The 68,186-nt window shown below is 28.9% G+C and overlaps 5 protein-coding genes across 9 annotated transcripts; 4 read left to right on the top strand and 1 right to left on the bottom strand.

The window, feature by feature from the left end:
* The first annotated feature begins 9,236 nt into the window (after positions 1 to 9,236).
* LOC122849353 (serine protease filzig) lies at positions 9,237 to 19,426 on the top strand. Of its 2 annotated transcripts, XM_044148056.1 has the most exons (7): positions 9,237 to 9,285; positions 14,387 to 14,481; positions 14,556 to 17,078; positions 17,273 to 17,459; positions 17,599 to 17,864; positions 18,102 to 18,256; positions 18,333 to 19,426. In XM_044148056.1, exons 2-7 carry the CDS (start codon positions 14,394 to 14,396, stop codon positions 18,492 to 18,494), a joined length of 3,381 nt encoding a protein of 1,126 aa, XP_044003991.1. In that variant the 5' UTR covers positions 9,237 to 9,285; positions 14,387 to 14,393; the 3' UTR covers positions 18,495 to 19,426. The 2 variants fall into 2 exon arrangements, with proteins under 2 accessions (XP_044003991.1, XP_044003983.1); XM_044148048.1 differs by lacking the exon at positions 9,237 to 9,285 and having other exon boundaries at positions 14,322 to 14,481.
* Positions 19,427 to 19,500: 74 nt separating this feature from the next.
* Positions 19,501 to 38,611, top strand: LOC122849847 (ITG-like peptide). Its single transcript, XM_044148691.1, has 5 exons — positions 19,501 to 19,960; positions 20,183 to 20,420; positions 20,616 to 20,754; positions 20,862 to 21,014; positions 36,525 to 38,611. Exons 2-5 carry the CDS (start codon positions 20,238 to 20,240, stop codon positions 36,761 to 36,763), a joined length of 714 nt encoding a protein of 237 aa, XP_044004626.1. The 5' UTR covers positions 19,501 to 19,960; positions 20,183 to 20,237; the 3' UTR covers positions 36,764 to 38,611.
* LOC122849914 lies at positions 24,612 to 25,744 on the bottom strand. Of its 4 annotated transcripts, XR_006373608.1 has the most exons (4): positions 25,540 to 25,744; positions 25,309 to 25,458; positions 25,169 to 25,228; positions 24,612 to 25,056 (listed from the first exon to the last, which is right to left on the bottom strand). XR_006373608.1 is itself a non-coding variant. In XM_044148833.1 (3 exons), the coding sequence occupies exons 1-3, from the start codon at positions 25,435 to 25,437 to the stop codon at positions 24,828 to 24,830; spliced, it is 462 nt and encodes a 153-aa protein (XP_044004768.1). In that variant the 5' UTR covers positions 25,438 to 25,527; the 3' UTR covers positions 24,612 to 24,827. The 4 variants fall into 4 exon arrangements, 1 of the variants encoding a protein (XP_044004768.1); XR_006373607.1 differs by having other exon boundaries at positions 24,612 to 25,228; positions 25,545 to 25,740; XR_006373606.1 differs by having other exon boundaries at positions 24,612 to 25,228; positions 25,540 to 25,738.
* Positions 38,612 to 47,521: 8,910 nt separating the features above from the next.
* On the top strand, positions 47,522 to 48,466 carry LOC122858271 (DNA polymerase III PolC-type-like). Its single transcript, XM_044161094.1, has one exon. The coding sequence runs from the start codon at positions 47,522 to 47,524 to the stop codon at positions 48,464 to 48,466; it is 945 nt and encodes a 314-aa protein (XP_044017029.1).
* An 8,931-nt stretch (positions 48,467 to 57,397) lies between these two features.
* Positions 57,398 to 68,175, top strand: LOC122849671 (T-complex protein 1 subunit epsilon). Its single transcript, XM_044148443.1, has 6 exons — positions 57,398 to 57,420; positions 65,344 to 65,688; positions 65,957 to 66,381; positions 66,482 to 66,674; positions 67,003 to 67,272; positions 67,428 to 68,175. The coding sequence occupies exons 2-6, from the start codon at positions 65,581 to 65,583 to the stop codon at positions 68,058 to 68,060; spliced, it is 1,629 nt and encodes a 542-aa protein (XP_044004378.1). The 5' UTR covers positions 57,398 to 57,420; positions 65,344 to 65,580; the 3' UTR covers positions 68,061 to 68,175.
* The last annotated feature ends 11 nt before the right edge of the window (positions 68,176 to 68,186 follow it).

Genomic DNA, 68,186 nt, shown 5'->3' with positions numbered 1-68,186 from the left:
ATAGCAGTATAAATAAGTTTTATACATGTACAGTTTTATATAATTATATTTAACCTTTATAGAACATAATATTTATAAATTAGTAGACAAAGTTACAAATAATAATATAGAGCGAGTTCATATATTCGCTGGCTTCTTTAATTGGAATAATGTGTTCTATTCGGATTCCAACAGCATCATGAACGAAAATGATATATAGGTTACTATCGAAATAAGGTCAATAAGTATAATAAGTATGTAAGCAAAGAAGGTATAATAAGGTAAATAGGTTTACACGGAAAAAAAATTTCATCAAATTTTACTATGCTTACCAAGAACTATCTTTTGACTATTAGAGAATTTACTATCATTTTAACGAAAAAAAGAAACAATTGTAGTCTTGAAAAATTAAAATGTACCATAGCAATTTTTTCTTACGTTTTTTTACTATTTCCCGATGAAAAATTACAACGCATAAAGAAATTTTACAGAAACCAAATTTAAAAATAATCCAGCCTAAAAATTACATTGCAGCATAGCAAAAATATTTTTTTTTTTTGCTTTTGTATATTTATAAAATTTACTCTGCTGTTGTGGACAAATTAAAATGATCCTCTGAAAATTTACAATGTCGCATAGTAATTTAATAACTTAATAACATATTTAAAACAATGGGGCATAGCAAATTGATGACGGACTCAAGAAATGTCAACTGAAGTCGACTGCGCAGGCGTGACTTTTGCTTGTTGATGTAAAGCAAATAAATTTTTGTATTCACATGCGTTATCGTGGCGCATTGGGTACTGCGTCGGGTTGGTAACCGAGGGTGCGTTCCGTAGAGGACCGCGGTCTACCAAAAATAGGCGTGGTTTATCATGGTGAATTTAATTTCGTTGTAGTGTCAGCACTGCTATGTATTGAAAACGTAAACAAACATAAGCAAACGTAAACACCGAAAATATGATTAACGTATTATAAAGAAAAAATAATTTGGCATCAAAAATTGTCAAATTAAAATAGTAGGTGTATATATTGTTGTTATCTCAATTATTTAGCCTGTAATTGTATTTCTTTTCAAAGTTAATGCTTCAAAACCTATCATAACTCAAATGTAAGGTTAAGGACAGCACTTATATTTTTGTTATCTTTCAAGATCTTAAACATGGCTGATGTTGCTGTTCATTTTCAACAAAAACAACAATTACTACCTACATCAGTCAATAGATAATTTGTTTGAAGTGGAATTTTTCTTTTCATTTGTTAACTTTATATTAACAAATTTATTGTTTTAATAATTTTATTCAGTACAAAATTCAGTAAGCACCACATCCAACGTAACAATACATACATAGAAAGATTAATAAAAAAGTATACATGAGACTGAAAATTATTTTAGATTCCTAGGGAGATTTTTAATTTTTATGGATTCACTCTGATTATGGCCAAAAAGGACCGCGGTCCCCCTACGGAACGCACCCCAAAAGGTATGGGGTTCAAGTCCTGAGCGTGGACAGTTTTTTATGTCTAAATTTTGCGTTTGACCATTTTAAAATACAGTTACATATACATTTATACAATTTTATATACCTTTATACACTTGTATAAAATTTTATAAAAGTAATAGTTATTGATCTTTATATAAAACTTTATACAATTGTATGAAGTTTTATATAGTTATATAAAGTTTTATACAACCTGTTATATATAGCTTTATAAATAAAGTGGCAATATAAAACCATATATAACTTTATACAACTTTATAAAATTTTATATAATTATATAAAGTTATATATAAATTTCGTTCCTCGGGATACGTATGTTAACAGTTAAGATATCTATGTTTATTGTTAATATATATATCTTAACATTAAACTTTTGTATGTTTAATGTAAACATATTGGTATGTTAACTGTTAACTTATCCTTCTCTGAGTGTACTAAAGAACTTGGTTTTTTCATCAGTATAGCGCCACAAAAATTTCAGGACACGGGAATCAAAAATAGCGTTATTAATATACGGGCCCTTCGTGGCATAAATATTGGTGCGGTGATGCGACTGGGAAGCAACCTTAAGTTACTCTCATTTTCACTTGATATTTAAGATTTTTATACTTCGACCAAGTATGTATATAAAAAAAAAGCAGAATTGGGGATACGTTCACTGAGAAAATTTTTGGTTAAAAATAATAAACAATATTCTTGTAGTTAGAAGAAAACTTCTTGGCAATATTCTGTTTGAAAAAAGAAAAAAATAGTTTATTATAAACAATAATTGGTTTGTAATAAGAAAAGTAAAAGTCTTGTTATAAACAACATTCTGTTTATTTCATGAAGATGGTGTCTTGTTTAAAACCATAGATGGTTTGCTTCAAGAAGAATACTTCTAAACTTAAACCATATTTCTTCTTGACACAAACCAAATTCTGTTTTTCTTATGCAGATGGCGTCTTGTTTCAAACCATAGAATGGTTTTCTTCCAGAAGAATACTTCTAAAAATATGCCACTAGCTTCTTGTTAGGAATCGAACTAGGGCCTAACCGGATGGGAATCTAACGCGTTACGGAACCGAACGTGATTCAAGAAGTTTATTTGTTATACATCAAGAACGTTTAGATACAATCAATAAATTACATACAAAACAAATTCATGTATTTGAATACCCAGGGAAGAATAGGCAGATCAAATCAGATCTAATTTGATCTGATCAGATCTGGGCACAGATCAAACTTGATCTGGACTCAGATCAAATTTTATCTGACTAAATCAAACTTGATCTGGACCCAGATCAAACTTGATCTGCGCCCAGATCAAATCTTATCTAACCAGATCAAATCTTATCCGATGAGATCTGACTAGATCAAATTTGATCTGCGCCCAGATCAAATCTTATCTGACCAGATCAAACTTAATCTGTTTAGATCTGATTAGATCTAATTTGATAAAACTTCATCTGCACACTGAAAAAAAAACTTCTGTAAAATAGAAGTTTTCTTCTTGCAAATAATTTTCTTGAATCATGAACAAAACGTTCTTGATTTGTGAATAATATTTTTTATTTTGAGAAAAAAAAATTTCTTGAAACAAGACGTCTATGTCATAATCCATGACATGCACGTCTTGTTCCATGAAACATTTGTCTGAATTTTAGAAGTATCAATCTTGGATTATGACAAAAAGTTTCTTGGATCAAGGCAATATTGTCATAATCCAAGACTCATTTGTTATAATTATAGAAGTATTCTTCTTGGATTGTGACAAAAATTTCCCTGCTTCATGGCGATATTGTCATAATCCAAGAATATTTATGTTATGATTTTAGAAGTATCCTTCTTGGATTGTGATAAAAATATTCTTGCTTCATGGCAATATTTTCACAATCCAAGAACATTTATGTTATAATGTTAGAAGTATCCTTCTTGGATCATGACGGACCAAGAAGAATACTTCTATAATTATAACAAATGAGTCTTGGATTATGACAATATTGCCTTGATCCAAGAAACTTTTTGTCATAATCCAAGATTGATACTTCTAAAATTCAGACAAATGGATGGACGCATGCGTCATGCATGAATATTTCTTGTTTCAGAAATTTTTCTCAAAATAAAAATATTATTCACAAATCAAAACGTTTTGTTCATGATTCAAGAATTATTTAAGTTTATTTTGGTTTTAGAATTTTTTTGCGTTACCCATTGAAATTGAACATTTTTGATACTCTGGCTGGGGCCGTGTTGAATTTTATCTGTTGAATGTTTTTTGATAGTTCATTAACGATAAAATCATTTAAAAATTCAGATTTCAACGAAATACATTTGTCGACAAATCGTTTTTTTTTTTATTTGTCAATTAGTTTTCAAGTTTTGAGCGTGTTAACAGAAAAAAAAAATTGACCGGGAATTGATTGCTTTTTTCTATGAATCTAACACGAACTGCCGAATTTAGCACTAAAAAATGTCAAACTTCTAAATAAAATTTACAATAAAATACAGTAAATTTTAGTACCGTAAATTTATGTGCTAATTATGTGTGTAAAGTAAAAAATTCATTTATAATAAATTTTTTTTTTATCAATAACTATGCTAGCTTTTAACGAAAGCTAGCACAACTTTGTTATTTATTATTCGACACAAACCAAGTAAGGCCCTAAATTATGAGCTATTTACGAGCTACTTATAGTGTAAAAAAAAATTTAATTATAATAATTTTTTTTTTTTTATTAACAATTATTCTAGCTTTTATCGTAAGCTAGCATAACTTTTTTATTAGTCATGTAATTCTGATCAAATAAGGCTTAAAATTTAAAAGAAAAAAAAAAAATTATAAATAAATTTTTTTTTTTACACGCATAATGAGCTCGTAAATAGCTCATAATTTAGGGCCTCACTTGATTTGTATCGAATGATAAATAAAAAAGTTATGATAGCTTACGTTAAAAGCTAGCATAATTGCTAATAAAAAAAAAATTATGATATATAAATTTTTTTCATGTTACAAGAACAGTGGGAATAATGTGTGAATTTTCAAAGCGTAAGAGGGGTAGTGCGTTTTTTGGGAATTCACACATTATTACCACTGTCCCTAGTAACATAAAATATAGTTCGTTACATGTGCCCAATCAGAGAGCCCGCTCACAACTCATTTGGAGGGGAAACACTCGCCAAGGCTCGTGCTTGCCCCTCCAAATTCGTTGAGAGCACACTCTTTGCCTGGGCACTTGTAACGAAATATACTATTTTTACACACAAAAATAGCACATAAATAGCTTTTAATTTTAAGCCTTACTTGACCAAAGTTACATGATTAATAAAAAAGTTGTGCTAGCTTACGTTAAAAGCTAGCATAATTATTGATGAAAAAAAAAAAATAATCATAAATGAATTTTTTTTTTACTCGTAAATAACTCATAATTTAAGGCCTTATTTGGTTTGTGTCGAATAATAAATAACAAAGTTGTGCTAGCTTTCGTTAAAAGCTAGCATAATTATTGATAAAAAAAAAATTTATTATAAATGAATTTTTTTCTTTACACACATAATTAGCACATAAATAGCTCGTAACTTCAGGCCTCACTTGATCAGGATTACATAATAAATGAAAAAGTTATGCCAGCTTATCAATTTTTTTTTTTAATTTTCAGTAAGTAAAAAATTTTGTATTGATCTACTTACGGTTTATTTATAATTAAATATTAATCTGACAAAAAAAGTAATAAGATGTAATATGTTCCTCCTTTAAAGACCTTGAAAATTCAATTTTATTTTAAACATTATCGTTATAAATAAAATACTTATATACAATGTAATTACCAATTAATTCAAAAAGTAGCATTTGGTTACGACAATTGTCTGTTTTTCTAATGAAACGGAAATAGTAGCATAAAAAATCATTAGAAATAAGTTGTAGAGTTTTTAATAACCTTTAAAACAAGCACAATATAACGTCTATATCTTTAAATTTGGCCAAGTTGTGACTGTTTCCAGTTGACACCGCGCTTTGATCATGATTTATTCCAATAAAAATCAATTATACCGTTGTGACGTTTCAATAAAAATCGGAAAAAAAAAATTTTTCATCTATTTTGTCATTTTCATTGAGAACAAAAATTTTCATGCACTGGAGGCCAAAAAAAAAAATATTTTTTTTATTTGAATAGGTCTACTATACATTCAAAACATGATAAGACTTAGAAAATTCTGAATAAGATTTAACCCGGTCGACTAATTCAGGATGTTGTGATACTTGATATTGTCCTAAACAGAAAAAATTATATATTGTAGAAATTATGGAGATTTCAACCATTTTTTTCGGATAGAAAAAATGATGAAAAAGTCTTGAAAAAAATCACACATATACTAGAAACCGAGTTTTATTCATTGCGCGAACAATTTTCATATGTTGATCGGTCAATTAATGAGTAATTAATTATAAACTTTGCAAAAATTAGATGTGGCAACGTATGGCATGTTCAAACGCACACACACAACCCACAATCCCATATATTGTATACGGGGCGCAGGCGCTTTCCTCTTTATTTTTTTACAGTGTAGCCAGATTTCAGTTTTGTCTGTGACGTCAGAAGCGCCCCGCAACACTCGCAATGAATTTGTGCATAACCTCCTTAATAAATATATGAGGTACGGCCTATACTTGGCGTGTTAAAGTTGTCAACTTTGACAGTAAATATCTTAAAAAAACCACACAAAAAAAAAAGTGAAAAAAATTGACAATGTAGATAATTATTTCATTTAAACATAAGATAAAAAAAAAAAAATCTGTTGCGATTTCAGATTTCCAGAATCAACCTTAATAGAAGAAATATTTTATATTCTTTTTCTCGCGGGCTAAATTCTCGTTACTACAATTAAAATTCTTTTTTTATATGTGTATGTTTATGGCTAAAAATTATTTCTTCGAGAGACCTTGGAGAAAAGCAGAATGAATCGCAGATCATTAAAGAAAATTTAAGGAAAGTTCTTGAAGTATAGCGGAGTATATATCTCAGAGAAAAAGGTCTTCATACCGAGGTATTTCAAAATTAAACATGTCATGTAAAAGTAATTACATTATGTTGAACGTAACCTAATGCTGTGTTGTCTTTCTTTTATTTCCAGATAATAATCATTAATATATTGTTTATTATTATTTTTTATACTGACGATTGATTTAAACAAGATATTTTGCTTTTGACTCATCGCGTTCCAATTAACGCCACAAGCCAAAAGATCCACTTATAGCGGCAAAATGTACCGTAAGAAAAAAAAAAAAAATTCTTGTCATCGTTCTACGGTACATTTTGACTGTTGCCTCATGCTTCAAACATGAGACACTCAGATATTTTACTATGCTCCATCAAATAAATTTACTATTATTTGATAAATTAATTTATTTAGTGTAAATAAATAAAAAGAAACAAATAAATATTTATTTTTAATGAAGGAACATTTTATCAAAAATAAGGGAAATTGAGAAAAAAAAATTGTTAATTATAAAATATTGATCAAATACAAATAAGTTAATGGGTTTATTGATGATATAGTACATAAAACTATTATATTTACCATAAAAAATCATAATTTATGTTGTGGTTTCATCGAAAAAACTATTTAATTAAGCTTGTTCGACTTATTCAATTGGGAAAAAAAAACTGCACGACAAAGTGTAAATTATCACCGGAAAATTAAATAAAGCCATTGGTATATTTATTTCACTACTTTTTGTCATGCTTCATTATTACTTTTAAAGCATTGTTTTATACAATTTCGTTAATTTATCAGTTTAGTCATACGTATATACAATAATGTTTCAATGTTTGATAAATCTGACTTTCCCACCTGGATCTACTGAGAATGCTCGTTCATGAAACCGTTATCGATTACGCATTCTTGACCACCTGTGCCGACAGGAACAGCAGCAGCCACTACATATCATTTATGAATACTTCAATCAGTTTTATTTATCTACATTGTTATTATTTATGATACCTTATTTAACTAATAATTATTCTGTCATTTAATGTTTATTCGTAAAATGCTTGTACATATATATATATATATATTTAATTATTGTGCATTGTAAATTCTGCTATTATATACATGCTCATTTTGCCTTTTCTCGTTAAAATTGAAGCCATTTATTTAACGCTATGAGTTCTAATTGCGATCCCGGTCACCTGTTTTGTTAAAAAAAATGCTTAGTTTTTGAAAAAATATTTTTATATAAATATATAAAGAATATAATTATATATATTTGAATAAATTTCAGAATAATAATAATAATAATAAATGATATTTTTTAACAAAAAAAGTGAAATTAAATTTTAAATACAAAAAATGTTTCATTTTTGTATTCGAGTTGAATTTTTTTGATTTGATTTTAAGTTTTGTACTACTAAAGTCCTATTCAAATTTCAAAATATATTTGACTTGGCAATAGTCAATGATAAATTATTATATACGGTAGTGACAATATCGTACATACAATTAGTGAAGATATTGTTGAGAGTTATTGTTATTGTAAATATAACGATGGAAAAAAAAAACTTTGTTAATTGTCAGTCATTTAATTTTATATGATTAAAATCGAGATTTTAAAAAGAAAAAAAAATAAAACAATGAAATTTAATCAAAATCATTCTCTATAATTTTTATCTTACAAATGAAATCATTAAAAAAAAAAAAAAAAATGATTGTGAAAAACAACCAAGTTCAACATTGTATATAAGCATATTTATTGTGCGATATCATTAAACTATGCAGAAACATAAAAAGCAAAAAAAAAAAAAAAATGAAATGCACACGCGCGAGTCGAATAGGAAACGGTTTTTCTCAATGGACATATAACGATTCAGGTTTTGTGTTGTGAGGGGGGCCAAGTGAGGTTGGTTCCCATGAGTAGGACAGTGTGTCGCAGTCGTGCACGTTTACTAGTTCCCCTTCTCCTCTCTTGGGCATGACCTGGCCACTGGCCCACTTAATCTTCAAGTCCCTCTTTTTTTCTTCCCTTTCTTTGGCTGAATAATATTTGAAGACGAAGAAGAAAAATTAGAAAAAATCGTAAAACAAAAAAATCCGAAGCCTATACAAATTAAGTAACTACTGTTGGTCTCTTTCATATATATCATTTTCATTTCCTTTCTCAATAGTTTTTTGCCTTCCGGGTTGCATGTAGTCTCTTCCACCACTATCATATACCTATCACCACCACTTCTAATTTATTGCCATTACCGTCAACAAGAAATTGTCTATTAACCGAGCATGGTGTATGTTTGTTAAAATCATCACTAAGGGTAGGGGAAGTTAAGAATATCAACGAAGACGATGGTTACAACGAAGATGACGACTTTTCTACCAGCTCAACGGTGAACAACTTCGATACTTTGAACATTACGATACACATCCCGGCACTGTGCCATGTCGGTCAGACGAGTAACGTCCACTTGGCCTGCCGGATGGAGTATTTAATCTGACTTTAAGAAAATTTAAGAAAAATAAAAAAAAAAATAATAATAAACAAACTATTTTCTTTATTTTTTTATTATTACGTGTGTGTTATTGTTATCGATCCTTGAGGAATATCAAAAATTATTCGCTTAAAAATTTTTTTTTAGAGCGCAGAACAATAATTGTTTGTTTTTTTATTTATTTAATTATAGTTTTCTGTTATACGTAAATTGTTTTTGAATACATAATTTGTTTAAATGTGAAGTGATAATTATTTAATTCAACCGTGTTTGAAAATATATTGAATATTTTTGTTAATCAAAAATTAATTTTTGGAAAATTATAATATTCTGGAAAACGAAAAGTAAGTTAATCTATAAATAATTTTATTATTTTGGGTAATAGTGAGTTATGTTTTTTAACTTGAGGTAGTTTTTTTTTTATTCAAAGACAGGATATAAACGTAACATTTTCAAGTCACAGTGACCCACTTGAAAGATCAGGTTCTCGGTCGTTGATTTTGACCGGTTACCATAGCTGCGTGCTCTCCGCATGGTTCTGCTTCAAATACGTCACAAGTTTTCCTTTACAATTTTTTTTTTATAAAGAAAATTGTTTTAATTTCTTAACAATTAGTATTACACAGACATCCATATCTCGTATTGAAAATTGTAGAATTTGTACTATATCTAGTTTTAATTTTAAAAAACTCATTGCAAGAGTTTTAAAATTTTTAAATTAAAACGATTTATTTTCACGTGCTTGTAGTAGTTGTTCACGTCTTGAATTATATTATCGACATACGCATAAAAATAATAAGAAGTAGAAGCCAGCAATAAATACTGAAAGTGCCGTTCAGTACACAGTATACAGTATACGCATTTGATGACACCCAGCAGTGTGTCTGCTAACGGTCCTCAAACTCCTGCAAAACATTAACTCTTTAATGGATTTTTCAATAAATGACTTGAGAATAAATATATGGAAGAGAGTGGAAAAATAGGTATCCAGAAAAAAAACAGTAGTAATTAATAATAAAATAATTATATAGCATTTGCATGATTCCATAGTTACACTGCTTTTTCTCGGACAGGCCAATTTCGAAGCAATGAGGAAAAAGTTGAGAGGTATAAAGTAAGATCCAAAGAGATATTTTCATCAGAAATAATATTTTGACAATAAATTAATAAAAATATTAAGTAAATAGGGCCGGTAGAAAAAAAAAATTCCTAAATAAAAAAAAATAATTTTCCATCCAATAATTTTTGCTGATATATAGTGAGCTAACGATTTGAGATCTATGAAAATAAGATACAATATAATCAAAAAAAAAAATTTGGAAAAGAAACGAGTGGGATAATGAAAGTAAATAGAATCTTACTCAGCAGACTCATTTAAAATAATATGATTTTGATAAAACAAACAATAAAACCAAATTATAGATAAAAAAAAATTATTATTATTATGTTTATTGTGTTTTTTTTTCCTTTATTTGATATTATATCAATATTGATATACAATCATAAAATGATCAATATTCTGTTTTATAAAACATAAAAAATTATACAGAAAAACAAGCTGATAATACGAATAATGAAACGATTGAATATACATTGTATATATATAGTCATTTTGTATATTTCTGCACATATGTATATAGTCATTTTATGAATGTAAATCTAAAAAAATCTTGGCTTTTTTAATTTTTTTTTTTTCTAAATAAAATATATGTTTATTGTTATTAATTGATTTTCTATATACAGAGTGTTCTATTTTATTCTGATTATGGATTTTTCTTGAGAAATAGGCCTCAACTAAAAAAATTGTTTTAAGAAATAGTTTACAAACGTTTTAATCAAATAATGGATTTTTTTTTAATAATATGCCTTAAATCAAAAAACTGTATAAAAGAAAGTTTTAGGATTCAGAAAAGGACATACGAAAAAAAATTTAAAATGACGGACTTGAAGATGTAAACATACTTTTTTAAATGAATATCATATTTTTTGTTTTACCAAAAATTTTCTTACATCAAAACTAACACTTTATAAAGGAAAAATTTTTTGATCGAGTCATTATTTTTTGTATTATTTTTTTAGGCGTTCTTTGCTGTTGTCGGAGAAATTTTTTCGTTAAAGCAACATTGTGGAGTAACTATATAGTTTTTAAAATGGGTTGTACCTTATAAAGTATTGTTATTTTAAAAAAAGCTTTTAGATAAAAATTTTCAATGTGAAAAATTATTTCATGAAGGAAAAAAAATAGGGTTTTATCTAAAAAAATACGTTTCATGCAGTTTTTTTTTCTTTTCGTATGTCCCCTTCTAAATCCCAAAACTTTTTCTCGAAACAATTTTTCGTTCAGAGATCTATTCTTCAAGAAAAATTCGTTATTCGATAAAAATGGGGCACTCGTATGTATTTTTTATTTTTTTTTCAATTCACGGAAAAAAATTTTTAGCTGCAGTCACGAGGCGTTGGATAGTTAAAAAAGGATAGTTGATTTAATAATCAAGCCCGATATATTAAAAAGACAATCGGTTAGTTATTCCAGCCGACTGGATAGCTAGCGTGGCTAACCAACTCGTCAGATTCGACATAATCTCAATGTCAACAGCTGTTGTGTTCATAACCTCTCTTTTTTGACAGATCCACCAAATTATTATTAACAATGACTAAAATAATCCATATAGTTATTAAAAATTTAGCATAAGATTTTGTATTCAAGTTGGCGTTTATTTGGTGCATCAAATTTAGTATATAAAATTAATTAGATAATAATTTTAAAAATTAGTAAATGTACATTAATATATTGTTTGTACTTCGTATGTCTATATACTTATAGTTATGCATATACGCAATCCTAAATAGCTACTACAGCGATACCAGCTTGTCAGGCTTTGGATAGCTACCACAGCTATCCAAAGTGTAGCTAATGTAACGAGTAGGCACGCTGTTTTCACAAGAATAGTAACCTGTCAAATGTGGATTGCCAAAATAACAATCCTCTGCTAACTATCCAAAGGTTAGTTAGCCGTGGATAGGAGCGACAGCTATCCAGCTCGTTGCTGCAGCTAAAAATTTTTTTCCGTGAAATATCTTTATGGATCGAAACAAGAAACTGAAAGAAAATATTGTAATATTTGTTTTTGGTTCTTATACTTGATAATTTGAAACATTTAAATTGCCTATAACATTGGCTTTTTTTTTTCAAATATAATAATAGTGGTATAATGGTATAGAGAAACATTGAAAACTTCGAGGCCCTAAGAAAATTGCATTTTTCATTATATTTGTTTACTAATTTTTTTACATTTAGTTTTTTTGATAAAACTTTTCAAAATCTACTAATAAAACTAATAGTTGAAAATTTTCAATAAAAGAAAAATTATTTTACAATCGAAATTCTTCTATAAATTAAAAAATAATAAATAAATAAATTGATTAAAATATAAACTACATACAGAATATAACTAATGAATTCTAGAACTTCAAAAATTTTTTAATAATAAGTTTATTTTCAACTTATGTTATATTTATATATACTTACCCTGCAGATAGAAATTTGAAATAAAAATTCTTTAGATTTTTTAAATATTCAAAATCTATAAAATAATTATAAAGTATATTTATCATAAAAAGTATTTCATCAATTGGAAAAATCACGCAAAATAATTTCATTATCATAATCAATTGAAAGAAAATCCAATGAAGCTATTAAAATTCTGGTGAAACTATTGAAAAAATAAAGATAAATTAGAAATGATATATCTTCAACGCTTGACTGAATTTCACTACAGAAAACAAATTGCTTGCACGCTTCGATTTGCATTAATGTCGTGAAAATTTTTTTTCTACTCATCAGTAAATACATGAGACAAATAATAATTTCACTCAATAATAAAAGATGAAGTAGGGAAAGATAATGATAATAATAAAAAGAAATAAAATAACTATATATTCTATTTATATACTTTTATATATATAACTATATACATATATAATTTTATAATGTAGATGGTGAACTATAAATGTAAATAATTCTAAAAAACAATTGTGACTAATAGAGTGTATGGAGTGTATGGTAAAGAGGAATAAATTGAGGCAAAGGAGGAAGCAATCAGGTCACCCAGATTATGACCACTGTCTGAGTAGATTTTTGAGAGGGGATTTAGCAAAAAAAAAAAAAACAAGGATCAGAAATGAGAATAAGCTTTCTCTGTAATAATAGTGCATTTACCAATACCAACAACAAGACATTAATTTTGATTACTATATACTGTTTAATCAATTCTAATCATCACTTTGAAATGTAATTCATGATTTTACGAAGCAAAAATGATAGAACAGCAACTTCACACACATACCAAAAAATAAAAATTACAAATATATATTATTTTTATTTTGATTCATTGTAAAGCATAATCAGTAATTATAGATTTTGACACTTGTTATTTATTGCAATCAAAGAAAACCCTGGTAAAAGCATTGTTCCGAATTTCTTTAGATTTTTTTCAGTAAGTACTCTATATTCATTCGTAGTACACCGTGTCTTTTCGATATTTTTTTTTTCTTTTCAAGTTTCTTGGCTTGGGCCAAATTCAAATTCTACAACACAGAATAAATTATTGAAATATTATTTGTAAATTTTTATTAGATGAAATGATTTCATGATAAAAATAGGTCGAGCGTGTTTTGTGAAAATTTATTAGCATATGAGGATGATTGTGACATTTCAAAAAGTACCGATTCGAAAAAAAAAATGAATAAATAAGCAATAAATCGTTTCCAATGTCGAGGTCATGACAATACTGTCTTTGGGACACAAGACTTAACTCTGAGTTGAATGTAAATTATTTTTATATTTTAGTGTTAATTATTTGTAACTGGGTTAGTCTTTTCTGTATTTTTTTTTCTTTAAATAACTGATACTACAATAATAAAAATACAATAAACCTTTCAAACACGTATTCATCAAATACCAATTGTAACAATTGAATAATGATGACTAATAATAAAGATTAGTACCCACCATCAGTATCTTTTTTTTCATCAGTAATATACTATCATCTTCATTATTGTGTATATGAATTATTTGTATTTATTTTGTTGGTTCATACATGTCTCAGCCAATAGTATGTGGTACTTTTCTCTCGCCGATTTCTTCAGTTGTAAACTGACTCGGTTGCCTAACGGTATTTTATATCAGACCCGGCAAAACCTTGACTGAACCCGGCAAATAAATTTCTCTCACATACGAAATACGCTATGAAGCTCTTGAAGATGCATGTTTGAATTTATTATTTTTTAATTGTATTTTGTGCAAAAACAAAACGATTATTACGTTCTCTGTCTTTATTCTCATAAATTTAATTGTAATTTAAACTAGTTTAAATTGTTGTGTTTTTTTTTTCTGTGTTAATAATAATTTATTTCAAAAAATACAATGAATCTATTGACTTACAGAATTATCATGGCACATGAAAAATATATTTGTCTTCTGGTCTTGTACCTCAGCACAGTATCAGCATTTTCTATCGACTACAAAAATGAGAGACAAGGTAAAAATTAATGTTTATTAATAAAAATAAATTATATTTTATTAAATGATGTTATTTAATTATTTTTTTTATAGGTAAAAAATTATTTGGTGGTTACAGAATTTCAGCAAAGACTTGTCAATCAACAAATCCTGGTAAAATAAAATCATCTAGTTTGCCAAGATGTATGTTTAATGATGAATGTAGTCATAGAAATGGTGAAGTAGTTGGCACTTGTTTGGATGGTTTTTTATTTGGTGCATGTTGTCAATTACCATCTGATGATCTATTTGACAAATTTGAAGGAATCGATCATTCTCCAGATATTCCAATACTTCTAAAACCAGATGGTACACCAATTGGCTCAAAAATTGAGGATTATAATACAAAATCAACACCATCAGATGCATTTTTACAGTCACAAGTAACTGAATTACAGAATAAATTTCCAGTTTTTCTTGAACATCAAACAGTTATGAGTGATCTCTCATTGCCTAATTTGCTGAGTTACACAGGCAATAATGATATTCAAGATCATCAATTACCAGAATCAATAAGTCCCGTAACAACATTACACAGCCCGAATCAAGTATTACAAATTGCTGATACTGTTGATCAACTACCAGAATTATTTTCACAAGCTATTAGTCAACGTAATCATACACCAGCTGATACAATATTGCTAAATAAAAATGGCAGTGTATTAACAGATAATGAAAATGATAATATTGAACAATTATTTGTCCCAATTATCAATCATAGTTCACAGTCATCAAGTCATTATTTATCAACAGAAGGTATACAACAGCCATCTGAGAGTACAACAAAATCAGCAGGAACAACAAAATACTATAATTCTTATACTACAGGATCAGATATGATAACAAAACCTGGACTTGTTAGAGTATCAACAATAACAACTGATAATAATAAAAAACATGATGATACAATGGAACGTGAAGAAATTGCAATACATCATATAATATCAATATTGAATAATAATAGTAACCCCATTGGTGGATCGAATTATGATAACAATAGAATACCACCACACCGTGATTCAGTACAACAAATAAATTCAAATTCTAATAATGCTGGTTCTTTGGTTCATACATGGGTAACAGTTGAAGATACATCACTGCCATCAACAAGCTCTGAAACGTTTCCTTATACATACATCAGACCAACAACAAAACCAACAAATTTTTATTACTATGATACAGCACCATCATCAACAACAATAAGGCCACCATCAACTGGATCAACAAGACCAGCTAGTTTTAACAATGGTAATTCAGGAACAAGTTATGGCAGTTCATCCTCAATTTATTCATACACAACAAGACCAACAACAAATCCGCCAGCACCAACAGTCATTGTACTTGGACCACTCAGCAATGATTACACAACAGTTACAACATCTAAGCCATATACGAAACGTCCAAATCATCCAACATCATATACGCGACCGTCAGTGATAAATATAAAGAACAAACCAAACATTACAACAACAATAACACATAATATTAGTACATTTATCTCAACCGCAAATTTACCAGGAACTTCTTCAAGTGGTAGTGTTATGTCAACGAGTTTTATAAATGTCAGTATGAAAGATAAACCTGCATCCACCTCATCAGAATTACCTGAAATTATAACAAAAAAACCATCAAATGTTTGGACAACAATATCTACCGTATCTACCAAACCAGCATTTTTTTTGAAACCAACAAAAAATGATTTTGAATGGCCAAATGATGAATTAACACCTGTTCAAACAATCGTATTGCAAACAACAAAAAAACCATTATCATCATCAACAACAACGATGGCAGCAATGACTACAAAACATCCAACAATTACACTGCCATCGTTATCATCGTCGTCGTTTTTCTCATCAATACCAACAACAACAAAGACAACAACGTCAAAAGATGACGACGAAACAGCACCACCCGACGATATTTCAGCATTTCCACCAGATCGAAATCCAAATTTAACTATAACATCATCATCCCATAAAGACAAATTACCCGTTATTAAACTAAATAATACTGGTTATCCAGATATCGAAATTATAACAGAAAATGATATAACAACACCAAGTTTTATTGAAGATGATGTATTAGGGAATAAAGTTGGGGACTTTGTTTTTAAAATAGTTGATTCTCTACAGGGTGATTTTGAAAATTTACAAGATGTTGTTTATTCGAGAAAAAATGTAACAGATACTACAGAAACAATAACAACAACAACGACCACGACTACAACATTACCACCACCCACTAAAAAACCAACAACAATTACAAAAAAACCAACATCAAAACCGACAGTGACAAGAAAACCAACAGTGAGGAAACCAACAATAAGTAGTACAAGTAAACCAACAATAAATAAACCAACAAAGGTTAAACCAAATTCACAGACTAGTAGTTCAACAACTAAAAAACCAAGTACAAAACGGCCAAAACCATCAAAAAAACCAACAACACTTTCCAGTACTATTATCACAACAACTGAAACCGTATCAACATCGGAAATGAATAATTTGATAACTCAGTCAAGTAGTGCTAACGATTATCTAGACGAACCATTAACAACTCCAGATTATCGTCGAGGTAAGTAATTTTAGTTTTATATAAAATTAAAAAAAAAAAAATACCAATTATACATTTAATGAAAAAATAATATTAATTAAAAATAATAACAACAATTTTCTAATTGTATTTATAAAATCAATTTAGAATTTTTTATATTGTACTTTCAAGATAATAACATAAATAATAACAAAAACCGTTCAAATTAAAAATAGAATGTGGCGTGAGACCACTGGTCAAGAAAGGAAGAATTGTTGGGGGTAAAAGCTCGACCTTTGGCGAATGGCCTTGGCAAGTGCTTGTAAGAGAATCAACCTGGCTTGGTCTTTTTACGAAGAATAAATGTGGGGGTGTACTTATCACTGATAAATACGTAATAACAGCAGCACATTGTCAACCAGGGTAAGTTCAACGTTATTTAAATATTAATAAATCGATTTATTTATTTATTCAAGTCTCTGGTCATCCGTTGTTAATTTAAATAATAAAATATAATATTTTTTTAATATCAATCTATCGATTGACCTTTATGTTTTAACAGTTTCTTGGCATCTCTCATAACTGAATTTGGTGAATACGATGTATCAGGAAATTTAGAACCACGTAGAAGTGTTACGAGAAATGTAAAAAGGGTTTATACTAACCGTGGTTATAATCCATCAACATTTGAGAATGATTTAGCACTTTTGGAATTAGAATCACCAATTCAATTTGATGCTCATATTGTACCAATTTGCATGCCTCCTGATGATGCTGATTATACTGGACAAATGGCAACTGTCACTGGTTGGGGACGTTTGAAATACAGTAAGTTATTATTACTCTGAATAATTCCCCCTTATTTCGTATTATTTTGGATTACTCCAGAATTGGCTGAGCCTGGAAAATTTTGGTGAAATATGAAAAAAAAGGCAAAGTGATTACGAAAAAAGATGGACTCATTATATAGACTTATACGAAAAACACCCAGAAAAATATTTTCACTAGGGAGCTTTCTTTAAAAACAAATGAATATGTCATATTTTATATATTTTTTTTTTCTAGATGGAGGTATACCATCAGTTCTTCAAGAAGTTCAAGTACCAATAATGGAAAATTCAGTTTGTCAAGAAATGTTTAACAAGGCTGATCATAAAAAAACTATCGTTGAAAGTTTTCTTTGTGCTGGATATGCGAGTGGCCTCAAGGATTCTTGCGAGGTAAATAAATTAATTAAAGCTATTCGCAATAAGGATTATGATGATTATTTAATTGAGAATATTTTTTTTTATTCAGGGGGATAGTGGTGGTCCTTTGATGATTGAAGGTTCCGATGGCAGATGGATGCTGGTTGGCACTGTGTCACATGGTATCAAATGTGCAGCACCTTATTTACCTGGTGTTTACATGCGGACAACATTCTTCAAACCCTGGCTTCATGCTGTAACGGGTGTTTAAATGAAAAAAAAAATTACTAAAATAATTGCAAATTGCTTATATTAAAAAATTAAATAGCAAAATTTTTTTTAAATTCTAGAAAATAAAATAATATATTTATATAATAATATAGTACAGTTTCTTAGTACAGACTCTGCATAAAGTGTACAAAGTTAAACTTTCAATTTTATTCAAATTTAATAATATATAAATTATTCAAAACTCGATCAAGTCACACGATTACTATAGAATAAATCGTAAATGCGTAGATCGTATATTTGTATCGTGTGAATTACTCAAAATTAAATTTGATATTTAAAAAAATATTGAAAAAAGAAGAAAAACAATTCTGAATACAATGAAATCAATTTTGTGTTTCATTTTGTAAATAATTTTAATTTCAAATATTATTAATTTATATATACCTTTATGAAATTATTATTATATTTTTATGTAGTATAGTATTAAATACCAATGTCTATTTACTGCTTTTGATAAAAAAAATTGTATTCAAATTAAATTTATGTATTAAATTATTGTTATATGGATGAAAAAATGAGAGAATAAGGCAAAGAAAATTAGATTTGAAAATATAAGAAAAAAAAGTTAATTAATTAGCTGATACAAAAAAGTCAGTAATATGCATTTATTATTCACAAAATCCTGTTGCATGTTCCGTCTATAGGTAAAACCTAGAAATAAAAAAATACAGGAAAAAAAAAATGACTATTAATACTTGACCTTGAGCTGCAATCGAGTAAAATCAAACCCTCATTTTAGCCAAGTGAGCTTTGTTCACCTGTGCGCAAGATTACGTTACGTTGTCCATTATCAATTTTGTCCCCTTTATAGTCCCTCACCGACCCAGCCAGGAAGCACCAGCACGATCAATAAAATGTTCCCAACGTGTTAGATGTTACGTTGTTGCAACTTAAAAAAAAAAATTTAAAAGGAAAATACGTCGTACAGAAGGTGACGTCATGAAATTGCTTTTTTTTTTTTTTTATTTCATATATTATTTATATTTAAATAAATTATAAAATAAAAACAAGGCCAATTTGAATAAAGTTATTATCGATTGCTATGAAGAGCATCAAAATTATTAACTTTTTTTTTTAAATTAAGAAAATTAAAACATACATAATGAATAAAAGTCGAAAAGACTAATTTGAATAATAATAATAATAATAATAATAATAATAATAATATACTGATAGAAGGAGAAAGAGGAAGAGAGAGAGAGAAATTGAAAATTGTTAAAGGGTAGAAAAATATATACACGCATGCGTCAAAGAATGTTCACCCACGCTGATTGGCAATAGAAATGTTCAATTGTTGGAAATAGAAAGGTAGCGTAGCTCAGTACCATACAGTTGTGCTTGCAAGCATCTTGAAAACTTAGCTAACTTATTACTTTCTTAATCGACGAATAATTTGTAATTAAATAAAAAAAATATTCGGACACAAATCTTTGAAATTCAAATACAGTAAGTTATCTTCCTTTTTTTTGTAAATAATAAACTTATCTTAAAGTTTTCAAACTTTTAGAATTTCATGATAAAAAATTTGAATTACAAAAAATGCTCAATTTTTATGGTTGAAAAAAAAAGAATAAAAATTAAGTAATTAGATATAGATATAAGAAAAAAAAGAATTTACGTACTATTACGTATTAAAATAAAATATGAAATGAATTTTCTTTTATTCAGGATTGTCTGATAGATAAAGAAAAGAATAACAAGAAAGTATAAAAAAAAAATAAAAATGAAGACTGATAAGACACATGGGAGCACAGCATTCTACACCATCGTGGTTTTGATGAGCATTTTCGAGATTCAAGGAGGTGTTTATGCTTGGGGAGGTCTTTTTAATCGTTTTAGTCCAGAAATGCTGTCAAATTTGGGATATGGTGGTCATGGAAACGCTTACAGGCCCTCATACCTTGAAGTACTTATAACAAGTGTTATTTATTTATTTTTTTTGACTAAAATTATTTGTTTTTACCTAAACTCATTTCACATAATGATTTTTTTTACTTTACTTATATTTGTTTGTTTTTATTTATACTTATTTCATGTAACGATTAGTGTATTTTTTTAACAACTATATGTTATCATTGTAAATAATGTGATATTGATTCAGCGACCACTTACCGGAAATTATGCCAATAACTTTGGTGAAGGACTTGAAATTTCAAATGCTGATGAGCCATGCAGTGGAAAAAGATGTATTGCCAATGAACATTGTTGTCCAGGTCAAGTTTGTATCGACGTTGATGGAGGTTTGTTTTTTTATTATTCTTCATGTCATTTTTTCATTAATCATTTAATATAATAGTTAACAAAGTGTCTTATTTTATATAATTTTTTATTACGCTTATTTTTCCAGCTTCAACAGGAACTTGTTTCTTTGCTTATGGATTGAAACAAGGAGAACTTTGTCGACGAGACAATGATTGTGAAACTGGACTGATGTGTGCTGATGTTGTTGGAGCAGACACAAGGTCTTGTCAACCACCCGTTACCTCCAATAAACAATATAGTAAGTCAACAATTTATTTTTTTTTTTTTTATTATTATATATAGGAAAGTCTATATCTACTTTTATATAAGTAACAAATGGTTTTTGTTGATCCATCGTTTTTAAATTTTTACCGATATCGAAAACAAGTTGAATCTTAAAGAGTGACACAATATATTTTTGCATTTATAATAAACAGTTTTCTTTCGAAAAATATAATTTAAGGTTGATTCTTGATAATTGAATTTTGATTGAATTTAATTTTTTTTTTATTTCGGCTCATTTTTCAAATGAAGTAATTATGTACACTGGCAATTTTTTTGAATTTTTCCTCCTTTGGACTTTTCGAGATAACAAGTGTCAAGGTTTACAACTTTTATACACAGGGATAAGTGACATATGTTCAATAGAAAAGTAACTTGTGAAATATAAAAATTTAAAATATTAAGTATATTTACATTCAATTTCGTGATACTCCGAGTAGTAAAAAAAAAATTATTGCAACATATAATAATATTAACTTAAAAATATAAAAGCAACACACTTTTTTTTTAATTTCCCTGGTGAAAATGATTTCTCAGATTTTCTTCGATTTTTCTTCGATTTTCCCCGATTTTTAAAAATCGGAGTAATTCCGGAAGAATCGGAGAAAATGCGGACGAAAATCGGAAAAAATTGGAACAAGTCGGAGATAATCAGAAAAAATGATTTTTTGTTTTACTCCGATTTTTCTGCGAAATTTTTATTCAACAATATGCGGAGAAAATCAGAGTAAATCGGAGAAATTCGTAGAAATTTGGAGAAATATCGGAGGGAAACGGAAGAATATCGGAGAAAATTGGAGAAAAGTATAAGAAAATTGGAGAAATCATTTTCAACAGGGTTGTTTTTCAAGATCTTTAAAATCATTTGTCGATAAACTTCAGAACCATAGATGCAAACATAATGAAGTCTTTAAGAAAAAATAATTATTGTCAATATATAATAGATAATGTGCAGATCAAGCTTGATCACGTCAGATCTGCAGGTTTGATCTGAGCGCAAATCAAGTTTAACCTGTACCAAGACCTAATTAATTAAAAAACACGATATATATGATATGATATATATATCGTGTTTTTTGCAATTTTCAAAAATTAATATCTCAGCGGGGCTACAATTAATTTGCTTGAGAGTTTAAAATTAAGTTAATATAATAAAATTAAAAGTATTTAAACAAAAAATTATGTAATTATGAGGAGTCTGAATAATCGATTTTTTACCTGGGTTACCTGTGGACGGGCGACCAAAAAACTGCTTGAGGGTATGTGCAACATGTTCTAGGTCCCAAGGACTACCTTTTGACAAGTTCTTTTCGTATACGGTTGAGTCTAGTTTTTTTGCTATCAGCTTACCGTCTAAAAACTCTAAGTTAAATGTACGTACAAGTATGTACCAAATATTGTATTGCATTCAGTGCAATATTTATATTGTTTTTTTCATCCATACTTCTAGTTTGTTAACTAAATATGTAAAAATTCCTTTTATTTTTCCTAATTGTTTTTTGTGAAAAAGTAAAAATTTAACTTCTAATTATTTTGACACATTTATAAATATGTATAATTATTAAACAATATTTTTAAAGTTTTTAATTATGGTTAATGTAAATTTTAAACATGTTCTGCATTAATTAATAACAGTATAATAATAATAGTATGACGGGCACACAGATTTACACACATGTAGACAAGATGGCTACTTAGAGTTTTGCGCAGTAGATTTTATTTTCGTCCGAGGATTGGACATACCTGTATATTTCTACCATGCCGTTCAAGCCATGTCTACTAGGCTTGAACAAGCCACGTTTTTTTGGACAAAATTAGCCTTAAACAAGTCTGTTTTACATATAGGACGATTTCGTCAGGGCACTCACTGAGTTTAATTTTTGTCTAGCACGATAATTCCGCTTACGCTCAGCAGTTTGTCAACTGTACAGGTGACAATTTTTTTTTTTATCAAAATTATTTTAAAGCCTCTGTTCCTGTTATTTTAAACGGTAATTCCGCATATATTCGGCTCCAGGTGATAATACTTCTATTTCATCAAAATTATTTTGAAGTTGGTTTTTTTCTTGGTGTCTAGCACGGTAATTTCGCTGACGCTCAGCATTTGACAAAGATACAGGTGAATTTTTTGTATTTCATCAAAAAATTTTTCAGGCTTATGTTGTTTTCGTTTCGCACAATAATTCCGCATATATTCAGCTGCAGCTGATAATTCTTTTACAAGGAGAGAAATCCGCAGCAAATATTACTGTAGTGGTATCGTAAAAATCTCAGCTGACGTCATATTAAAGCGACTAATTCCCACTTATTATAATGATTATTATTATATTTCATCTTAATTTTTTACTGTAGTCTACCGGAATTTTTGGAAGTCTTGAGTTAATGGTATACTTTACGCCAGAAATTACTGTAGTGTACAGCAGGTTTTCCCGCCAAATGACACGAATATTTATTGGAAATCAAGTGTGTTCCTAACCTCTTCTAAAAAAGTTTATTGTTTTTATTTTATTCATGAATCTAAATAAAAATGCGGTGAAACACATGAAAATTGTGAAATGGTTTATTTTTTAAAAATTAATAAACACGTTACATTTTTATTTTGATGTTTAAACAATAAGGTTTTATTTAATTTTTTGTATTGTTTTTTTGTTTTGATTAAAATTACTGTAGTCTAATAGGAAATTCTAGTCAATCCTGTTGGCCTCCCCACTCAACTTCTCAATTTCCAGTAGACCACAGTAAAATTTGTTTGATACTCTACAGCATTGTTTGCTACGGATTTCTCTCCGTGTAGACGGATAAAATAATCAATCGGACAACAATAATTCATAAATTAACGTTAATTAGTTATTCAACTTACTATGAAAGTTCTTTCAATGAGACCCAGGTAGGAAGTGACGACGGGCACAAGCCTGGGTCAAGCCTGATTACCCGGCTCTTGGGCCTGTGTCAAGCCTGAGACACAAGCCTGTGTCAAGTCTGAAATGTTCACGATGTATTTGCTGGTGTCGGACTAGTGTATGAGGCTTGACACCGGTTGTAAAACAAATTATAAAAAAATATAAATAAACAATTATTATTAATTTATTAATTTGACATTATTATTTTTTACGCGATACAATTTGAATTAACGATGATTGTACGAACAAAAATAAGTGATGTTCATTTTATATGAATCAATATATTCAAGAGTCAATACACAGTCCTTGTAAAAGCCTGGCACTATAGTCAAAACCAAGGTCTGTAGATTAATAAGACGGCTGGGATCAGGTCGTCGCACAAGCACCAAACATGGCCGACTTTTAGGCGCGCATTATTTAAACCATCTTTATAGCTTACATCTGGTCTATAACAGAAACAGTATATAACAAGAAGTTAACACTTAATTTTTTTCAATTAATAATTAATTAAATATTCTGAAAAATTGACAAAGTTAGCAGACAGTTTAATATAAATAGTTATAAAAAAGTGAAACAAAAGTTACTCGAAAAATATAATTTTTTCTTTTTTAATATAAAAATAAAATAATCAAATACAATTTTTTATCTGACAACAAAATGAATTTTTTTGGCTTCAGTAGGCTTTTGCCTGTCGCATACTATGAATAAGTAAATAAAATAACTCAATTAAAAGGTTTTTTAAAAATGGACAATTTTTCGAATACATTAAGAAGCTTGTTAAACTTGTTTTTAATTTTTTCTCGTTGTCTTTCTGAGTGTATCCTTTTTTCTTATTCAACTCGTAATTCACAGTCTAAACTAATATTTATTTTCTTTAAGCTTTCTACTTCCTAGTTTAAACTCGAAATTTCATGGTGATAAAGACGATGTTGATTTTGAAGCATGAAATTAAATTTAATAACTCCTTTATTATATTTTTTCATTATTTCTGCTTGTAATTCATCAGCAAGAATTGATAAAAAACTGTTGAAAGTATCAGGATAAATATTATGAGTAAAAATTGATACTAAATGATCCTCATCTAAGTTTACTAGTGGCAATTCAATCTGCTGCTCATCACTTGGTAAAGATTTGGTATTATTAGACTTTGGTAACTTGAATAAACTCTTTTTGTTGTCAGTGGTATATTCATCTATAATTACATCAAGCAATGGTCTGGAAAAAGATTTACCTAAGTTTATTGTTGACAACTGCTTTAGTGATTCAAATGAAGTCCAACTAACATCATGTACTAAAAAAAAATAACTATTAATATTTTTTTATCAAGACAACTTTAATATAAGTTAAAATTCAATGGTTATTCTTACTCACGTTACTTTTATTTTGGTGGATTTTACTCAAATAATCTATCAAAACATCACCAAACAAAGTTGGTACTGCATTTGGTTTTAATTTTTTTTGAGCCATCCTGACGATGTTGTTCATATTGAGATTCATCATAATGGATTTTCATAAATATATCTGTGAATATCAATATTTTTTAACTAGTAAACTAATAATTTTGATCAGAAAAAAGAAAATTATGTGAAGAAATAAACTTACATCACATAACCTTGAGCTTGGTTTTATTTGACTCACACCAGTACCAGTAGATCATTTTCGACGACGATCTGAATCTCTGGGGAAAGCAACCGATCGCACAACATTGACGTACAATATTTATTCAATAAATAAATGATTAAATTTTCAATTGGAAATTTTTTTGACATGCCATACACTGATTGTTTACATTATGTGGTAAACATTAGTAGTGGGGAATAGCACCAAACATGGCTGACCGCGCATGCGCACTGAGTCATGAGACGACCTGATCCCAGCCGTCTATTAATCTACAGACCTTGGTCAAAACCTAATAATTGTTATTTAAAATTTCTATTCACAATTTATAGATCTAACTAATATCATTTTTTTTTTTTAAATTGAATATATGCCTAAGTCAAGTCCCGCGTCATGCTTGGTAAAACGGTGAGGCCGAGGAAAACAAAAAAAACAGGCTTGACACTGGCTTAGACTATTGAGGCTTGTGTGAGACGGGGAAAAACAACGGGGACAGCCTTTTGTCAAGCCTGTGTTAACAAGGCTCGTGTGAGGCCGGGGAAAACAATGGGCACAAGCTTGACACAAGCTTGGATTGTTAAGGAGGTTATGCACAAATTCATTGCGGGTGTTGCGGGGCGCTTCTGACGTCACAGACAAAACAGAAATCGGGCTACACTGTAAAAAAATAAAGTGGAAAGCGCCTGCGCCCCGTATACAATATATGGGATTGCGGGTATGTGTTTGTGTTTGAACATGCCATACGTTGCCACATCTAATTTTTGTAAAGTTTATAATTAATTTCTCATTAATTGACCGATCAACATATGAAAATTTTTCGCGCAATTAATAAAACTCTGTTTCTAGTATATGTGTGATTTTTTTCAAGACTTTTTCATCATTTTTTCTATCCGAAAAAAATGGTTGAAATCTCCATAAGAGCCAATGTTAAATATTATTTTCAATAATTAATTACAAAAAATTTAGCCGATCAACATAAGAAAATAATTATACCGTTGTATTCAGAATGAAAAGATCTACTTGTGTACAAAATTTCAGAACATTCTCATTATATTTAAAAAAAAAAGAGTAATTTCTGCATAACCTCCTTAAGGCCTGTGTGAAGCTGGTCAAAAAGTCTTGTGTCAAGCCTGTGTTAACAAGGCTCGTGTGAGGCCGTGGAAAACAATAGGCACAAGCTTGTGTCAAGCCTGTGCTCCCAAGTCTTGATAAACGACTCTCGCACATGTTTTCTTAAATTAATTCTATATTTTTTCAAAAAAAAAAATAATTTGTCTCGAATTGAAAAAAAATATTTTTTCAAAATAAGACATTTTTTCTCAAACTGATTATGTTTTTTTTCAACTTAAGACAAAAAAGTTCCAAGAAAAAATTTGCTAAACTGTAGCAAGTTTTTTTCTCAGTGTAATTTGAATTATTTTCTTCGGCATATACGTTTGAAAAAAAGATAATGTGAAAATAAAAAAAAAAATTTTTAGTAACGGACTCGTTCTATTGAAAATTGAAAATTTTCAAAACTCCGGCGAAAGCCCGTGTCGTTCCTCGTGATTATTCCAAATTCATTTCAGTTTTTTTTTTATTAATAATTTTAAATTATATGATTAAATATTTTTTGTTTTTTTCGCGCTGTTTTTCACCTGTCAAATTATGTACATAAATCAAAATACAGATGAAAAAAATTTGAGGTTATACCACTTGTAATTAATGATTTTATTAGATCCGTTCAAAAAAAAAAATCAATACAAATATAAAAAAAATAAATCGTTCAATTTACTTTTTTTTTAACTAAACAAATCTTTTTTAGAACCATTTTGTTTATTACTTTTATTTATAAAAATTCGTCCATGGTAGTTTTTTTTTGTTCTTTTCAATAACATGATAATTTAAATAACTATTTTATCGATCAAGCAAATTATAACCACAGCAAAGAAAGTTTTACACATGCGCTTTAAACTCTTTTTTGAAGAAAAAATGTTTAAAATAAAAATCGGTAATTTTTTATATTTTGGATAACTTTTGAACAAATTAACATAAAAAAGTTTTTTTGAGCTCAAAAAATTCGATATTAAATTCCTGAGAGCCACCCTGTCTTGATAAAAATCGCTAAAATCATTCCTTCGTTACTATTTTTCAACTGTAACATAAAGGATGATAGTGATTGTTATAAACAATTGCTGATGTCTAATTAACAAATGATCAGAGCAAATTTTATCAGGAGAGGGTGGCTCTCGGTATCAAAAAGACAATTAATTTGAGCCATAAAAAAAGCTTGTAAGTTAAAATTTTAAAAAGTTATGCAAAATATAAAAAAACAGCAATTTTGTTTTTTTGTTTATTAACAATCTTCTAACGACATTAGAAACAATTTTCAACTCGATTATTATAAATTCTGTCATTCCTAATATCCTGGCAAAAAATCACATCCATGATTTGTTCTTAGTTTTCTTATTATTTGGCTTTGAAAATTATTCGGTGATCGTTTTTTGTTAATAATAAATTAACTTACAATTGAAATTACTTCTTGTAAGTTACCAGTTTTAGTATTTTCATAGACGAATTATTTGGTCCTAATACGATTCTTCTAACTTTATTACTTTGCAAGATATGATCATTTTTTAAAAAACGCGAGTGAATTCAATACTTTAGGCTTCGCCTACGTAAAAAAATGTAAATTTGACATTTAAAAAAATGTCAATTTATTTTACACATAAAATTAATACTTAAAAAAATGTTAAATTTTGAATTTGACATTTTTCAAATGTTAAAAATTAGTTGAGAGATGACCGCTAGGTCTTGCATGCTGCATTAATTATTTTCCCTCGCTTCTACCAGTGAACGACGCCAAATAAAACTTTGTGTTACAGAAATAAGTTTAATACATATTATGTAGGGGTGTGCGAATAATTCGATTCGTATTCGATACGAATTATTCGAATTTTCGAATAGTCGAATAGCTACGAATAATTCGACTATTCGCCATTATACGAATATTCGAAAATTCGAATAATTCGAATAATGACGAATAGTCGAATAGTAACGAATAATTCGACTATTCGACTATTCGACTCTATGTTTTTAATTTTTTGAATAAAAATGATTTAATGCATTTAAAAATTGTTCCAAATGGAAGATAATAATTATTGTAAGAATATTGAACCCAAACATGAGATAATTTTTTTATTTATATTATTTTAATGAATTTATTAGGTATGTAAAATTAGCACATACATTGTAGCACAATCAAACTGGACTATATCAAAAATTACGTGCGAATTATGTGTTATTCATGTGCGAATAAATCATTAGAAAAAATTTTTTTATTTTCATTTTTTATAACAAATTCAATTTTGTTATTATTGAAAAGACCTAGGTTTAACTTTTTTAATAATATCCTTATTTTCATGAAATTAAATTTTGTGTTATGTTCAAATAAGTAAACTTATAAATATCTAAGAAATAACACCGAAATAAAAAATAAATGAAAAAAATTCTTCTTTGTGCACATAGTATCAATAAGATATTTAAAATTTAACATGAAGTATTACAGTTTTAAAATAATATTAAATATCTTATTGATACTATAATGCACAAGAATTTCATTTTTTGTTATGGAATATTTATAAGTTACTTATTTGAACATAACAAAATTAATTCATGAAATAAGATATATTAAATTAAATACTTCAAAATACAATGATAAAAATAAATTTTCTAATGATGACCTACATTATAACATAATTCTTACATGTGATATAATCAATTTATTGGCTACTGAACACCATACTAATAAATTCATTAAAATATCTCATGTTTGAGTTCAATATACAATAATTATTCCATTTGGAACACAAATGCATTAAATCATATTCGAAAATTAAAAACATAGAGTCGAATAGTCGAATAGTCGAATTATTCGTTACTATTCGACTATTCGTCATTATTCGAATTATTCGAATTTTCGAATATTCGTATAATGGCGAATAGTCGAATTATTCGTAGCTATTCGACTATTCGAAAATTCGAATAATTCGATTCGATTTTTGAATCGAATAGTACTATTCGATTCGATTCGATTCGATTCGAAGACTATTCGCACACCCCTAATATTATGCGAATAAATAATTCTTCAGTTCATCTTTTTTTTTGTTTTATCGAGATCATATCCATTCGGAATAAATAATTATTTATTTTTTATTATCAATATGTCATACCTAACCTATGATTTTACTCCTTTGTGTCAATTTTTTTTTTATATTATATATATCCATTTTATTACAAATAAATTTATTTTGTGAATATTAATATTATTATTAATAGTTTGTGTGATTGTTTGTAATTTCATAATTAAGAAAAGATTGAAATAAATAATTTAAAACAAAATCATATTCATATGCATATCTTCTTCAAAACAATTTACGTTTTTTTAAATTTCAAATTTTTAACATTTTTTTGGATGATTTTTTGATTTTGACATCCAAAAAATGTTAAATTTTACATTTTTTTTTGTATTGTGTATGATTGAAATAATTCATTTATTAGCTCTACATCTGAAGTTAAAAACGAGTATTTTTAATTTTTTTTTTTTCAATAATTTTTTATCATTATTCTGAGTGGTTTCTAAACTATAAAACAAACGAAATAAACATGGAAAAAGTGTAAGTGGGCCTAGAAGAGATGGTATTGAAACCGTACTTGGTTTCAGAAAGTATCGACAAAAAAAAACTTTTGAGTCGTGTCGTGGTATCGGTATTTAGGAAAAAAATCCAGGTACCAAATAATTTTTTTTTCGATCACTAATACAACATATCACATGTAACTTCCTACTCTCAGTCAAAAATCTAAGGTATCATCGGATAGAACAAGCAGGACCCATGACAGCAAAACTCAACGATTGACCAAGAAATAAATAAATTAAAGTAATGTACATGAGACAGCATACATGTGTATGTTTACGTATGTGTATTCAATGAATACTGTTCATGTACTACATATCGTGCATTTATCAGAAAAAGTATGAGGAAAATATGTGAATAAATGTCGTGTACCAATAAATTTAAGTAATCATTTTTCTTTAAAAATAATTTATGTTGTAATTTTATATTCTTCAAATTTTGAGTAAATTTTTAAATCCATTTTGGTAAATGAAACTGTACAACGTCAACGGGTATAAAAAAAAGATAGTCATGTGAGTATTCTTTCGCAAAGAATAAAGGCTGGAACGGGTAAAATGAATTTCATTAACATATCGGATCCTTATGTCGTTATTAAAAAAAAAAAAATTCAATTCATACATTCATCCTCAGCTGACATGGTTTGTTTGTGTTTACAATAATTATTGTAACGTAAAATAAAAAGAAAACCGGAATTTAAAAATGACGAAAAACTTTAGTTGATGAATATACTATGCACGTCCATTTGGTCTTGGTTGCAGCTTATGGATGATTTTTGGTGACGTATAGATATTTTAGAGATTTTCTATAGAAAAAAAGAACAACGATCTAATTGTTTAAACCTATCATTGAAACTCATCACATGACACTTCTTTTTGAACATGAAACAAACGTCAAATCATGACAAAAAGGTGTACTAAATCAAGGGGACGTTCCGAAAATCACTCGGAAACCCGGAAGTTCAGGATGGTGATCATAAAAAATTTTTGATATTTTGTTGTGGTAGACATGATTTTTTGTTTATGTATTTTTATAGCCACAAATCAATAAATTATTATTGTTTAATTATTAATAATAATTATAAAAATACTTTTCACAACCGTAATAAGTAACAAAAGCAAAAGGCATATATTGCAATATGGCTGTTTTTGTTGTTTACAATATCTACAGTAACCTCTAGTTACTTTTAAGTTTATTTTATCACTATATTTTTCGTCTACTGCGCCGCTTCCGGGTTTCCGAGTGATTTTTGGAACGTCCCCCAAGAGTTGTTAATATCAATATACATATTTATATATATATATATATCTTTTGTAATCAGCCAGATCATTCTTGTTATTTGTCTATATATTATAGATAAAAACAAAACAAATAACAAGAATTATCTGGCTGATTATAAAAGAGTAACGAAATATCGTTCAAAGTCAATAAATAAACCACCCATTTATAAAAAACCATCGACTTTAAGAAACCAAGTACCATTGATTACATCTTTTTTTATGGAGAATATGTTGGTAAATAAAATCCTGTCAAGCAATCAAACGCCAAACTAAAACAAAAGTGAAAAAATAAAGAAAAACGTTCTGCTGCAATGAAGCTTATAAAATCAAAAGCTGTTATTGCTGTAAAATTTGTCGAGAAAAAAGGAATAAGAAAAGCTAAAAAAATCAGGATTGCCTTGGGGTAAATAATTTTCCGTCATTTCTTCGTTTTTGACCCATTTTCGGAGAAATTTTCTCAAGTATTCATCAATGGCGGAGAAATTAATCTGTTGAAAATATTATTACAAAAATTTCTCCGGTAATACATCGTTGGCGGAGTAATGACAGAAAAATACCGGAGAAATGTTTTCATGTGAGTGAAAAAAAAAACCAAATACAGTTTTTCATCAATTTACTTTTTTTTTAACTAAACAAATTTTTTTTAGAACCATTTTGTTTATTACTTTTATTTATAAAAATTTGTCCATGGTAGTTTTTTTTTTGTTCTTTTCAATAACATGATAATTTAAATAACTATTTTATCGATCAAGCAAATTATAACCACAGCAAAGAAAGTTTTACGCATGCGCTTTAAACTCTTTTTTGAAGAAAAAATGTTTAAAATAAAAATCGGTAATTGTTTATATTTTGGATAACTTTTGAACAAATTAACATAAAAAAGTTTTATTGAGCTCAAAAAATTTGATATTAAATTCCTGAGAGCCACCCTGTCTTGATAAAAATCGCTAAAATCACTCCTTCGTTACTATTTTTCAACTGTAACATAAAGGATGATAGTGATTGTTATAAACAATTGCTGATATCTAATTAACAAATGATCAGAGCAAATTTTATCAAGAGAGGGTGGCTCTCGGTCCCAGGTAGGAAGTGACGACGGGCACAAGCCTGGGACAAGCCTGATTACCCGGCTCTCGGGCCTGTGTCGGGCCTGAGACACAAGCCTGTGTCAAGTCTGGAATGTTCACGATGTATTTGCTGGTGTCGGACTAGTGTATGAGGCTTGACACAGGCTTGTGTTCCCAGGCTCGACACAGTCTTGTGTTCCCAGGCTTGACACCGGCTTGCAAAAAAAATTATAAAAAAATATAAATAAACAATTGTTATTAATTTATTTAATTTGACATTATTATTTTTTACGCGATACAATTTGAATTAACGATGATTATATGAACGAAAATAAACGGCGTAACGGAGGATCGATCCTAGGTCTCTCACGTCGAGAACTCCAATGCTCTATCAAGTCGACCACGGGGGATTCATGAAAGAGTCAGTCAAAATTTTTTATATGAATGAATTTATTCGAGAGTCAATACACAGCCCTGGCGGAAATGGTGAGAGCTAATCCAGAAGAAAACGATATCGCTTTTGTCGCCAAAGCCAGAGCAAAACCAGAGCAAAGCCAGAGATAATAAATACAGAATATTAACGATATCAAACGTTAACTTGGGCTTTATATAGATATATTATTTAAATTCAATTATTATTTAACTTATTTTTCGCAATAATATTGATGTAAAGAGATAAATATAAGTAGAACAAGTGATGTAAAAGTTGACAGATTTTGACGTTTTGAGGTTGACTTAAATCGACTAAACACAAAAATCCCTAGCGTGGAGCAATAGTAAATCCAGACCTTTTCCAGAGTAAAGCCAGACTTGTAAAAAAAACATTTATTTATAAAAATAAAACTAACTATTAATAAACAATATTAAATTAATAAATTTTAATGACTTTAAGAGACTTTTTTATTGTTAAAATTAATTTTTCGCTTAAAAAAAAAAAAAAAGCACAATCAATCTCTGGCAATACAAAAGCCAGAGTAAAACCAGACAAAAGCCAGAGCAAAGCCAGACTTGTAATAAAGACATTTATTTATAACAATAGCACTAACTATTGATAAACAATAATAAATTAATAAATTTTAATGACTTTTAGACTTTTTTATTATGAAAATTAATTTTTCGCTTAAAAAAAAAAAAAAAAAACACATCAATCTCTGGCAATACAAAACCCAGAGGAAAGCCAGAGTAAAGCCAGAGTAAAGCCAGAGTAAAACCAGACAAAAGCCAGAGTAAAGCCAGACTTGTAAAAAAGACATTTATTTATAACAATATCACTAATTATTAATAAACAATAATAAATTAATGAGTTTTAATGACTTTTAGAGACTTTTTTATCATTAAAATTAATTTTTAGCGTGAAAAAAAAAAAAATAACACATCAAGTCTCGCTTAACTCTGGCTTTGCTCTGGCTTTTTGTCTGGTTTTACTCTGGCTTTACTCTGGCTTTCCTCTGGCTTTTGTATTGCCAGAGATTGATGTGTTTTTTTTTTTTTTTTTAAGCGAAAAATTAATTTTAATAATAAAAAAGTCTCTAAAAGTCATTAAAATTCATCAATTTATTATTGTTTATTAATAATTAGTGATATTGTTATAAATAAATGTTTTTTTTACAAGTCTGGCTTTACTCTGGAAAAGGTCTGGATTTAGTATTGCTTCACGCTAGGGATTTTTGTGTTTAGCCGATTCAAGTCAACCTCAAAATGTCAAAATCTGTCAACTTTTACATTACTTGTTCTACTTATATTTATCTCTTTACATCAATATTATTGCCAAAAATAGGTTAAATAATAATTGAATTTAAATAATATATCTATATAAAGCCCAAATTAACGTTTGATATCGTTAATATTCTGTATTTATTATCTCTGGCTTTGCTCTGGTTTTGCTCTGGCTTTGGCGACAAAAGCGATCACGCCAGTTCTGCCAGGGAGTCCTTGTAAAGCCTGGCACGATAGTCAAAACCTAATAATTTTTATTTAAAATGTCTATTTACAATTTATAGATCTAATTAATTTATTTTTTTTTTTAAATTGAATATATGCACAAGTCAAGTCCCGTGTGAGGCTTAGTAAAAAGGGCTTGACACAAGGCCTGTGTGAGGCCGGTTGAAAACAACGGGGACAGTCTTGTGTCAAGCCTGTGTTAACAAGGCTCGTGTGAGGCCGGGGAAAACAATGGGCACAAGCTTGTGTCAAGCCTGTGCTCCCAAGGCTTGATACACGACCCTCGCACAAGCCTGGCACAGTTGTTCAAGCCTGAGAACTCCTACCTGGGGTATCGAAAAGACAATTGTTTTGAGCCATAAACAAAGCTTGTAAGTTAAAATTTTAAAGAGTTATGCAAAATATAAAAAAACAGCAATTTTGTTTTTTTGTTTATTAACAATCTTCTAACGACATTAAAAACAATTTTTAACTCGATTATTATAAATTCAGTCATTCCTAATATCCTGGCAAAAAATCGCATCCATGATTTGTTCTTAGTTTTCTTATTATTTGACTTTGAAAATTATATGGTGATCGTTATTTGTTATCAATAAATTAACTAACAATTGAAATTACTTTAAGTAAGTTCCCGGTTTTAGTATTTTCATAGACGAATAATTTAGTCCTAATACGATCCTTCTAACTTTATTACTTTACAAGATATGATCATTTTAAAAAAAACGTGTATGAATTCAATACTATAGGCTTCGCCTACGTAATAAAATATTTACCAATTCATATCATTTATCAAGAGACTCGGTAGAGTCTCGCCTCAATTTTTAAAAAGCGAGACTCTTTACCGGGTATAAGTATTTTAAGTCAGTGGTCCGTGACGTCGTCGTTTTTAATTTATCAAATGGCGTTCTAATTATTTGTTAAAAAAAAAAAATAAAAATAGTTTCATTATGTATATCGATGCCTCTCTTTCCAATAAGCCTACTCTCGATTTTTTCCAACAAATAATAAAAAAGATATAAGAGTCTGTAAAAGCCAGGTATTAAATCTTACTAAAAAATAAATTTTCAAGCTGAAATGTCTAATTTCTTCGGATACGTTGCGCATACCCCGCGCCTATCCCTACTCCTGAATTTTTTTTATATATGTGTGTATGCACATATTTATCATTGATGGTATAGCAGAATTTGTTTCTTTTTCCTTTTATTCAAAGCGTACATATATAGTATATATGTATACACGTTTAAATTTTTATATTCCAGAAAATTAGTATTCGATTATTATTTTCTATTTATTATGGTATTCACGGTCAATTTAAAGTAGACGAATTACAAATATAATTTATTATTAATTTAAACAAAATAAGTGAAATAAAAACAAAACATAAATTTACAATTAATGTCGCCAAAAAGCCTCAATTTTTAAATACCTGTCTATTCATCATACCTTTAATAATCAAAAGACGTAAAATATCCAAAAGAATGTCAAAATTTTGAAGTATAAAGTTGAATAATTTGCTGGATAAAAAAAAATTTTTTAAAAAATTAGGCGCTATTTCGATACATGATATAATAATAATAAAATAAATAATAAAAACTGCAGCGCCTAATTTTTAAAAAAATTTTTTTTTATCCAGCAAATTATTCAACTTTATACTTCAAAATTTTGACATTCTTTTGGATATTTTACGTCTTTTGATTATTAAAGGTATGATGAATAGACAGGTATTTAAAAATTGAGGCTTTTTGGCGACATTAATTGTAAATTTATGTTTTGTTTTTATCTATATTTAGATTTGAATATAGCAGTGACGAATGATTGGGTCATATTTTGGTCATGTGACAACTTGTCACGAATTTTCAGTCTGTCATGAGTCATGACAGTAAAATTTCCAGTCTTACGCGTCACAAAATAGCTTATGGCCCTATAGAATCGACTCTCGATTGTTGGTAGTCGGCCATTGTAATATTATGACTGTATAGTTCTTAAAAAACAATTCGTTTTATAACTTACAGGTGAAGAATGCACCATGTCTGGAGAGTGTGACATAACAAGAGGTCTTTGCTGTCAAATCCAACGACGTCATCGTCAAACAACTAGAAAAGTGTGTTCGTATTTTAAAGATCCACTTGTTTGTATTGGACCTGTTGCAATTGATCAAGTTAAAAATATTGTTCAGTATACATCTGGTGAAAAACGAATAACTAATCAAGGCATTAATCGACTTTTATTGAAACGTGGTCTTTTCATTTAGATACCACATATACACGCCATTTAATTCAATATAAATTTAAATATGATATTGAAAAAAAATGATTACTATGGCCGATAAAAATCAAATTTTAATTAAATAAATATTTGGATTATTTTTAAGTAGAAAAGTGTAGTCTAAAATATCTGGCCAGATAATTCAACTTTTTAACATATCAGAAAAACATATCAAAAAATGGAAACTATCAGATTCCATTTTTGTCTACTTTTAATTGTTTAAAAAAATAAATAATGACTTCTTTGAATAATCATAAAGAGTTTTTAAACTTTATGAAATAATAATAATGTATATACGTGCAAAAAAAATGTACTCTATCATGAATTTACTATGATTATTCATCTAAGTGAACAATTCTGACTTCATGATGAATTGAGGATGACCTCATGGTGAATTTAATAAGGATGAATTTATTCCAAATAATATAAAAAATAAATTATAACATTATTTAAAATAACATATCAATAATAATGTTTTAATAATTTTTTTATTATTCTAAATAAATTCATCCTGAATTCACCATGACGTCATTATCAAGTCATCATGACGTGAAGATTGGTCAATTAGATGAATAATCATGGTGGATTCAGGATGAAATCTATCATGACTTTATGATGGAGTATTTTTTTTTTACGTGGGTTCTAATTGAGCATTTAGAATTCTTATTTTTTTCTCCAATATTACGACTGAATAATACATATCATATCATTATATTTAAAAAATATATTTAATTTAAGTTAAACTATACATAAGTGCATATTTTTGACTGCAGCACAAAATTTAGGCATTTATCAGAAAAAAATAAAATTTATTTCGTTGAAACATTGAAATATTATATTCTGTTAGTTTTAATAAATTATATTTTATCAATTATTCATTTATTAATATATCTGAACAATATAAAGTTTTAGAAAATAATCGTACATGGTTATTAATAAATGTACAAAAAACAAAAAAATATATATATATATATATCTGGACAAATAAATCTAAAAAAAAGTTGACAATGTCTTATTATATCTAACATATAAACGGAGTATTCCATGCCAATGAGATCAATGATTTTTCTCTTCTTTCCCTATAACAGTGAACTTATAAAAAAACGATTTTTCAATCATGATCTTTGTTAATTCGTTTGTAAAAAAAGGAAGGTACTTCGAATTCCAGAAAAAGCAAAAGGGAATTCACGAATATTTTCGATGAGTTAAAAAAATTATTTGTCACGTTGGCATGGAGTCTCACGTATATATTGAATGTACCTGAATAATCATTGATTACGTTTATGATAATGGATCAATAAGTTATACTTTCACTCAAAAACCTATATGCTTCAAAATGTCAACTTCTATGTTTTTTTCTTCACTTCAAACATAGCCAAAGTAAATTCTTTATGTTACTTGCAAAGTTCTGAACATCTATATGTCTATTTAAAAAATAAAAAAATTCTTAACAATGTTTAAATAATAACTGTTATAATTAATTTTTTTTGTTCTGATCGCGATTCAGTGGTAATTATCTTAAGGTACTCAAAATTCGTTATTCGATAAAAAACAACTACATCAGATAATAAAGCTGCTTAATAATTTGAAGATAGTTTCGACAAAAACGTATTCTTGATAAAAAACTGTATCAATATTTATAGCAAGATCATAAGAATATAGCTTAAATATTTCGAAGAAAGAAATATGATGTGGAATATTTTATTTTGTTTATGTGAGTAAGCTTAGCTGTAATTATAGCCAACCAATCATAATCTACATTATTTTACCATGGTACCAGATTAAATAAATAAAATACATGTCATTTTATTTTTAAAAATCAAAAATGTCCAAGGACAAGCAGTAGCTAAAGAAAAAATGGAGCTTAGGAATTAACGTTGCCAAAAAAATTATAGTTCAACCAACATTAATTCTTTAGCTACTGCTTTCCCTTGGACATTTTTATTTTAAAAAAATAAAATTATAACTCGCGAGGAACGGATCAACTAGTCCAACAAATAACTTTGACCGAAGAAGTTCAAACCTCCAATCTGATGAACAGCAATTATCGTTTACATTACAAGAGGCTGTCGAAGATGAAGACCAACTTTTTGGCTTCGAGTATGCAGTTGCAAATGTAAGTTAAATATATAAGTAATGTATAATAATAATAATAATATAATAATAATATAAGTAATGTATAATAATATAAGTTATGTATATTTATTGTTTTTTAAATAAAATTAAAAAACTATACTGATATATAATTTTTTATGTTTATTCATTAGATGATTCACTTGGGAAACAATATCTTTTGTATTGAAAATATTTTGAAGACGATTCGTTCCCAGAGAAGAAGATTTCTAATTGAGACTGACGTAATATTGTCATTTTGCTTGTCATTAAAAAGTGATTAAAGCTTATACTTAAAAACTTATGTCTTAAAACAAAAAAATAAAAACAAATGGATTGTTAATATAAGACAATGAGAATATACTTATGTTATTTTTATAAGCTTCAAAAAATATTTTCTTAATCAATAAAATATAATATAACAAATATATGTCGTTCCGTTTAATATAAATGTTTAGTAATGCATTTTGATGTTAATTTTATTTTAAATTAATTTTTTTTTATTTTTAAATCATTATATCGTTGAAGATAGTTGTTTATCTTCGTATATATTTCATCGTTCGACATCATAATTCTCATATAGATCGTTGGCGATAGACAGACATCGTTGGAGATCGTCAGTGATAGTCACTGATGCGGACAAAAGCGACATCTTCAACGATCTTTGAAGATCTTCAAAGATCACTTTTTTTTTCCCGGGTACACCTATTTCAATTAATAAATGAATAAAAATCCCAAAGACAAGCAGTAGCTAAGGAATTACAGTTGCTAAAAAAATTATGTTTTCAGCAACATTAATTCCTGAGCTACATCTTTTTCTTAGCTGAAGCTTTTCTTCGGTATATTTATTTATTTAATAAATAAAATACAAGTAATTTTATTTTTTAAAAATGAAAAAGGCCAAGAAAAAACAGTAACTAGGGAAAAGATGTAGCTCAGGAAAATGTTGCCAAAAAAATTATGTTTCAATTTTTTTGGCAACTGTAATTCCTTATATCCATCTTTTTCTTAGCTACTGCTTATCCTTAAGATTTTTATTTATCTGATTATTGAAATAGATGTAATTTTTTATTCAAAAAATAAAAATGTCCAAGGAAAAGTGTAGCTATAAGGATTATGTTGTTTGAAACATAATTTTTTTGGCAACATTAATTCTTTAGCTACATCTTTTGCTTAGCTACTGCTTGTCCTTGGACATTTTTGATTTTTAAAAATAAAATGACATGTATTTGATTTGTTTAATAAATAAAAATCCCAAAGACAAGCCATAGCTAAAGAAAAAATGGAGCTAAGGAATTACAGTTGCCAAAAAAATTATGTTTCAGGCAACATTAGTTCCTTAGCTACTGCTTTTTCTTACCTACTCCTTGTTCTCGGGTTTTTTATTTATTCAATAAATAAAAAACGAGAAATTTTCTTTTAAAAAACAATTATTATATAATTATAGCAATTTATTTGAATTAGTTAAATTACTAAGGAAAAGATGTAGGTAAGGAAAAAATAGAGCTACGAAATTAATGTAGCGTACCCCATAATTGTCAAGGTATTTTTTTTTTACTACCAGAAAAGTTTTCCTGTAATTTTCCAGTAAATTGGTAGTAAACACTACCAGAAAAGTTTTCTAATAATTTAGCACTAAATTTACAGACAGCAGAACCAGCAGTCCAATTCACAGGGCATTACAATTTAGGGCTTTTTTTCACCACTCACGGCGCTTGTGAAGCTTTTGTATGTAAAATCTATATAAAAAAAATTTTTACAAGCGCCATCAGCGGCAAAAAAAAGCCCTAATTTGTAAAAAATTTGCCCTGTGAATTGGACTGCAGAAAAGTTTTCTACTAATTTTCCAGTAAATTAATAGTCAACATTACTTGTAAATTACCGGTAAATGTTCGGAAATATACCAGTTATGTATTCTGGAAATACGTGGTTATCTGGATTGCGCAGCAAAATTTTTTACTTAGTTATATTTTTTACTTAGTTGTAATTGTAGCCAAACAATCAATATCTACATTCTTTTACTTAGCTAGATTTCTTACTTATAACTAGAATTTTTACTTAGCTGTAATTGTAGCCAAACAATCAATATTATTTATTCTAAATTAATTATAAAAAAATATAAGAATTGAACTTTAAAAAAAAAAAAAAATTTACGGAAAAAAACTACGGAAGTCCCTTATTTCGAACTTGGCAAAACAAGCCAAAACTAGATAAAATATGAAAGAAACCACAAATGATTGAATCACCATGGAAAAATCGTCAGATCAAATCTTATCTGACCAGATCTGACTAGATCAAACTAGATCAAATCGTATCTGACCAGATCAGACTAGATCAAAATTGAATTATTCATCGTAAAAATATAGAATTCTTAATTGTATTTCATTAAAACTATAAGAAGAAAAACCAAATTCTTTAATCAAGCATTGACTAATTTGAAATTATTTTCATTAAATTAATAAATTTTCATCCAGATTAAGTTAGATCAAGTCAGATCTAGATCTTTTCCCTGGGTGGTCATAATCCACAATAAGCCGCCGCAGGGGCACCTATAGGTCGAATTGCGGTACTTCCCGGATTTGTATCGTCATTTTCGCTAGGATAGCGCATCAGTTCCCAAGTAAAAAAAATCACTTGTGACGAAAATTAAAATTTTCAATACTCCGGTGGGTTATGTGCAATTATTAATTAGTTCATTTTTTTTTTTTAAATAAATCTCATATTGCTTAAATAACTTATGTCGTTTTATTCGCTACGGAATATTATTATCAACATATGTTCATATGTTCATCTGTGTGAGTGTGTAGTACTGAGCAGGGCACTTCGTGCGACTAATCTGCCTCAATGTAATTTTGACAGATCCCAATGTCAATCGGTTCCGTGACTCCGAAAATAAAATCTTGTTTTCAATCATTAATAAGGTAACGGTAGGGGTAATTGACCTATCTAAGGAAAAAATTTGACTGAAACACGCGTAATTAATTCACATTAACGAAAAAATTAAAAACAGTGATTGATATAAGTAGTTTAGGTCATAATGAACAAGATAAAATTTAATTAATAGCTTCTTTTATTTATTTAATATTAAAAAAAAATTATTTATATTTATCCATAAATGAAGTAGTTACTGACCGTCAGAAAATTGAGTGTTAAAGTTATTGACCGTTCGTGATGTAGTTGCTGACCGACTGTACAAGTATATAGGAAAAAACACAAAAGTGTCATTTTTAAATTACATTAGATTTATTAATTAATTAAGTACTCAAGTCGTTGATCATAAATAAAATTTAAAATTTTTTTGAAACAAAATATCAAAAATTAAACATTTTAAAATATATCTACTTTTCACTTTCTGTTGTTTAGAACTCTTATATACAGTATAATCTCTCTATAGTGACATCGTCGGGGCTCAAATTCTCGGAATTTATTATAGAGAGCGTCTCCCACTCTCGCGTCGAGGGGAATTGAGTGAGCGCGACGGATAGAATAATAAAATGAGAAAGAATATACTACGTCACACACCGATACACCAACACAAGTAGGGACATTCTGGAGTGAGGGAAAAAATTCTCCTACGCTGACGCTCGATGTCACTATAGAGAATGTCACTATAGAGAGATTATACTGTATGACAAAAATTGATTCAAATTACAATTAAATAGACTGGGTATAGGCTAATTGAAAATAATAACTATAATCAAATATTTATCAATACAAATCAAGCAAACATAAGTTAAAAAGTGAGGTTAGATGTCAGGAAAACAATAGGTCATGAAGTGTAGCACGACCAAAATAACGTGAAGGAGTTTCTTGACCTACCCATTTCACACATTAAATAGAAAGTTTTTTTTTTTTTTTTAAATAAAACTTGATATGTTACGTACCAAGTTGAAAAATTAAAATTAAACTATGAAATAACAAAAGAAAGGAAGAATATTTAACTAGAAAAATAATAGTATAATTTATTAGGAATAATTTAGTTCAATCAACTTGATATTTAACGTTTTTTTTAAAATCCTCTTATTTTGTTATTCCCTACAGGGTAACGGGTTAGGAGGGAATGTGTAAATTTTGTAGATTCTACCTTGTTGTTGTGATTTATCCAAAATTAAAGTATAGAGAGCGTGTCAATCCGGATGGTCGTCTGTTGATGTTGGTAGTCTCGAATAATCCAAACGGTAAAATAAACTCGAAGCACAGAAAAACAACACCCCGGAAAAATGTCATAGTCAATTATTTTATAAAGTATTAGGAACAGTCAATTGATAAACAGAAAAATAATAATTTAAACACAAAGATTATGTAATTTAAATTCACTCTAAAATTTTATTTATTAGCACGAAAAGATTAAATTGATTTTATTATTTATTTAATTTGATTTTATAAAATTTAAATTTAAATTTAATTTAGAAATTGTCCAAACAAAAGTTGTCGCAAGAGTGAAGCTCCTTAAAAATTATAAATAATAATTCCCATAAAAATTAAATTAAAAAGTAGTGATGATCTTAGGTGGAAACATCTTTGACCAATCAAAATTGATGGTTCTCATAGTAGTCAGCATTTAATTATTGCTGCGATATTATTCTAAATAATTGTTAATCTCAACGGATGTTGAATATCGAGTTGCTGATTTAAAAATGCAACTGCGGCTTGAGAAAATAAAATTTAAAATGAAAAATTATATTGAAAAAGTAAATAATCTATATAATAAAAAGACATGGCCGGATCCTTGGAAACGCAGTTTTACGCAAACTATTGGTCCGATTTACATGAAATTTAACATAGATATTTAGTTTGAGCTCGGGAGGGTTTAAGTCTACGAAAAAATCACCCAGGTTACTTTTTACGATCACCAGGAAGTCAAAATGATTTCCCCAATTATCTTCAGGGTTTTTTTTATTATTAAATATATTTTTTCAGAAAGAAGAGATTAAAAAATATTGCTTTAGTTTGTAATGTTGGTTTTCGGTTCACCAGGATGTCGAAGTTGAATTTTTCCATCATCTCCTGGGTTTTTTTTGATGAAACAATATATTTTATCGAGAAGAAAGGAAATAAAAAAATGCATTGGTTCCTAATGTTGTCCGGATTATCAGAATGTAGAAATTGAATTTTTTCTACATACCTATTTCTTTTGTTTTTATTTTTTTGAAGAATCAAAAATAAATATACAACCAAGTTCGGCGAAGCCGAACACGGCCGACTCGTATTTAAATAAAAAATGTCCATGATGCTAAAAGTGAAAAATAATTATTAAAAATAAAAAGAAAAAATTTATGTGCTACTCGATATTGTTCTATATCCCTTGAATTTACCAAATATTATTTATTATTTATTAATTAATTATTTATAAATATTAAAATACCAGTACGTAACAATATGTTTAATTAATATTAAGATAATTTTGAAGTTATTTTTCACACCCACATAATTAATATTGTCTTAACAAAACGAGATCGTCACGTAGCTCTACCATTAAGAAAATGGCCGATGTTGTTCAATCAGTGGGACTCATTTTTGAAAATTAATTTTAAAATACTTATAAATAATAAAATATTTTTCAATCGTGTTAATAAGGTGCAACAAGAATTAATCTCTCGTTATAAAATAGTTTTTACATCTGTCAAGGTGGCAAAAATTAAATATACACTTTTTCAGCCCAAAACGGTCAGTAATTACTTCGCGGTCAATTACCCCTACCGTTACTTTATCTGTGTCACTTTCCAAGATATCGTGTTCAAATTTGCGGAAAATTGTAGATAAAAATAAAAGGAAACTTTAAATTAGTCGGTGGAAGTTGATCGGATGGATACTCTGGTGGAAATATTTCTCCGGAATTGCTCCGGATTACTCCGTATTATTCCGGAATTGGCTCACTTTAGAAAATTACGGAGTTATCCGGAAAATTACGGAATACTCCGGAGCTGTCCGGAATTTTAATGGGACAATTCTAGAGCGATACGGAGCTTTCCGGAATTTTACGGAGAAATTATTTCCACCAGGGTTTGAGAGTTATTAATTTTTAAAAAAAAAAGACAAAATGACAAATTTGATATTTTCAGCATTTACGGCTCTAATAATTATTTTTTAAAAAAAACGAAAATATACAAATTGTAGGTATTGAAAATACGCTTCTTTTGATCATAATATGAAGTTTCTAGGTCTATTTGCTAAGGAGCTATATACGACACTTTTTTTTTTCTTAGACAAATTCAATACGTAGATGACGCGAATCGTAAAATTGTTTCAAGAAAGTTTTTACATATAAGATTTTGTGTAAGGTTTTCAGTGACGGTCACACAACAGAAAGCGGTTAATTAATTCAGTTTCTGAAGGCAATGACCATTGACCAGGTATACAAGTCAATATATAGTGATATATAGTAAAAAGAGATAGTCCCTATCGGAAGAGTCATTAATGACATGGGCGCTTATTCAATAGCAAATTAATAGCAAGTCAATAGCAAAAAGAATTATGGATTACAAAGGCTCTACATTACACTAAACATATTAAATTGATCTACATAAATTAAGGAAAAAATTAACAATGTTCCTATCATATTATTATAGCGTGATTCGATGTCATTTCTCAATAATGATAGCGAAGAATGATGTTAAATTTTTTTAGGTTATGTCCGAGCTGTCATTCGTTGTTGTCTGAGTTTTGGTAATTTATGGAAACTTACCGCGAGAATGAAATGACATGAAACATCCACTCAATAGCTAGTCAATAGCTAGTTAATAGCAAAAAAAAAAAAGTACAAAATACGATATTTATCATTGTTATTGTTTATTATATTTATTATTTTAAAAGTTTTCAACAATACACATAAAATTAAAATTTTTTTTCGTTTAAATTCGTCCAACATCTAGTCCATAGCAAGTCAACAGCAGATCAATAGCAAATTCGTAGCAACTCAATAGCTAGTCAATAGCTAGTCAATAGCAAAAAAAAAAAAAGTACAAAATACGATATTTATCATTGTTATTGTTTATTGTTGTTGTTTAATTGTTTATTATATTGTTTTTTTAAAAGTTTTCAACAACAATACATAAAATTAAAAAAAAAAAAAATTTTTGTTTTTTTAAATTTTATGTATTGTTGTTGAAAACTTTTAAAAAAACAATATAATAAACAATTAAACAATAACAATTATAAATATGGTATTTTGTACTTTTTTTTTTTTGCTATTGACTAGCTATTGAGTTGCTACGAATTTGCTATTGATCTACTGTTGACTTGCTATTGACTAGATGTTGGACGAATTTAAACGAAAAAAAAAAATTTTTGTTTTTTTAAATTTTATGTATTGTTGTTGAAAACTTTTAAAAAAACAATATAATAAACAATTAAACAATAACAATGATAAATATCGTATTTTGTACTTTTTTTTTTTTGCTATTGACTAGCTATTGACTAGCTATTGAGTTGCTACGAATTTGCTATTGATCTGCTGTTGACTTGCTATTGACTAGATGTTGGACGAATTTAAACGAAAAAAAAAAATTTTTGTTTTTTTAAATTTTATGTATTGTTGTTGAAAACTTTTAAAAAAACAATATAATAAACAATTAAACAATAACAATTATAAATATCGTATTTTGTACTTTTTTTTTTTTGCTATTAACTAGCTATTGACTAGCTATTGAGTGGATGTTTCATGTCATTCCATTCTCGCGGTAAGTTTCCATAAATTACCAAAACTCAGACAACAACGAATGACAGCTCGGACATAACCTAAAAAAATTTAACATCATTCTTCGCTATCATTATTGAGAAATGACATCGAATCACGCTATAATAATGTGATAGGAACATTGTTAATTTTTTCCTTAATTTATGTAGATCAATTTAATATATGTTTAGTGTAATGTAGAGCCTTTGTATCCATAATTCTTTTTGCTATTGACTTGCTATTAATTTGCTATTGAATAAGCGCCCATGTCATTAACAAGTCGCTATCAAACTGTTGTTGAGTGTTCCGGTTGATGTGTATCATATTCATTGCAGAAAGGCTTAATTATTACAAAAAAAAAAAGTGGGGTTAAACCCAGAGTTCACAGTCCATATTTTTTTCGTTGATATGCCATATTTGTAAGTAAAAAAAGTCATTAAATTTAGTTCAAAGAAGTTTAATCAATTATATATTTTATAGATACAAACTTTAGAAATGGGCCGATCAAAATCTAAAGTTTGCAAATATTTTAATGTTGTTGCAAATACAAGACAGAAAGTTGTAAATATTGTGGTAAAATATATCTTTCAAATGCTGACAGTATGATAAAACATCTTGCTCAAGAATGTCGAAATTTTGAAGATCAAATTAAAACAAATTCAATGTCGAAATAAAAATGATAAGACTATGATTAGTTTTTTATCAGTTCATAATTCAACAAAATAGAAATCAAAGTCAAAATATTATATATTTTAACTGCTAATTACTGCCTTCAGGGTAATTAATTTATTTTTCTAAAAAAAAAAAAAAAAATTTCTATAAAGAAAAAATATTCCCCAGGATATTATTGCATTAATATTTAAACCATCTTTCTTTTTACAATTATAGACGAATTTTAATATAATTTCTTTTTCGCATTAGTTTGTTAGGTTCAAATTAAGACATAGAAAAGAAAATATGGAAAGAATTCCTTATAAAAGCCACTTTGCATTATTTCAAGATGATGATTCTGGTGATGAAATATTATCATATGATCATTTACCACAATCTAAAGATATTAATAAAATGAATATTGAAGGTGATGAACAACCTGGTAATCATCTACAAAGGACAAAGATTATTTTTGATAATATTTGTTTAGTTTTCTTCGATTTAGAAACAAGTGGTTTTCAAGCAGATTGTGATATTCTCCAAGTTGCCATGAAGTGTGGTGATTTTACATTTGCTAAATATTTGTCTCCAGGATCAGCAAAAATACATCCAAAGGCAACAGAGGCAAATGGCTTACGCAAAGAAGGAACAGATTTATACTGGAATGAGAAAAAAGTACCAACTGAACAATCACAAGTTGTTGTTCATAAAATGTACAGTTTTTTAAAATCATTAGATCATCCTTGTGTGTTGATAGCACACAATTGTTCTTTTGATGCACCAAGGCTCACGCGATTAATCATGAAAGAGTCCAGAGTGCATGAAATAAGCACTGTTATCATTGGCTTTGTTGATACTCTTCCTCTTTTCAAGAATAAATTTCCTGAAAGAAAAGGACCTGGTGCATGTAGTTTAACAACACTGCCATCTGAAACAATGTCATTAGCTACTGAAGGTGCTCATAATGCATTTTATGATGTAATAATGTTGGAAAAACTATCATTGTACCACTTTCAACTTCAAAAACTAGTAGAATTTACACCATATTCATCAGTGGTTGAAAGTGTCAATAAAGCTAATGATACAAAAAAATGCATCAACACTTTGGACCCTTTAAAAATTATTTTATCAGATATGATGATCAAACGTATTGCTAACCAAGATATAACATTTGATTTAATTATTGACACTAGGGTTACCATGCGTCCTGATTTAGCAGGACATGTCCTGATTTTGTTTGGCTTGTCCTGATACGGTCCTGATTTGTCAAATGTCCTGATTTTTGAGACTCGTTCACAATTTAAAAAAATTTTTTTTTATTATAATTTTTTTTTTTAATAAATATAATATAGAATTTATCATTTTCGCTAACTATGATAGACTCTTGAATACCTCTAATTATTGAAATTAAAATGGCGTGCAGAATATGTACCTCGTCCTATAGAGTATAGAGGGCCCGATGCAAAATTTCTATAGCGTAGGCAACCCTTCTTTTATTTTTGTAAATTTTGTGGTTTGCCACTTAATTTCTTTAGCTAAATTGAGCTAAATTAATTCTTCAAAAATTAATTGGTAAGCAACTTCCTTTCCTTAGCCATTTTTTCTATAGCTTTCAATTTCCCTGGTAGAAATAATTTATCCGGATTTTTTCCGGATTTCTCCTAATTTTCTACGCAATTCACAATTGAGACTACCGGAGATATTAATCCGAAATTTATTCGGATTTTCTCCATTCTTGGAAGAAAATTCGGTTTTATATTTCGTATGTAAACTTTTATTTCTGGTTCTTTTATTGATTTTTCTTTTTTTGTTGGTTTTTTAAGCGAAAATTACGGAAAAAATCCGGAGATATTATGAAAATAGTCTGGAGATTACTCCGTAAATATCTCTGGAAGTCTCAATTACGTAGAAATCCTGAAAAATCCGGAGAAAATCCGGAGAGATTTTTTCCACCAGGGTTGTTTAAATAGATAAAAGGCTATTGATTAATTGGTTGGTTAACATCTATTTCTTAGCCATTTTTCCTATAGCTTTCAATTTGTTTGAATAAATAAAAAGCTATATTGTCAAGTTGCTAAGAAAAGGATGTAGCTCGCTAATTATTTTTTTAGCCAAATTAATTCTTCAAAAATTAATTGGTAAGCAACTTCCTTCCTTAGCCATTTTTCTCATAGCTTTCAGTTTGTTTAAATAATTATTAATTTAACAACTTAAAAGCTATAACAAAAAAGCCTAACGAAAGGATTTCGCTTACCAATTAATTTTCGATGAATTAATTTAGACAAAGAAATTAACTACTGTAAAAAATTTTTCTATCGTTCGTGTAATTTTAATGAATAATTATTGAATAATTAAAAGAAAACAAATGAATAAATAACATATAATCAAAATAAATGAATTGTTATGATTATCTACTTGAAACATAAATTTATAGGTGGAGGGGGTAAAATTTTGGAGTGGGAGGAAAATGTCCTGATTTGGCTTTTTCGAGATATGGTAACCCTAATTGACACTTATTGTAATAAAGGCTGGGAAGAAACAAAAATGTTGTTACAACATAATGTAAATCCCTGGCGGAAATGACAAGAGTTGATTTTGGCGCTTTTACAAGAACGAATCAATAGCTATCCAAGAGCAAATTAAAATTAATATTACAGAACCCCTAATTATAATATGAAGCATTAAATACCATAATAAAATATTAAAATATTCTATAGACAGTTTAGACACATTAATTTAACGTAAATTATCTTTCATTATTGATAATTTATACGATTCAAAAACATAGAAGTAAGAGGTTAGGGAGCGAGCTGTCAAACAGATTTCAGACACAAAACACAAGACCTCCAATAGCGGTAATTTATGAAAACTTACCACTAAAATCAAAAGCAAATCAATAGCAAAACAAGAGCGAAACAAGAACAAAAAAAAAAATCATAAAAATTAATAAATTAACCCTTTTGTTGATAAGTGTATGTCGTTTTATCATATTTATTATTATTATATAGTCATTTTATTTTGTATTATATGAATTGATTTTTCTTTGAATTCGATTACTAACGCTATTTTTTTTTCTAAAGACTATAATGGGAAATTTAATAATTAACTATAAGTGAGTAGGTTCTATATATTTTTTTTTGGTTAAAATGACTGAATAATAATAATAAATATGATAAAACGACATACACTTATCAACAAAAGGGTTAATTTATTAATTTTTATGATTTTTTTTTTGTTCTTGTTTCGCTCTTGTTTTGCTATTGATTTGCTTTTGATTTTAGTGGTAAGTTTTCATAAATTACCGCTATTGGAGGTCTTGTGTTTTGTGTCTGAAATCTGTTTGACAGCTCGCTCCCTAACCTCTTACTTCTATGTTTTTGAATCGTATAAATTATCAATAATGAAAGATAATTTACGATAAATTAATGTGTCTAAACTGTCTATAGAATATTTTAATATTTTATTATGGTATTTAATGCTTCATATTATAATTAGGGGTTCTGTAATATTAATTTTAATTTGCTCTTGGATAGCTATTGATTTGTTCTTGTAAAAGCGCCGAAATCATTCTATAATAGCTAATATGAATTGCTCTTGTCTGTTCCGCCAGGGATGGCACACCACAAGCCATCAAGGTTCCTAACATGTTGGATGATATTCATGATTATTTATATGATATTATATTGTTGATACAAAGTACATAATATTGTTACACTTTATATATATATTTATTCATACCCGGGTAGAAATAATCTCTCCGGATTTCTACGTAATTAAGACTTCCGGACATATTTATCCGGAGTTTTTTTGGAATTTCTCCGGATTTTTTTGGCAAAAAAATTCCTCTTTTATTTTTCGTATGTAAACTTTTATTTCTGTTTTTTTTATTGATTTTTCCATTTTTTTTGTTGGTTTTTTTGAGCGAAAATTCCGGAAAAAATCCGGAGATATCATAAAAGTAGTATGGAGATTACTCCGTAAATATCTCCGGAAGTCTCAATTACGTAAAAATCCGGAGAAATAAAGAGACCATCTGGAGAAGTCTGGAGAAAATTTGTAGAGATTTTTTCCACGACGGTATATGATAATATTAATATGTTAATAATATTCATTTATAATTTATAGCTATATATGTAAAAGTTGATGAAAAATAATTTATATTGATATATATAAAATGTAAGGAGTCGCTCAGGCAAGACTGATTATTAAGAAATGTTTATTAAAGATAAATAAATAAAAAAGTAAATACTACCCTCGTGAAAATAATTCTACGAATTTTCTACGAGTTTTAACAAATTTTTGACGAATTTCTATGACATTGGCCCATACGGAGAAAAAAATCTAAAATATCTTTACAAGGTTTCTCCGTACTCTTTACCAGTTTAAACTTCAAGAGACATCTCATGGATTTTTGCCAAATTATTGATGGTGGAAATATTTTTATAAATCTTTTAAAGCCAGAGTAAAACCAGACAAAAGCCAGAGCAAAGCCAGAGTAAAGCCAGACTTGTAAAAAAGACATTTATTTATAACAATATCACTAATTATTAATAAACAATAATAAATTAATGAATTTTAATGACTTTTAGAGACTTTTTTATTATTAAAATTAATTTTTCGCTTAAAAAAAAAAAAAAAAACACATCAATCTCTGGCAATACAAAAGCCAGAGTAAAGCCAGAGTAAAACCAGACAAAAAGCCATAGCAAAGCCAGAGTAAAGCCAGACTTGTAAAAAAGACATTTATTTATAACAATATCACTAATTATTAATAAACAATAATAAATTAATAGATTTTAATGACTTTTTTATTATTAAAATTAATTTTTCGCTTAAAAAAAAAAAAAAAAAACACATCAATCTCTGGCAATACAAAAGCCAGAGGTAAGCCAGAGTAAAACCAGACAAAAGCCAGAGCAAAGCCAGAGGAAAGCCGGACTTGTAAAAAGGACATTTCTTTATAACAATATCACTAATTATTAATAAACAATAATAAATTAATGAATTTTAATGACTTTTAGAGACTTTTTTATTATTAAAATTAATTTTTAGCGTGAAAAAAAAAAAAAAACTATTATTTCAAAGATTCTATTTTTTACAATTTTATAAAAACTATAATGTTTTTTGAAAAAAGTTTCGAGTAAAAGTTGTAGGATTTGACCACACATGCTTTTTAAGTCTTATACAAAGGATCTAGGACGATTTTGTCGAAAGTTAGAGCGTTTTTCAGAAATTACTCGAAAACAAGGAAAGCAATAACTTTTGATAAAATTGTAGTAGAGACTTCGTATTAGGCTCAAACAACGCGTCTTCTGAAACTCCATCGCCCATTCTAAGAAAGAGCATTATGTGTTCAGTCACTTTTTTTTTTTTTCAAAAAAACTAAATTAAAAAAAAAAAAAAATCGATTTTTTAAAATTTTTTATGAAAATTGTGATTCATAGTTAAAAGTTTTCTCGGAGAGGCGATAGATTTTGAATACGCATGTTTTAAGCTTAATATGAAGTCTCTAACACCATTTCATCACGAGTTATTGTTTGCCTAAAAAATGAAAACGGCACAAGTTATAACTCAGAATAGAGTAGTCGCAGAGGTTTCATATTAAGCTTAAAATAATCGTTTTTCAAAATTCTATAATTTTTTTAAATAAATTTTTCCCGTACGAATAGTATTTTTCGTGAAAAAAAAAAACACAATTTTTTTTTTTCTATTTTTTGGAAAAAAAAAAAAATGGCTGAATAAATAATGTTTTTTTTTATTAGAGGCGATAGAATTTCCAAAGCCGCTTCTTTTAAGCCAAATCCGAAGTCTTTACGACAATTAGTTTAAAAGTTATAAACGTTTTTTTTTTTGGGGGGGATAAATCCAATACTGCAGCTGAGCCTTTCGGCTCCTAGCCTCCGTAATATTATTTCAAATCATTTGACGAAATCTGCTATTGAGTTGGTAAAGTGGAATTCAGACCGATACCAGAGAGAAGAAGTCTTCTCTCTGCCGATACTGTAGAAAATAAATTCGATTATCATATGATATCAAGTATCAACATAACTAGACCTTGCCTGGGGAATCGGGAGGAACTAGACCAAACTAGACTGCCAAATACGCCCCTACCGAAATACACGTAAAGCTATACCTAGGATTGTGACTTGTGCGTCAGGGGTGCATTTTTAAACCTCCGTTCGGTTCGGTATATCAGGGGTGCGTTCCGTAGAGGACCGCGGTCTACCAAAAATAGGCGTGGTTTATCATGGTGAATTTAATTTCGTTGTAGTATCAGCACTGCTATGTATTAGAAAACGTAACAAACATAAGCAAACGTAAACACCGAAAAATATGATTAACGTATTATAAAGAAAAAAATCATTTGGCATCAAAAAAAAAATTGTCAATTAAAATATAGACGGTGTATATTGCTGTTATCTCAATTATTTAGCCTGTAAATTGTATTTCTTTTCAAAGTTAATGCTTCAAAACCTATCATAACTCAAATGTAAGGTTAGGACAGCACTTATATTTTTTTTATCTTTCAAGATCTTAAACTGGCTGATGTTGCTGTTCTTTTTCAACAAAAACAACAATTACTACCGACATCAGTCAATAGATAATGTGTTTGAAGTGGAATTTTTCTTTTCATTTTGTTAACTGTTATTAACAAATTTATTGTTTTAATGATTTTATTCAGTACAAAATTCGGTAAGCACCACATCCACAACATTAACAATACATACATACATACTGTAGAAAGGTGTAAAAAAAAGTATACATGAGACTGGTTATTTTTTAGGGATTCCTAGGGAGATTTTTAATTTTTATGGATCCCCTCTGATTATGGCCAAGAAGGACCGCGGTCCCCCTACGGAACGCACCCCAGGACGGCGGGCTTTTGTACCTAACCTAATCATATATTTAATACTACTATTGACTACTATATTGCGCATCGCCTATGCTTTCCCATAAGTGGGCTGAGGGACGTTCCAAAAATCACTCGGAAACCCGGACCGGCGCGGTAGATGAAAAAATATAGAGATAAAATAAACTTAAAAGTAACTAGAGGTTACTGTAGATATTGTAAGCAACAAAAACAGCCATATTGCATATGCCATTTACTTTTGTTACTTATTACAGTTGTGAAAAGTATTTTTTATAATTATTATTAATAATTAAACAATAATAATTTATTGTTTTGTGCCTATAAAAATACATGAACAAAAAATCATGTCTACCACAACAAAATATCAAAAATTTTCTATGATCACAATCTTGACCTTCCGAGTTTCCGAGTGATTTTTGGAACGTCCCCCTGTTCGGATTTATTACGGTGCCGACAATCTCTCTGTCGCAGTCATACTCCTCGACATAATTTTTTGCGCATGTCCAAATAATCCGTTCGGTTCACACGTATACACAATGAATTTGTGTGCGTTGCCGAATGTATCCGAGCTCCCACTCGAATAATAATTCGCACATGGGCAAAAGATTTTTGTCGAGCAGTATGACTGCGACAGAAAGATTGTCTGCACCGTAATGAATCCGAACAAAATCATACCCTATGCGCAATATTGAATATATGATCTTAATTGCTGGGTAGAATCGCCGCGATCTTGATATACCGAACCAAACGGAGGTTTGGGAACGTGCCACTGGATTTTTTACTAATAAAATTTTTTTTTAACTGTTTTTAAGAGGAAACACAAGTTGTCCTGTTTGACCGGTAAAGTCTGTATGCTTTTTTATACAAAAAAATACTATTATTATTATTTCAATTTTTTCCTATATAAAACATATAGGGTGCGAACTCACGAAAGGCTAAAATTTCCGCTTGTAAACATGGCGGCTGCAAAAATAACCAAATTCACTAAATTTACTGCAAATCCGTGACGTTAGAACAAGCTTGGCAGTGTCAACCTTGTCGTGCAGTCATGGAGAGACACCATGGATTTGCAGTAAATTTAGTAAATTTAGTGATAATTTAGTGAATTTAGTTATAATTTGGTTACTTTTGCAGCCACCATTGGCCACTATGTTTACAAGCGAAAATTTTAGCTTATCGTGAGTTCGCACCCATAAACTATGTCATAATACTACTAACCATGACAGCTGATAAGTATGCGCACTCATTCTGCCTGGTTATTAATTTTCAGCTTTTTATTATTATTGCGTAGATAATTAATTATCATCAGGCAAATAACGAGGCAATAAAATTCGGATCCAGAAAATCAAACCCTACAAATTAGCGATAAAAAAAACTTACAATAATCAATCAGAAATTTTTTTTCGGCTAACTTCCACACTCGCTTTCAATAATTAATAACAATTAAACAATTATCAGGAAAATTTTTTTATTTCCATAGCAAATTCAGGTAAAACGTTAGGTATTGAAAAAAATTGTCCAAGGTCAGATATTTCACACCCTCTCGGCCAACTGTCCACCACTAAACGGCTGAGCATTGGCGTCAACTCTGTTATCCCGGTTATCTGGTCGACCAACAATAATAACAAATAAATAACAGAGTTGACGCCAATGCTTAGCCATTTTCTATTTTTAAAATCATTCTTGTACATTCGCCGACAGATGACTGATGATGTTTATCTGGAGCTCCAGCAGTCCAATTCACAGGGCATTACAATTTATGGCTTTTTTCCTCCACTGGCAGCGCTTGTAGAGCGTTTGTAATTTGTATGTGAAATCTATATAGAAAAAATTTTACAAGCGCCATCACCGGCAAAAAAAAGCCCTAAATTGTAAAAAATTTGCCCTCTGAATTGGACTGCAGTAGAAGATTTTTGTAAAAGAAAGCAACTATTGGGTATCATTCTAGGGACCTTGCATGGAGTGTATGCAAGGAAGCGCCAGAGTCGCGCGGTCATTTAATGAAACTTTAGTAACTAAAATTACCAACGCATATTCGTTATTTTCAGTAGAATGGAAAAAACGAATAACAATAAATAAATAGTAAATTTTAGTTACTAAAGTTTCTTCAAATGTTCGCAAAGCGGTGTCTCCACGCTATAGAAATCTCATGCAAGTTCTTGCACGAAAAAATGGAACATGTCCTATTGGCTGTGATAGTCTTGCAAAGCTTTAAAGGCTGATTTCCACCAAAATTCTAGTAATTATCTAGTGATGAAAGATCTTGCAAGCATTTCTATAGCGTGGAGCAGTGGGTGCATTCCTTTAATAAAAAATTTTTTTTCACTCTGCAATTTTGCCTTGTAATACCGACTAAAAACTAGAAAAAAAAACAACGACAAAAGTGATAGAATCCTCTATGTAATTCTCCAGACTTTGAACATTTACGATAATATATCCTGTACAACCTCTGTGACAATAACAAGCAATTACAACAAGTAAGTTCTCTTTTTATTTCAGTTTGACATAAATATTGAACAGTCATTTAGGTAATTTTTCCAATAATTGAAAGCCAAAAAAATCAATGTCATGTGCTAGTACTGCCACTTCAAGAAACAGCTTTTTCCTATAAAATCTTGGTCGGTATTGCAGGGCGAAATTGCAGAGCGAAAAAAAATTTTTATTAAGGCTTGTGGCCACTAGCATAGTTTTTCGACCAAGTTCTATGCCATAGCGATATGGCAGAAATAGTTCACATATGACGGCTATAGGGCGGCGTTTTAATCATTTTTTGAAGTTGTTTTAGCTGTACCAACTTGCTTAGAAACACATAAAAAATAAATAAAAATATAACCTTTCTTATTTGTTGACAATTTGATATTTTGATAGTCAATCATTATACATATGTACTATACATGTGTAAATATAAACAAACAAATTTATTAATAACGTTAACCATTGTTGTTGTATTTTTTTAATGTTGGCTGTATCCAAAAAAACTAGTGTGAAGTTAGCGGTTCTATGCTGAAAATGCTGCGTGCAGCATTTTTTCAACATAGTCCTCAGCGGCCATTTTCTAGTAAATTTTTAGTGAGATATAGTGACACAAGTGCTATGGCATAGAACTTGGTCGAAAAACTATGCTAGTGGCCACATGCCTTTAAAGGAATGCACCCGGTGTTGGGTAAATGGGCGATTTTTCGAGTTATTTACATTACATGTAATTTACATGTAATTTACGTAAGGAACGTAAATAATGTAAAGAACTCATACCTAGCCCTACCTGACGCCAAAGAACCTGTTGTTGTAAACAAAAAAAACATGTCAATGTCATCTAGCTTTTTTGTGAGAATTGGTGAGAATAAATACAATAATAAATAAATGAACGAACGATCAAAGATGAGTTTATAAATTATAAATAGTTCATTATAATATTATAATCAATAGCATTAACAAAAAAAATTGGTAACATGTGTGCCAAAAAAAGCGAAGTTAGTTAAAAAATAAGCATGATTTTTGCATATTAATTTTTTTAATAATTACGATTATTTAACTGAATGTGAATAAATTTATCATTTTTTTAATTAACTTGAAAATGACTTATAATACATTTTCGGCTAGTCTTATAATTAAAAAATTTTATACGACTTTGCATTAACCAAGAATTTTATATTAGTATTACACAAGAAAAAAAAAAAAATTTTTTTTGTATCAGATATTTATTAATTACATATTATATATTTATTTGGTGTTCTGTAGAAAAAGTTATAATATATATCTTCTTCCCTAGCGAAAATGCCGATTTAGTCGGTTTGTGCACTGATCTCATACAAAAACGACACAAAACCGACACACGACTATAAGAATTTCTAAGTCACAAAAATAAATAGTAAGAAGCATTTAAAAAATAAAATATTATGTCTAAAAATTTCTAAATAATATTCTCACAACACATTAGAATTTTTTTTAAATAATTTTTTTATTGAAAAAACTCAATTCTGTTTATGTATTGAAAGTGAGGTTAGCTGTCAGAATCATCTGTACACGACTGTGAGATTTTACAATTGAGGGTCCGGATGCAATAACGACCTGCTCGCTCGAAAAACGGTAGAAGTATTGTCCAATGGCTCGGACAATTCTTAATTTTCAAAGTCGTCAAAAAAAAAATTAAAAAATATAGGCATGTAGGAAAAGTTAAAAGAAAAATATATTGCTTTTATGGTTTTTTTTTTTTTTTAATTATTTTAATTGAAAAAAATTAATTAAGAAAATTATTCCATCTCTGATTTTTTTCATTTTTCAATAATAATACGAGTATATCTCTTTTGTTTGTTAATAAAAACTCTTGAAATTTTACCTATATATATATTTATTAACAAAGAATAATGAAAAAAAAAAATTTTTAGAAAATAATGATATTATTTATATATTATTTATTTAATTTGTGTCAATAGAAAACTGAATCTTCTTATCTTTGACTCAACCGTTTAGCGAAGAAATTTAAAAATTTTAATAACTTCCAGCGTAAAAAATGTTTATTTATATATGTAGAATATATTTCTAAAATTTTAAAAATTTAAATTAATAATTAAAAAAGTTATTGAGTTAACAACAATAGAGCGCGGTCACGTTTGACACGCATATCGAAGGTTCTAATATGAGTGATGGCGAGTCGCTGTTTTGTTGCGCGCGTAATAATTAATTCGACCGCGCTCTATTGCTGTTAACTCAATAACTTTTTTAATTATTAATTTAAATTTTTAAAATTTTAGAAATATATTCTACATATATAAATAAACATTTTTTACGCTGGAAGTTATTAAAATTTTCAAATTTCTTCGCTAAACGGTTGAGTCAAAGATAAGAAGATTCAATTTTCTATTGACACAAATTAAATAAATAATATAAATAAATAATATCATTATTTTCTAAAAATTTTTTTTTTATTATTCTTTGTTAATAAATATATATACTTTTAATACATAAACCGAATTGAGTTTTTTTCAATAAAAAAATTATTTAAAAAAAATTCTAATGTGTCTTAAGTTGTGAGAATATTATTTAGAAATTTTTAGACATAATATTTTATTTTTTAAATGCTTCTTACTATTTATTTTTGTGACTCAGAAATTCTTATAGTCGTGTGTCGGTTTTGTGTCGTTTTTGTATGAGATCAGTGCACAAACCGACTGTCGGATTGGTGTCGGATCGGTGTCGCCATTTTCGCTAGGGAATTTAGTTATAATCAAGAAGACTAGAAATACAGGAGGACTCACTCCCTATCTCGCCTGTATATGAAAACCGTTTTTTTTTTTTTTTTTTAAACAAAATTTATTTATTCAATTTTACATGTTACATTAGGTATTACATAATAAATTTTTAAAAGACTGTTTTAGTTTGTTACAATATGATGACTGCTGTTCTTAGAAAGAAATCGTAGTCTATTTGATTTGTGATTTTAGTTGTATTTTGTTGTATTGTTGTATTTATCTAAATTCTATGGTGTTGTAATTTGCAGAAACTGTCCGAAAAACTGCAATTTATGATCTATATCTTAAGATTATATAATTTCTAAATATTAAACTAATAAACAAAACACTTAATCTAATATATTAATGTTTTAACAATCAGTGTTGTGTTTGGTGTATTCAATACATCTTATGTTTATTCTAGTTATCACTAATACATTTGTAGTTTTTATTAATGTTAACATTGCCAATAATATTATAATTATTATATTTAGTTTGTTAAGTTTTGATTTTAGTCTTTTTGTAACCATTTATAGAATAGTTCGTGTTGTAGTAACTTATTGTTTCTGTCAGAATTTGGGATTGTTGTATCAAAAATTAGAGAGGGGTCGTTGGCTTGCAAATTAGGTTGCCAGTTAATTGCTCTTTGTATGATAGATTATTGGCACGTTGTTCTTGTCTTGTATATACCCTTTCTTATCTAAGTATGTGAATGTCTCAGGAGGAATGTAGCCGGTCGAAAGGGTTGACTCGTGGTAATCGTCCTTGTCTGAGTAAAGTGAGTATATGAATTTGTTGAGTGAGTGAGTCATTGAGCGTACAGTATGGTCTCGTGTAAGTTTGAGTGTGAATACGTCGAATCTCGGTATGTCAGCGGTGTTGTATAGTGTTGTATTATTGTAATAGTTTGTGTAATTGGACTGAGGTGTTCTGTGTAAGCCAGTACATTGTCTGAGGCATTTTCTTTCGAATAGTCGGATTTTTTCCATCGCATGGCCCTCTATGTTAAACCATATTGGGCATGCATATGCCAGAATTGGTCTTATGAATGCCATGTAGCATATCACTTTAACCCTTGTGCTCAGATGTCTGTTTCTAAACAAGTCTGAGCACAGCCTGTATGCTCTGACTGCTTTTTGTAGCTGAGTCTTAGCGTGATGTTTAAATGCTAGTGTCTCATCAATGTTTAAGCCCAGGTATTTCACAGAGTGGACGTGTGGCATTATTTTGCCTGAGCTATTATCAGCAGGATATCGCCGCAGGGTGCTAGGTTTCGGTAACGTGCGATTTCTTGTATCGCTTTTTTTTACAATGCGCACAATACAAACATACTCTGACAAACATCATGTGTATAATGCTCTATTAATGTTTGTCAGAGTATGTTTGTATTGTGCGCATTGTAAAAAAAAAGCGATACAAGTCGCGCACGTTACCGAGGTACTACTAGCGCCCCTCAATTATGCGGCGACCATATAGCGGAACGGTTTTTTGAGGCAAGTTCGTCCTCCTGTATTTCTAGTCTTCTTGGTTATATAATATATATCTTCTTTAGTAAATTATTGAAATATTTATTATCTGTTAAGCACAGAGTTTTTTTTGGGGTTTTATATTTAAGCCAAATTTTTATTTAGCTATTTAAAATATTTATATTTTTGTATTTAACGACGTTTAGTATTGTTTTTATTTAAACAACTATAAAATACATCTCAAGTACAGTCTTTCGGATTTAAAAGTCACATGTAACATTGAATTAAATCAAATAATAATTAGATCGAATAAAATTAATAATTCATAATTTTTATATTAAAATTGTTTACAATTTTAACACCCGACATTGTTTACAATTTTTTTTAAAATAACCAAAGAACAAATTCATACTAATTAGAGAATATAATAATAATAAGAATAACAACAAATAACAATAAACATCGAGAGTAATGAAAACATAAAACATATGTTTGCAAAATGGCTACGAAATACATAGTTCCAGACTCTCCACTGCGAGGCGCGCAAGTCGTGTAATTTACCATGTACAAAACAAGGTGAAAATTACAATGGGTTTCATACCTACCCAACACTCCCTAGCGGATGGCTCGACTCTCCAATGTAGCACTCAGTTGCACTCAGTCGACAGCGATTTGACAGCCATTCGACAGCATATATAAAACGTAATTCACGAGCACTGGATACTCAAAATGAGTTGGAAAAATATGAAATAAATATAAAATTATAATGAGAATAACTTAAACTGACTGAAACCTTGACTAGTACATGTATTTAATATTAAATAAGAGATTAAATTATACACGGTAGAGAGGTTAGATTGCGTGATTCGCATTTCTACTGGAGTCAGAAAGCTGTCGAGCCTCAGACCATTCATCGGTAATTGACTCGGTCATTATTACCGAGATATTTTGTCACTAAATCGACAGGCTTTCGACACCGAATTGAGAGCTGTCTAATTTATTCATTTTTCATTGTTTTAAATTGTTTAAATAGTATAATGGACTTTATTAATGATAAATTTTTATTTTTTTTATAAAAAAATTGATGAAAAATATAAAAAAACTTGTAAAAATTTAAAAAAAAAAAATTTTTTTTTGTTTATAATTTTTAAATTAATTGTTAATAACAATTGCATGTAAAAAACATGATAAAACAGTATAATTAAGCATTTGAAGTATAAACAATCGCCAAAATAATTTTTTTTCAATTTTATATCACTATATGCCAGTTGACTCTGTCTCGACACCGATTTGATCGCGTTTCGACAGCATTTCGACCGCCTTTCGACATAATATGACATAATCTGACATCTTCTGTCATTATTACTTTTCAGAATTTGTCGGAAAATGCCGGAATTTTTAAGGTTATTTGGACTTCCGACAAATTCCGACAAATTCTTACAAGATTTTTTTTGGGGATTATGCCATATTATGTCATATTATGACATAATGCGCCATTTTTTAACGTCAATTTATAGCATTTTATGCCATAATATGACATAATCCGCCAACTTTTTATAGCAATTTATGGCACATTATGTCATAATATGGCATAATCCGCCGCAACTTTTTATGGCATTCATGGCATCTGGCGAATTTTTGATATTTATTAAACATAACTATTTACGTATTATTCATTTTTACTTCTTTCAAACAATTACGGGAAACATTGATTATTTAAATTTTTGTATTATTATATCGTCATATTTTTTGGATATGAATATGATGGATCCATATCGTATATATAAGAACTAGTTGTGAGATGACCACATGCGAGAAACTTCAAAAAGCAATGTACAAGAAGAAATGTAAAAAAAATGGTATCACTCAAAAAATTTCTAGCGTAATAATTTAATAACAAAGTCACATAATTAAAACAACGACGTGACCGAGAAGAAAATATTATTTACTAAAAAAACTATTATCAAAATGATTTTGCCATTACAAACTTTTTAGATGTCAGAATATGGCATTTTCTGGCAAATGAAGTTTGTCAGAATATGCCATATTTTGACATATTCTGACATATTCTTACATGATTTTTGGATGCCAGAATATGCCATTTTCTGACAAATGAATTTTGTCAGAATATGTCAGAATATACCATTTTCTGGCAAATGAATTTTTGTCATATTATGTCAGATTATGTCATATTATGCCATATTATGACATAATCCGCCAAATTATTTTCACCAGGGTAAGGAAATAAGATTGCCAAAGAATTATGTTTCAAGGAAATAATGTTGCTTAAAATATAATTCTTTGGCAACCTTAATTCCTTAGCTACATCTTTTCTTTAGCTACTGCTTTTCCTTGAACATTTTTATTTATTTCAAATAAAATTACATGTCTATTATTTATTTGATAAATAAAACTGTCCAAGGAAAAGCAGTAGCTAAGGAAAAGATGTAGCTAAGGAATTACAGTTGCCAAAAAAATTCTGTTTCAAGCAACATTACTTTCTTAAAACATAATTGTTTGGCAACATTAATTTCCGAGCTACATCTTTTCTTAGCCACTGCTTCTCCTTGATATCTTATATATTTATTTAACAAATAAAATACATATGTACCAACATATATCGAGCAATGACAGCTTATTGTCGAGTCGACAGTCGGTAAGAATGTTCAAAACTGGCGTCTCAGGTATCTTACAGTTTCTCACAGTATCTTACAGTATCTTACTGTAAGTGTAAGAAACCTCAAAAATCGACCATTTACCCATCACTGCTTCGGTGTCAAAATTTAACATACTTTCACTTTAAGGGATTACCTCGGCCAGTCACTAATAATGAGAATGCTTTGAAATTTTTACAGTAGATTCTTAAAATACTGATACATTTGATGTAATTTTTTGGTAATTGTTTGGAAGCTCGTTATTTTTTTATTAATTTTCAAAGTTGACAACTTTTAACATGGGCTCTTATGGAGAATACGATTTTTGTCAAAAAAAAGTCCATTCAAATACCGATATCTTTAATCGAAATAATGACATCGTGAAAAAAAAACTATTGGGTTATGGAGTGAGACAAAACAAAACGTATGGAAAAAAAATTAAAGAGGTTTGGAGCTTAGTTTTTTTATAATGAATAATTAAAGTATGAAAAAATTCATCTAATCGAGCAGTATATGGGGACGTTCCAAAAATCACTCGGAAACTCGGAAGGTCACGATTGTGATCATAGAAAATTTTAGATATTTTGTTGTGGTAGACATGATTTTTTGTTCATGTATTTTTATAGGCACAAAACAATAAATTATTATTGTTTAATTATTAATAATAATTATAAAAAATACTTTTCACAACTGTAATAAGTAACAAAAGTAAATGGCATATGCAATATGGCTGTTTTTGTTGCTTACAATATCTACAGTAACCTCTAGTTACTTTTAAGTTTATTTTATCTCTATATTTTTTCATCTACTGCGCCGGTCCGGGTTTCCGACCGATTTTTGGAACGTCCCCCTGATGACGTCTACTATATTCTAATGTACGCTTGGCAACACCGAATAGTGATCCGCCATGTTGTGGCGCGTAGGTTTAAAAACGCCAGTAATAAATCCCACATTGATACACACATACTGCCACAGCAGCTATATCATACACTAACACAATCGCATTCTCAGTACAACCAACTGTTTTTTTTTTTTGCGGTGTTTCACGATTTACACATTTTTTTTAACTATTGAATAAATGTTTAAAAGAATAAAAAGTTGATCAATTATATTTCAGGGATTAATAATATTAGGTTATTAAACAATAATTATTTCAAAAAACTATTGTTTTATCGAAAAAAAAAAAAAAAAAATTCATCTTTTTGAGGTTGGCAATGGCTCTCGGACCAATGTATTAAACATAGGCTTTCTCCCCTCTCCTATACCCCAAAATTTGGCCGAGGTAATCCCTTAAGGTACAACCAGGGCAAAATGAGAGACATCTGGCGGATGTTTGCTAAAAACATTATATATTCATGAGTGCGAAAAGGACGAAAGATTAGAAAGAGAATACTGTTTCTCACTTCCACTCAAGTATTTAGACAAAGACAAAAATTTATTATCCTCTATTAATTAAAATTGAATATTAAAACCTATATTAAATTTGGGTGATGATTTTTCGTCTTTTTTTCGAGTTTTATCCTTTAGTTTTTGGTAAATATGGCATTATTTTTTCAAGTATTTCGATGGGGTATTATGAAAAGCTGAACATCATTTTCCATAAGAGCCTATGTTTAACCTCAAAAAAAGGACCACCTTTAACAGTTAATTAATCAAAAAAACATCTTATAACAAAAAAACTGATTAAAGAAAAAGGCGTATCGTTATTTTAATTATCTACTCTATAAAATTCGTGAAATCGTCATTATTTTTAATTTTCCCTGGTTGTACCTTAACACAATTTTAGTGATATTTAAGTAGCTTTGTAAGTTTATATGAGATGAAGAAAACTTTTTGCAGTTTTCTACAGTAACTTACAAGTAAATTACTATAATTTCTAAGTAACTCGAAATTCGCTCGTTTCGCACAGCTCTGCAGGCTGAAACCCACTGAAACCAGAGAGAAGTCTTCTCTCTGCTGAAACTCTGAACTCACCAGTCTCACCATTCGGCACTAGTCTCGAGCCCTTGTGTGCCTTGTCGCTTCAGCCGCTTGTCGTACACACCTAAGATGGTGGTCTAATAGTCTTTGGAAGCATAGTTTGAACTGTCTTATTAATTTCTTTTAAATCATTTTTTTCGGATTGTTGTAATCAAAAAAATTTACTATGAATCCGATGTCAGGATCATTTCATTGCGACGAGTACGGAAGACCGTTTATTATACTTCGGGATCAAGAAAATCAAAAACGCCTAACCGGCACTGATGCAATTAAGGTTAGTCCGAATTTTGACATCTTTTTCATATTTTGAGTACAATTTAAGTCATAGCATTAACTTTGACATTTCTATACGCATATGACGATATTGGAATGCATAAAATCCATAAAACATTAAGTATGACTATCGTTCATCATCTTTATATGCCCATAAATGGTCATCCGTGACTCCAATGATAAATGGATATGAGACTTTTTTTTTTTAATTTTAAATTAAGTAATTGAAATATTTGAAAACTTTCATAATTATTATGTTATAATAACAGTCACACATCGCTGCTGCAAAAAGTGTCGCCAACACTCTCCGAACATCTTTGGGACCAAAAGGCCTTGATAAGTTAATGGTTAGTCCAGATGGTGATGTCACAGTTACCAACGATGGAGCAACAATACTACAGAAAATGGATGTTGATCATGAAATTGCTAAACTGATGGTCCAACTGTCGCAATCTCAAGATGATGAAATTGGTGATGGTACAACTGGTGTCGTTGTTTTGGCTGGTGCCTTGTTGGAACAAGCTGAAAGACTCTTAGACAAAGGCATTCACCCTATTAGAATAGCTGATGGTTTTGAATTGGCTGCACAATGTGCCACCAAACATCTTAATAGCATTGCTGAAGGTTTTCCAATTGATCGTAACAATGTTGAGCCACTCATTAAAACTGCCATGACTACTCTTGGCTCAAAAATGTAAGATAACTATTTTGTGCTTTTGTAGATACTATTTTGTGCTTGACAGAAATATTTAAGTATTCAATAATTCAATTGTTTTAAAATATTTATTTTTCAGCATCAACAAATGTCACAGACAAATGGCTGAAATTGCAGTTAATGCAGTTATGGCTGTTGCTGATCTTGAAAAACGTGATGTTAACTTTGAGTTAATCAAACTTGAATGCAAAGTTGGTGGTCGCTTGGAGGACACTATGCTAGTTCGTGGTGTTATCGTTGACAAAGATTTTAGTCATCCTCAAATGCCCAAGGTAACTTGAATATATCATATAAACATTTGGTCTGAGAGTAAGACGTTGGCTTGTCGGTCTTCAAGTCGACAGTTCAAATCCGCCTGTGGACCATATGTGTATACCAAAAATAATGCGAGGAGAATTCCAGATGTATCTTTCAATATACTTTCTGTCCAGACACCTTGCAAAATCAATACACAATAGTGATTCGACAACGTTTAATTTGTATTGAAATAATTAAATACTCAAATCGCTATTGTAACATTTTTTTTTTTTTAATTTTATTAAATTATAATCAATCTAGAAAACAACTTTGTATATTTAATTTTTGTTTAAAATTTTTCAGAAACTTCGTGATGTTAAATTGGCAATTCTTACTTGTCCATTTGAACCACCAAAGCCAAAAACCAAACATAAGTTGGATGTAACATCAGTTGAAGATTACAAAAAACTTCGTGAATACGAACGTGAAAAGTTTACCGAAATGGTAGACAGAGTAAAAGCTGCTGGAGCAACATTGGCTATTTGCCAGTGGGGCTTTGATGATGAAGCTAATCATCTTTTACTTCAAAAAGAATTACCAGCAGTCAGATGGGTTGGTGGACCCGAAATTGAGGTAATTTTTTTTTTTTTTTTTCTTTTATAAGTAATAGATAAAATTTTTTTAACAAATAATTGAATGAGAAACAAAAATGAAATATTAGTTTTAGTGTTTATTTCACATGATTTCTTAGCTACATCATGATAATTTAATATTGATTAAAATTTTAGTTGATTGCCATTGCAACTGGAGGAAGAATTGTTCCAAGATTTGAAGAATTAACACCTGATAAACTTGGACATGCTGGTATTGTTAGAGAGTTGACATTTGGTACCACCAAAGATCGCATGTTAGTCATCGAAGAATGTAAAAATTCAAGAGCAGTTACAATATTTATTCGTGGTGGTAATCAAATGATTGTTGCTGAAGCAAAACGTTCAATTCATGATGCACTTTGTGCTGTCAGAAATCTTGTTACTGATGAACGTATTGTTTATGGTGGTGGTGCTTCTGAAATATCATGTGCACTTGCATGTTCAGCACATGCAAATAGCATTAGCTCATTAGAACAGTATGCATTCCGTGCCTTTTCTGATGCACTTGAAGCAATTCCAATGGCCCTTGCTGAAAATGCTGGTCTATCTTCAGTTGATAGTCTTGCACAAGCAAAAGCAGCCCAACTTGCAACAAAAAATCCAGCAATTGGTATTGATTGTATGAATTGTGGAACAAGTGACATGAAAGTTCAAAATGTCATTGAATCACTAAAGAGCAAAACTCAACAAATATTATTGGCTACTCAGCTAGTTAAAATGATTCTCAAAATTGACGATGTTCGTTCACCAGCTGATCGTTATGAATAATTGTTCTTTTTTTTTTTTTTTTTTTAATTGCATTTTAGCAACTTCTTATTACTCAATAAGTTTAACTGGTTATTTTTTTTTCTTCTAATCAACTTACTGTAATTGACTATTTTATTATTACTTAAC

Source organism: Aphidius gifuensis, linkage group LG1 (genome assembly GCF_014905175.1).
Source record: "Aphidius gifuensis isolate YNYX2018 linkage group LG1, ASM1490517v1, whole genome shotgun sequence".
In the NCBI taxonomy this organism is placed as follows: domain Eukaryota; kingdom Metazoa; phylum Arthropoda; class Insecta; order Hymenoptera; family Braconidae; genus Aphidius; species Aphidius gifuensis.
The sequence above is the reverse complement of the archived record's forward strand: the minus strand, read 5'-3'. Positions and strand labels throughout refer to the sequence as shown.

Excerpts from the sequence above, each read along its gene's own strand:
- LOC122849914 (XM_044148833.1), bottom strand. The coding sequence starts at position 25,437 with ATGATGAATCTCAATATGAACAACATCGTCAGGATGGCTCAAAAAAAA.
- LOC122849847 (XM_044148691.1), top strand. The coding sequence starts at position 20,238 with ATGAAGACTGATAAGACACATGGGAGCACAGCATTCTACACCATCGTG. Across the intron at positions 20,421-20,615 it reads ACAGGCCCTCATACCTTGAA|CGACCACTTACCGGAAATTA; the intron begins GTACTTATAACA and ends ATATTGATTCAG. Across the intron at positions 20,755-20,861 it reads TTGTATCGACGTTGATGGAG|CTTCAACAGGAACTTGTTTC; the intron begins GTTTGTTTTTTT and ends TTATTTTTCCAG.
- LOC122858271 (XM_044161094.1), top strand. The coding sequence starts at position 47,522 with ATGGAAAGAATTCCTTATAAAAGCCACTTTGCATTATTTCAAGATGAT.
- LOC122849353 (XM_044148048.1), top strand. The coding sequence starts at position 14,367 with ATGAATCTATTGACTTACAGAATTATCATGGCACATGAAAAATATATT. Across the intron at positions 14,482-14,555 it reads CTACAAAAATGAGAGACAAG|GTAAAAAATTATTTGGTGGT; the intron begins GTAAAAATTAAT and ends TTTTTTTTATAG. Across the intron at positions 17,865-18,101 it reads TTGGGGACGTTTGAAATACA|ATGGAGGTATACCATCAGTT; the intron begins GTAAGTTATTAT and ends TTTTTTTTCTAG.
- LOC122849671 (XM_044148443.1), top strand. The coding sequence starts at position 65,581 with ATGAATCCGATGTCAGGATCATTTCATTGCGACGAGTACGGAAGACCG. Across the intron at positions 65,689-65,956 it reads CCGGCACTGATGCAATTAAG|TCACACATCGCTGCTGCAAA; the intron begins GTTAGTCCGAAT and ends TTATAATAACAG. Across the intron at positions 66,382-66,481 it reads ACTACTCTTGGCTCAAAAAT|CATCAACAAATGTCACAGAC; the intron begins GTAAGATAACTA and ends TTTATTTTTCAG.